Source organism: Coregonus clupeaformis, chromosome 37 (genome assembly GCF_020615455.1).
Source record: "Coregonus clupeaformis isolate EN_2021a chromosome 37, ASM2061545v1, whole genome shotgun sequence".
In the NCBI taxonomy this organism is placed as follows: Eukaryota; Metazoa; Chordata; class Actinopteri; order Salmoniformes; family Salmonidae; genus Coregonus; species Coregonus clupeaformis.
In genome coordinates, this window is record NC_059228.1 from 4,307,276 (window position 1) to 4,369,309 (window position 62,034).

Below are 62,034 nucleotides of genomic sequence, written 5' to 3' on the forward strand. Positions count from 1 at the left end.
TGAGGATGCTTATGCTGCTATTTTTGAGGGAATAGGAAAACTCAAGGTGCAGCACAGAATCAAGATACAGCAGCCAAATAGACCAGTGATCCATGCACCTAGAAAGGTACCATTATCACTAAAAGACAAGCTAAAAGCAGAGCTACTGAGGCTAGAGTCCTTAGCAACCCGTGAAAAGGTAGAAGAGCCTACTGAATGAGTCCACTCCCTAGTAATCATTTAGTTGAGAAGAAAGAGCTCTCTCAGACTGTGTATGGATCCAAAAGAGAACAAGTATGTTAAAAGGGAACACATTCAGCTGCCTACCAGGGGGGTGATATTCGGGGACATAGCAGGGGCTAAATACTTCTTAAAGCTAGATGCCTTCTCAGGGTTTCGGCAGATCAGTCTAGACAAGGAGAGTACAAGGCTTTGTACTTTCAATACTCCTTTTGGTAGGTACTCATTTAAAAGGCTCCCATTTGGTCTCACTTCAGCACCAGAAGTCTTTAATAGGACAGTCCAACAGATAATTAAGAGTGTGCCAGGCACAAAAGTGTACATTGATGATGTGGTAACATGGGGTCAGACTCAAGAACATGCCACCACCTACCGACAAAGAGGGCGTACAAAGGTTCTTATGTATGGTTAACTATGTGGGTAAATGTGTACCTAACCTGGCAACTCACACTAGCTAGATGAGAAGTCTACTGTGTAAAACTACAGAGTGGTGTTGGAACAGTAATCACCAGAGCTCAGGGTATTAATCATGCATGCTCCAGTACTGAGGTTCTATGATGAAAAGCAGGTTTAGGTGCAATGTTATTACATCAGTATGGCACTAGATGGCACCCACTCTAGGGTTTATTTATTCTTCTAGGGCAACATATAATGACAAAAGAGAAGCTACATGCATCTAATTATAGACAAGTTGACTAACAAATAGCCAACCAAAATGCAGAAACATATCTAAATCAGACCAAAATATTTCTGCCATCTTTGCCTGTAGCGCATTTTCTATATTTGGGGGTTACACAGGAGCGTGAGCAAACAGACAGGCAAGAGAGTGACAGTACAAGTCAGACAATGTCCAGCCCAGACACTCCTGTGTCAGACAACACCAGGGCAGCCTGTTGAAACAAGACGGTCAGGTAGAGAATTAAAGGCACCTCAGAGGTTGATTGAGGAAATGTAAATGTGTTATTGAAATGCAGTGTTCACTATGCAAATGTGTTGTAACCAGGTTGTTTATAAATAATTGTTATTGTTTTATCTCTTACGGAAAAAAACATATATTGATAAGGTGGATGTGGCATATTGAATCGGATGTCCCGATCCAATTCCTGCGCAACCCCATAAATAACCCCCTTGACAGGCGCCCTGCCTCGGAAATCCTTACACAAAACATTCCATACAAAAATATTTTTGAGGCGCAAAAGCACGCTTCTTCTGTTCCGCGGACACACAAAAAATCTGAATAAGACCAGCTCTTGTGACTCTCACTGACGCCACCTTAACCAACGCCTCCATGATACTCCTCGTGACTTTGAACGGATCCTCCAGGAAACATTGATTCAAAACCCTCACTCCGACTATAAACGAATCTTCTCCATTACAACTTTACTTATTTTGTTTCCTTTCTTTTTCACGACTGTAGCTCATTACTTTATAAGTACTGGTAGTTTACTCTCACTAAATATACACTCCAGGGACTATGCGAGAGATAATAAATAACTGTACATCAAAGGCAATCACTTTGTGTAATACTGTAGTTTTTTCAATTGGTGAAGGAGTACTTGGCTCTCACTATAGTAGTGCTGTGTGAGAACCACTGCCACTTGTCCTAGTAGAGAGCACCATCTTGTGGTGTGTAAACTACAAATGAGCAGCAGGTACTGATGACAATTACATTTTAGTCATTTAGCAGACGCTCTTATCCAGAGCGACTTACAGTTAGTGAGTGCATACATTATTTTTTATATTTTTCATACTGGCCCCCCGTGGGAATCGAACACACAACCCTGGCGTTGCAAACGCCATGCTCTACCAACTGAGCTACATCCCTGCCGGCCATTCCCTCCCCTACCCTGGACGACGCTGGGCCAATTGTGCTCCGCCCCATGGGTCTCCCGGTCGCGGCCGGCTACGACAGAGCCTGGATTCGAACCAGGATCTCTAGTGGCACAGCCTTAGACCACTGCGCCACTCGGGAGACTATTACAACCCAGGAATATCATAAAATAATTAGGCTTAGGCCTATACATTGTATCTTTCGTTCAAACTGTTCAGTAAAATTCCCATGAACTATGTCTTTCACATCCTCTGACTTTTTTAACAGTCAATTCAGCAAGTGGTTATTAAAACAGTACCAACCTACTGTATTTCTTCACCGTTTACCATTTCAATGAAACCCTATTCTTGTGTTCTTTTTCAGGCAGCTCTAAAGCGTTGTCCATATGGGTTGGAATATTGACACAATTGGTCAACTGGTTTTGAACCTAGGAGCAAGTAGACCCCCAGCTCCGCTAAAACCATTGACAACTATACTGAACAAAAATATAAACGCAACATGAAACAATTTCAAAGATTTTGCTAAGTTACAGTTCATATAAAGAATCAGTCGATTTAAATATATTCATTAGGCCCTAATCTATGGATTTCACATGACTGGGCAGGGGCGCAGCCATGGGTGGGCCTGGGAGGGCATAGGCCCACCCACTGGGGAGCCAAGCTCAGCCAATCAGAATGAGTTTTCACCCACAAAAGGGCTGTGAGGCCGGTTGGACGTACTGCCAAAGTCTCTAAAACGACGTTGGAGGTGGCTTATAGTAGAAAAATTGCAATAAAATCTCTGGCAACAGCTCTGGTGGGCATTCCTGCAGTCAGCAGGCCAAGTGCATGCTCCCTCAAAACTTCAGACATATGTGGCATTGTGTTGTGTGACAAAATCTCACGATACATGGCCCCATTCATTCTTTCCTTTACACGGATCAGTCGTCCTGGTCCCTTTGCAGAAAAACAGCCCCAAAGCATGATGTTTCCACCCCCATGCTTCACAGTAGGTATGGTGTTTTTTGGATGCAACTCAGCATTCTTTGTCCTCCAAACACGACGAGTTGAGTTTTTACCAAAAGTTATATTTTGGTTTCATCTGACATTCTCCCAATCCTCTTCTGGATCATCCAAATGCACTCTAGCAAACTTCAGACGGGCCTGGACATGTACTGGCTTAAGCAGGGGGACACGTCTTGCACTGCAGGATTTGAGTCCCTGGTGGCATAGTGTGTTACTGATGGTAGGCTTTGTTACCTTGGTCCCAGCTCTCTGCAGGTCATTCACTAGGTCCCCCGTGTGGTTCTGGGATTTTTGCTCACCGTTCTTGTGATCATTTTGACCCACAGGGTGAGATCTTGCGTGGAGCCCCAGATCGAGGGGAGATTATCAGTGGTCTTGTATGTCTTCCATTTCCTAATAATTGCTCCCACAGTTGATTTCTTCAAACCAAGCTGCTTACCTATTGCAGATTCAGTCTTCCCAGCCTGGTGCAGGTCTACAATTATGTTTCTGGTGTCCTTTGACAGCTCTTTGGTCTTGGCCATAGTGGAGTTTGGAGTGTGACTGTTTGAGGTTGTGGACAGGTGTCTTTTATACAGATAACAAGTTCAAACAGGTGCCATTAATACAGGTAACGAGTGGAGGACAGAGGAGCCTCTTAAAGAAGAAGTTGCAGGTCTGTGAGAGCCAGAATTCTTTCTTGTTTGTAGGTGACCAAATACTTATTTTCCACCATAATTTGCAAATAAATTCATACAAAATCCTACAATGTGATTTTCGGAATTTTTTTCCCTCAATTTATCTGTCATAGTTGATGTGTACCTATGATGAAAATTACAGGCCTCTCTCATCGTTTTAAGTGGGAGAACTTGCACAATTGGTGGCTGACTAAATACTTTTTCCCCCCACTGTATATGAAATAAATGCTGTGTAAAATAGCTTATAGGCTATAAAGTAACATTAACTGTAAAGCTATCAGTCACCAGTCGTAACATTTGCAACTGCAATTAAGTTATAGAAATAGGAGGAAGGGAAGCGCTACTAAGTTACACAATAGTAAATGTTGGTAGACAGAAGGCGCTCTTTGGTCAAGGGGGTGAATTGGTCATCAAAAAGAAAGGAGGACCAAGGCACTCTTCATATAATTAATTAAAATGCCTTTATTAGTATGGCATGTTCAATAGAAACATTTTTTCTTTTTTTTTATCCGACGCGTTTCGGCTGCATGGCCAGGAATATCATAAAATAATTAGGCTTAGGCCTATACATTGTATCTTTCGTTCAAACTGTTCAGTAAAATTCCCATGAACTATGTCTTTCACATCCTCTGACTTTTTTAACAGTCAATTCAGCAAGTGGTTATTAAACAGTACCAACCTACTGTATTTCTTCACCGTTTACCATTTCACTGAAACCCTATTCTTGTGTTCTTTTTCAGGCAGCTCTAAAGCGTTGTCCATATGGGTTGGAATATTGACACAATTGGTCAACTGGTTTTGAACCTAGGAGCAAGTAGACCCCCAGCTCCGCTAAAACCATTGACAACTATACTGAACAAAAATATAAACGCAACATGAAACAATTTCAAAGATTTTGCTAAGTTACAGTTCATATAAAGAATCAGTCGATTTAAATATATTCATTAGGCCCTAATCTATGGATTTCACATGACTGGGCAGGGGCGCAGCCATGGGTGGGCCTGGGAGGGCATAGGCCCACCCACTGGGGAGCCAAGCTCAGCCAATCAGAATGAGTTTTCACCCACAAAAGGGCTGTGAGGCCGGTTGGACGTACTGCCAAAGTCTCTAAAACGACGTTGGAGGTGGCTTATAGTAGAAAAATTACAATAAAATCTCTGGCAACAGCTCTGGTGGGGATTCCTGCAGTCAGCAGGCCAAGTGCATGCTCCCTCAAAACTTCAGACATATGTGGCATTGTGTTGTGTGACAAAATCTCACGATACATGGCCCCATTCATTCTTTCCTTTACACGGATCAGTCGTCCTGGTCCCTTTGCAGAAAAACAGCCCCAAAGCATGATGTTTCCACCCCCATGCTTCACAGTAGGTATGGTGTTCTTTGGATGCAACTCAGCATTCTTTGTCCTCCAAACACGACGAGTTGAGTTTACCAAAAAGTTATATTTTGGTTTCATCTGACATTCTCCCAATCCTCTTCTGGATCGTCCAAATGCACTCTAGCAAACTTCAGACGGGCCTGGACATGTACTGGCTTAAGCAGGGGGGACACGTCTCGCACTGCAGGATTTGAGTCCCTGGTGGCGTAGTGTGTTACTGATGGTAGGCTTTGTTACTTTGGTCCCAGCTCTCTGCAGGTCATTCACTAGGTCCCCCCCCGTGGTTCTGGGATTTTTGCTCACCGTTCTTGTGATCATTTTGACCACACGGGGTGAGATCTTGCGTGGAGCCCCAGATCGAGGGAGATTATCAGTGGTCTTGTATGTCTTCCATTTCCTAATAATTGCTCCCACAGTTGATTTCTTCAAACCAAGCTGCTTACCTATTTCAGATTCAGTCTTCCCAGCCTGGTGCAGGTCTACAATTATGTTTCTGGTGTCCTTTGACAGCTCTTTGGTCTTGGCCATAGTGGAGTTTGGAGTGTGACTGTTTGAGGTTGTGGACAGGTGTCTTTTATACTGATAACAAGTTCAAACAGGTGCCATTAATACAGGTAACGAGTGGAGGACAGAGGAGCCTCTTAAAGAAGAAGTTGCAGGTCTGTGAGAGCCAGAATTCTTTCTTGTTTGTAGGTGACCAAATACTTATTTTCCACCATAATTTGCAAATAAATTCATACAAAATCCTACAATGTGATTTTCGGAATTTTTTTCCCTCAATTTATCTGTCATAGTTGATGTGTACCTATGATGAAAATTACAGGCCTCTCTCATCGTTTTAAGTGGGAGAACTTGCACAATTGGTGGCTGACTAAATACTTTTTCCCCCCACTGTATATGAAATAAATGCTGTGTAAAATAGCTTATAGGCTATAAAGTAACATTAACTGTAAAGCTATCAGTCACCAGTCGTAACATTTGCAACTGCAATTAAGTTATAGAAAGAGGAGCAAGGGAAGCGCTACTAAGTTACACAATAGTAAATGTTGGTAGACAGAAGGCGCTCTTTGGTCAAGGGGGTGAATTGGTCATCAAAAAGAAAGGAGGACCAAGGCACTCTTCATATAATTAATTAAAATGCCTTTATTAGTATGGCATGTTCAATAGAAACATTTTTTTTTTTTTTTATCCGACGCGTTTCGGCTGCATGGCCTTCATCAGGGAGTACAAAGAAATTATACAATGTCCTCTTTTGAACAGCTTTTCCAATTAGCCCTAATTTGAAGAGGGAGTGGTTACAAAGTTGATTAAGTTATGTTATCTTTTTTATGTATTTTATCTCAGACGATCTGGTAGTAAGGTTGTTACCCCCTAGTACCCTAAACATTAATTAATAATGCTACCCTCATGATATTTCTCAGTATTGGCCAACATTAATTTGATATTTGAGTGATATAAAAGTTAACTATACCTGACAAGTATGAGTGGTTTAGGTTAATTTCCCATACTTTGTGGGCTCTGCCTGTCAAGCAGCAGAAAGGCGCATTTGCCAATGTACTGTTGGCTGATTATGTTTACTTTTATTTGCACATTATTCTTTGTACAGTTGGCTAAACATAGTGTTAGCGAAACATTGGCGCTTATCCGACAGGCAACCTTAGCAGCCATAGCCAGCAACATTAATTTTAAATACGGCTTTCAATGGAAGAGATGTATTGTTGAGATTTTCAGTTTCACTGATATAAAGCGACAAATCCATATACGCAGCCTGGTCTCATAGACTAGGCGTAACATAATTAAAGTCAATCTGGGACTGTTAAATTAGTATGATTGATATGTTTTGTTTGATATGGTTAAATAAGACAGAAGGTTACATCTAGCAAATCAAAGGTTGTATATTCAAATCTCATCATGAACAACTTTAGCATTTTAGCTCATTAGCAACTTTTAAACTAATCACTACTTAGCATGTTAGCTAACCCTTCCCCTAACCTTTTCCCGTTTTAGCTAACCCTTCCCCTAACCTTAACCCTTTAACATAACTCCTAACCTTAACCCTAACACCTCGCCTAGCTAACGTTAGCCAGCTAGCTAACGTTAGCGTTAGCCACCTAGATACCTAGCTAACGTTAGCCACAACAAACTGGAATTCGTAAAATATCATATGTTTATCAAAATTTTTACATATTGTACTTTTAGCAAATTCATAATAGCATACAAATTGTAATTCGTAACATAATAAGAAATGGATGATGGACATTCACAAATTAATACCATACGAAACGTAACATATCAAACTAAAAGAGAGTCCCCGATATACGTTCAGAATAATACTAAATGCTTTGCGACCAGGTTGCAGGCATGTTTTATTTCTTGGAACACAAGTCGTGATGAGGAAAATTCTATCCAATCAGAAGCGCTAGGCGGGGTCTGTCCTGCCTACTGCAGTCTAACCTAAAGTGAACGTAGCATACGTGACTGCAGTCAGTTTTAAGACAATAACAAAATCCAGCTACTTAGTAGCCAAGGGTCTTTGCTAAATGAACGTATGATTGTTGTTACAATGTATCGTCTCTGTATGGATATGTTTTTTACATTGACAGAGTGATAGTCAGGCGGCACAGTATTCGCATCATGCTTCCAATGCCTAGGGTCGACGGGGACATTTTTGACTGTATCCAACGAGGAAACATTGATCAGTGTGCACATATCATTCAACATGATCGATCTATCCTCAAAAAGAAAGGTACGTTTATAGGCCTGCCTATACATTTTTGAAGTATGCATTAGCCAACAATTTACTTGTTCACACGTTTGGGGAATTAATGTTATTTTCTATTTAATTTTTCCAAAAGCCTATCATATTGCAGAAGAGCATTTGTGGATACCAAGACTGTTCTCAGGCAGGCCTGGTAGATAGATATTTTCGAGTCGCGTCGGAGACAATTTTAACAAACCCTAACCCTTTTCCTAACCTTAACCTAATTCTCCTAACCTGGCACGTTTCATCTTACCGTCCAAAGAGAATGTGCGCAGCCAGCTATACAATCCTATGTATCCCCGTGAACCGGTTCGTACATAAAACATTGTACATTAAGTCTGCAAAGGTGCCGGTTTCCTCCTTAACTCGATTTAATGGCGAGACAAAAACAGAGAAAATATGCATACCTTATTTATGAAACACCATGCTAGAGTGGCTAATGCTTGTCGCTTGTCATTAGTCCTAACAGTTCCGTTTTGCAACTAAAACAGAGGAAGGGCTGATAAATTGTAAAGGCCCCAGCCACCCAAGCCATAGACCGTTCACTCTGCTACCGTCCGGCAAACGGTACCGGAGCATCAGCTCTCGGACCAACAGGCTCTGAGACAGCTTCTACCCCCAAGCCATGCTGTGCTGTTGTCTTAGGTCTCTCTTTATGTAGATTTGTGGTGTCGTGATGTGTTTTGTCCTACATTTAAATTGTTTATCCCAGCCCCCATCCCCAAAGGAGGCCTTTTGCCTCTTGGTAGGCCGTCATTGTCATTGTAAATAAGAATTTGTTCTTAATTGACTTGCCTAGTTAAATAAAGGTGAACTAAAAAAATAAGGCTGCTAAATAGCGAGACTGCTAAATAGTCAATTAATGGTACCCAAACTATCTGCACTGACTATCTTGTACTGACCCTATGCACACACATTAGACTATACAGTGCATTCGGAAAGTATTCGGACCTCTCGACTTGTTCCTTATTCTAAAATGCATTAAATTGCCCCCCCAATCTACACACAATACCCCATAATGACAAAGCAAAAAAAGTTTTTTAGAAATGTTTGCAAATTTATTAAAAATAAAAAACGCAAATTTTACATTTACATAATATTCAGACCCTTTACTCAGTACTTTGTTGAAGCACTAAATAATGTAATGTGGAAGAAAAATTTAAACAACAAAAAAAAGACTATATTTTGATTACATAAGTACTCAAGACATTTACATTTTAGTAATTTAGCAGACACTCTTATCCAGAGCGACTTACAGTTAGTGAATGCATACATTTTTTAAATTTATTTTTTTCATACTGGTCCCCCGTGGGAAACGAACCCACAACCCTGGCATTGCAAACACCATGCTCTACCAACTGAGCTACACGGGACTAGACCTGAGTCAATACATGTTACAATCACCTTTTGCAGCGATTACAGCTGTGAGTAGTTCTGGGTAAGTCTCTAAGAGCTTTGCACAGCTGGATTGTACAATATTTGCACATTATTCTTTTTAAAAATTCTTCAAGCTCTGTCAAGTTGGTTGTTGATCATTGCTAGACAGCCATTTTCAAGTCTTGCCTTAGGTTTGCAAGCCAATTTAATTCAAACTGTAACTAGGCCACTCAGGAACATTCAATGTTGTCTTGGTAAGCAACTCCAGTGTGTATTTGGCCTTGCATTTTAGATTATTGTCCAGCTGAAAGGTGAATTTCTCTCATAGTGTCTGTTGGAAAGTAGACTGAACCAGGTTTTCCTCTAGGATATTACCTGTGTTTAGCTCTATTCCGTTTAGTTTAATCCCAAAAAACTCGCTAGACCTTGCTGACGACAAGCAAACCCATAACATGATGCAGCCACCACCATGCTTGAAAATATGAAGAGTGGCACTCAGTGATGTGTTGTGGTTGGATTTGCCCCAAACATAACGCTTTGTACTCAAGTTCATTTCTTTGCCACATTTTTTGCAGTTTTACTTTAGTACATTATTGCAAACAGGATGCATGTTTTGGAATATATTTTTGAAAATTCTGTACAGGCCTCCTTCTTTTCACTCTGTCATTTAGGCTAGTATTGCGGAGTAACAACAATGTTGTTGATCCATCCTCAGTTTTCACCTATTACAGCCATTAAACTGTAACTGTTTTAAAGTCACCATTGGCCTCACGGTGAAATCATTGAGCGGTTTCCTTCCTCTCTGGCAACTGACTTAGGAAGGATGCCTTTATCTTTGTAGAGACTAGGTGTATTGATACACCATCCAAAATGTAATTAATAACTTCACCATGCTCAAAGGGATTTTCAGTGTCAGCTTTTTTTAGCCATCTACCAATAGGTGCCTTTCTTTGCGAGGCATTGGAAAACCTCCTTGGTCTTTGTGGTTGAAATTCACTGCTCGACAGAGGGACCTTACAGATAATTGTATGTGTGGGATACAGAGATGAGGTAGTCATTCAAAAGTCATGTTTACATTTACGTCATTTAGCAGATGCTCTTATCCAGAGCGACTTACAGTTAGTGACTGCATACATTATTTATTTTTATACTGGCCCCCCATGGGAATCGAACCCACAACCCTGGCATTGCAAACACCATGCTCTACAAACATCCCTGCCGTCAATTCCCTCCCCTACCCTGGACAACGCTGGGCCAATTGTGCACCGCCCCATGGTTCTCCAGGTCGCGGCCGGCTACGACAAAGCCTGGATTCGAACCAGGATCTCTAGTGGCACAGCTAGCACTGCGATGCAGTGCCTTAGACCACTGCGCCACTCGGGAGTGGAAGGCCCTTTCCTGTTTCAGCATGACAATGCCCCCATGCAGAAATGGTTTGTTGAGATCGTTGTGGAAGAACTTGACTGGCCTGCACAGAGCCCTGACCTCAACCCCATCGAACACCTTTGGGATGAATTGGAACACCGACTATGAGCCAGGCCTAATCGCCCAACATCAGAGCCCAACCTCACTAATGCTCTTGTGGCTGAATGGAAGCAAATCCCTGCAGCAATATACCAACATCTAGTGGAAAGCCTTCCAGAAGAGTGGAGGCTGTTATAGCAGCAAAGGGGGGACCAATTCCATATTAATGCACATGATTATGGAATGAGATGTTCGACGAGCAGGTGTCCACATACTTTTGGTCATGTAGTGTAGCTCCATTCTTGTGTATTTTTTTGTATTCCTTGTGTTACTATTTTAGTTACTCTGCATCGTTGGGAAGGGCTCATAAGCAAGCATTTCACTGTTAAGTCTACACCAGTTATATTCGGAGCTTGTGACAAATAAAACTAGATTTAAATTTAATTTGAGTTTCTATTGGACAAATTCAGGAAGGTCCATCCACATTTTGTTCCGTTTCAAAATGTTTTGCAACAGATTCGGCATAATAATAATAATAATAATAATAATATAATAATAATAATAATAATATGCCATAATGAATACACCCCTGGTCTGACAATTTCAAAATAAAAGTTGTGCTTACTGAACAAACAGTTTTTAATGACATGCATTGGATTTGTTGGCATGAACTCGTTTACAAAGCAATCATTACATTAATTGCATATTGCATCTGGGGTGAAAAAATACATGTATTCTACTTAAAGATATATGGTGTGTATAAATCCGAAGAGGGTGGCCAGCTCCTGGGGGAACTGTGGGGGGGATCTTGGAGGGCTGGTGGCCTGGCGGTTGGAAGCTTGGGTCGGTGGCTGATGGGTTGCTGGTTCGGGTCCCCGTTTTTGACCTTATGGGTGATCTGTCGACGTGCCCTTGAGCAGGGCGTTGACCCTGGTTGCTTCTGTGGGTCGCTCTGGATGGCAGTCTGTTAGATTACTAATGTGATGTAGATGTTGAGTGGCTTCACTGCAAATAGGTTGTATGTTTTCAATATAAAAGAAATTCTGCTTGTTCAGTAAGCATACGTTTTATTTCGAAACTATCAGACCAGGGGTGAAAAAACAAACTGCTGCAGCCTGATTGGCTTAACGCGGTACGCAACATCCGGGACTAGCATTAGCCACTGGTGTTTCCTAAAGAAAGTACGCATATTTTCCCCTTTTCTCCCGCCTTCTTGAGTTGAGGAGGAAACCGACTTTGGGCTAACCAAACTGTAGCCTATTCTAAGGGCACTTCTGGGTAGTGTGCCTAAATTATCATACCGTTATTCTTACCTTCTGTAAGTAAATTCTGAATAATAAGCATGTCAGAGACGGTCAGACTGAAATGTCTGTCGTCAGAGCTTTTCCACAAGCCTTTTTCACCCAGCTATCGCTTTGCAGCATCAAATATGCATGAGCAAATTGCTTTGTTACAGGCAGCAGATATTGATTTATATAATGTGTTAAAACCAATCTTACTATCTTATCACTACTGGCCATATTCGGCCTAGTTTAAAATCATACAAAATGTAAGTTTCAGAGTCCCATCACAGTTCCAGAATGCATCACCACTCACTGTTCTTAAATGACTGCTGAAAGCTGACTGCTGATGTCTCCCTGTTGGGATTTTGTCATGTTGAGAGAGGGACCCCAAACCCTGTCTGTTTTAGAGAGAGACCCCTAACCCTGTCTGTTTTAGAGAGAGACCCCTAACCCTGTCTGTTTTAGAGAGAGACCCCTAACCCTGTCTGTTTTAGAGAGAGACCCCTAACCCTGTCTGTTTTAGAGAGGGACCCCTAACCCTGTCTGTTTTAGAGAGAGACCCCTAACCCTGTCTGTTTTAGAGAGAGACCCCTAACCCTGTCTGTTTTATCAGTTATCTGAGATGAGTAGTTAATCAGTCTATCCTTTCAGACACTCACATCTCCTGTGACAGTGTGACATGAAGTCACAGCAGCTAAAATCAGTGGTAAAGAGACAATAGTAGGCCTACTGCTCTTTGGGTGGTTAGGTTGAAAGTGACAATATCTCAAAGTAATACAATGAATGTGATCATTTACAGTTATAGCACCCTAATCATCTTTGTGTGTCGGTCTGTATCTGTGTCTGTGTGTAGGTTGGAGTGATTTCACCCCTCTCCACTTTGCAGCCCTCAATGGTAACCGTTCAATAGTTAACCTGTTGCTAAGCAATGGAGCTGACCCCAACCTGACCTGTGATGCAGGAATGACGGCCTTCCATTTAGCATGCAGGTCAGTAACACTACCTGTCTCCTACCACGTCAGTATCTGCAGATTTTAATGGACTGAATTGGTCCCCCTATCCAGTCCGATTAGATCTGTGGAAAGGGACTAGGGGAAGAGCGTTGGGCCCCTGGAGCATCTATAAATGCCCCTGTCTCTCCCTCTTCTCCCTGAAGTGTGCACTCATACACTCCCCCTCATGGATGGAAAAGGAATGTACTGGTGTAAGAAATATGGTGGAACCTCTCTCCAGCCTGTACTTACATCAATCCAATGCTTTGACATCCTTGAGGGGGAGTGAACAAGTGTAAATCAAATCAAATTGTATTGGTAGCATACACGTATTTAGCAGATGTTATTGCGGGTGTAGCGAAAAGCTCCAAGCACTAGCAAAGAAGGGGGAGAAATGGAATTATACTATTAATGCGGTAATGTCTGTGTCTCTCCAGGCATGGTAATGTATATGTGATGCACCAGATGATGCAGCATGGAGCTGATCTACGCATGGTAGACCATCAGGGCAAAACCGCCCTACACCATGGAGTGTCTGGAGGCAACATGTAAGGACACACACACACACACACATAGCTACATAATATTACACACATATATATATATATATATATATATATATATATATATATATATATATATACAGTACCAGTCAAAAGTTTGGACACAACTACACATTCCAGGGTTTTTCTTTATTTTTTACTATTTTCTACATTGTAGAATAATAGTGAAGACATCAACACTATGAAATAACACATGGAATCATGTAGTAACCAAAAAAGTTTTAAACAAATCAAGATATATTTTATATTTGAGATTCTTCAAAGTAGCCACCCTTTGCCTTGATGACAGCTTTGCACACTTGGCATTCTCTCAACCAGCTTCATAAGGTAGTCATCTGGAATGCATTTCAATTAACAGGTGTGTCTTGTTAAAAGTTAATTTGTGGAATTTCTTTCCTTCTTAATGCGTTTGAGCCAATCAGTTGTGTTGTGACAAGGTAGGGGTGGTATACAAAATATAGCCCTATACAGAAGATAGTCCTCTGTAGCTCAATTGGTAGAGCATGGCGCTTGTAACGCCAGGGTAGTGGGTTTGATCCCCGGGACCACCCATATGTTAAAATGTATGCATACATGACTGTTAGTCGCTTTGGATAAAAGCGTCTGCTAAATGGTATATTATATTATTATGGTAAGAACAGCTCAAATAAGCAAAGACAAACGACAGTCCATCATTACTTTAAGGCATGAAGGTCATTCTATCCGGAAAATTTGAAGAACCTTGAACGTTTCTTAAAGTGCAGTCGCAAAAACCATAAAGCGCTATGATGAAACTGGCTCTCATGAGGACCGCCACAGGAAAGGAAGACCCAGAGTTACCTCTGCTGCGGAGGATAAGTTCTTTAGAGTTACCGGCCTCAGATTGCAGCCCAAATAAATGCTTCACAGAGTTTAAGTAACAGACACATCTCTACATCAACTGTTCAGAGGAGACTGCGTGAATCAGGCCTTCATGGTCGAATTGCTGCAAAGAAACCACTACTAAAGGACACCAATAAGAAGAAGAGACTTGCTTGGGCCAAGAAACACAAGCAATGGACATTAGACCGGTGGAAATCTGTCCTTTGGTCTGATGAGTCCAAATTTGAGATTTTTGGTTCCAACCGCCGTGTCTTTGTGAAACACAGAGGAGGTGAACGGATGATCTCTGCATGTGTGGTTCCCACCGTGAAGCATGGAGGAGGAGGTGTGATGGTGCTTTGCTGGTGACACTGTCTTTGATTTATTTAGAATTCAAGGCACACTTAACAAGCATGGCTACCACAGCATTCTGCAGCGATACGCAATCCCATCTGGTTTGCTCTTAGTGGGACTATCATTTGTTTTTCAACAGGAAAATGACCCAACACACCTCCAGGCTGTGTAAGGGCTAATTGACCAATAAGGCTGATGGAGTGCTGCATCAGATGACCTGGCCTCCACAATCCTCCGACCTCAACCCAATTGAAATGGTTTGGGATGAGTTGGACCGCAGAGTGAAGGAAAAGCAGCCAACAAGTGCTCAGCATATGTGGGAACTCCTTCAAGACTTTTGGAAAAGCATTCCAGGGTGGCTACTTTGAAGAATCTCATATTAAATATATTTTGATATGTTTAACACTTTTTTGGTTACTACATGATTCCATATGTGTTATTTCATAGTTTTGATGTCTTCACTATTATTCTACAATGTAAAAATTAAGAAAATCCCTGAAATGAGTAGGTGTGTCCATATGCATGTACACACACACACACTCACACACACATAAACCTACACACAACTACTCACTCTTACCCTGCGTCGTGTCTCCAAGTGTAGCGATGCAGTACCTGTGGGAGACGGGAATGTTCAGGTGGTGTGATGGAGACATGTACCATGTTACACCTCTACACCTGGCTGCTGATGCAGGCAACACTGAGGTCGTCCGCTACCTGCTCCGAAACAAGGTGAGATGTACACACTTACTTGCTTAGAACGTAAGTCTTATGATGACTTCCATGTTCCACTTCTATTGGGGAGTTTCGATATGGAGTTTACCTTACAGACTACAGTTCCTCAAGTCACATTATCTGTTACAAACGGGGCATGTAAAGTCCTGAGGTGCGTCACAATAATATCTCCTTTCTCCTGAACTTCCCACAAATGTAAAAGCATTGAATTAGTGGAGGCATAGCCCCGTGTAGCTCAGTTGGTAGAGCGTGGCGCTTGCAATGCCAGGGTTGTGGGTTCGATTCCCACGGGGGCCAGTATGAAAATGTATGCACTCACTAACTGTGAGTCGCTCTGGATAAGAGCGTCTGCTAAATGACTAAAATGTAAATGTAAAAATAGCCAAGTGGGAGTTCCACCAAATTTCCAGTCATGTCCTTTCAAATCGTTGAAGGGAGGTGAACAACTGCACAATCTCTGTAACATGCGGTCCTTGCTGGAGCGCTCGGCTGCAGTATCCTTCAACTTTGTAGGATTGCTGCCGCACTATTTAAAATATGTTTTGTGTGTGTGTCAGAGGTGTATGGTGGAGACTGTGGACGAGGATGGGTTGACGGCGGTCCATGTGGCATCAGAGAGAGGCTGTGTAGAGATGTGTTGGACGCTGCTACAGAGATCAGGCTTCAGGATACTACACTTGAAGACCTACAGCGGACACACACCTCTGGACCTCTGCAGGCAGGGAAGGACATTCAGGTGGGTCCCAATAGCTCTAACCTTTACCTGGGTATTCATTAGGCACAAAACGGAGGAAAACAGACAAAAACAGGGAGGGACTAATCTGGACTGAACTTTCTTTTTTCTTTTCAGGTGCGAAACGTTTTAAAACGTTTTCCATTGTGTGACCTAATAAATACAACCCAGGAATATATCACACTGTCACCCTCTTCTGTCCCATTGCCATACCACCATCATTTTCTGTGTTGGGGTTGTATTTCCACAGACATCTGCAGCTGAGCAAACTACTGACCCGCTACATGAAGGAGCCACCCTTCAGCAAACCCGACGAGTCCCACCGTAGGTGCTATGCCTTTAGTCTCTAATGAGGCTGTGATAAGTTTAACTGTAATGAACATTGTGTGACATCGAATCATGTTTCTGTGTATAATTGTTTCTGTGTGTGCGTGTATCCGTGCATGCGTGGATCTCTGTGTGTGTTTTTTGTGTGTGTGTATGTACGTCCAGTCCTGTACTACTGGACGTTATTCTACCCGTGTCTGATCGGAGGAGTGATTCTGATTATCGCAACGATGTTGGGGGGCTACGGAGGGATAACGTGCGCCGTGCTCTTCCCTTGGCTGGCCAGGAGTATCTTCTCCCAGTTCCACCGCATGACCACCTACCAGAGGTACAGACTGTGTGTCTGTGTGTGTGTGTGTGTGTCTGCATTATACAGTATATTCATCCATTGTATTGTTATTTTTTCCATTACCTGTCCTGTGTTGTGTTGCAGGTTGGCCAACCCCGTCTACCTAGGGACTATGATAGCTGGACTGTTCCACTCTCTAGTCTGCTTCTACTACAGAATACTGCCGCCAAATATCCTTTATATCACAGTGATACTGTACTGCCTAATATTGTGTACTGCCTAATTCTATTACAATAACGTATATACTTTTTTTTAAAGGAATGTTGTATTGTCACATACACAGGATAGGGAAGGCCTGATAAAGAAAAGTGGCTTCAACCACATCAAATTGCAAACCTTGCTAGTGACTGTAGTTCCTGGAGATTGTGGTTGACTATTTTGTAGCTGAACAATGATGAATATACTTTACACTGACTATCCATCATACATTATATGTATGTAGCCGACATGTAGTATATTGTTGGTTGAGCCTTAACCTGCTGTGACGCTTGTGGGGGGATGGTGTTCTGGGTAATGTGTCGCTGGTCCAGTTCTCTGTGGTTTTGGCCCTGTTCTGGAGGGTTCTAACCCAGGATCCTGGGGAGCTGGGACCGGGAGACGCAGATCCTCGCTACTCCTCCATAGCAGACCTGCTGGAGAAAAAACAGAATCCTCAGAGGTTCTGCATCTACTGTGAGGTGAGGAGAACCAATCCATCCATCAATCAATCAATCTTTATTATGAGTTAAGAAAAGACAGAGTTGTTTAAGTTAGTGATGCAGCTGAGATTTGAGTTGTGGCGAGAAATACGTTTATCCTGCCCTCCTTTTGTCATGGTATTATAGTGGTGATTATAGTTGATTGGGCAATGCATGTTAAATTGATTTTTTTCCTCCTCTTTTTTTCATCAATCCTCCATATTCCCGAACAAAACTGTGCACATCCACAGAGAACTACATTTCCTAAATGCTAAATGCTCACCAAACAGCGCCTCGATCCATTCAGCAGTTTTCTTTATCTAGTTTACTCAACTTTGGCAAACGTGTTGAGACAACAAAGGAATCTATGTACCCAGAACTTTCCTGCCCCAAAGTTGAGTAAACAGCTGATTGCCTTGATTGTTTAAAGTTGACTCAACTTAAAAAAATATATGTTTTACAGTGAATGCACATCAATAGCAGTAGCATTACATTTACGTAGACGCTCTTATCCAGAGCGACTTACAGGAGCAATTAGGGTTAAGTGCCTTGCTCAAGGGCACATCGACAGATTTTCACCTAATCGGCTCAGGGATTAGAACCAGCGACCTTTCGGTTACTGGCACAACGATCTTAACCACTAAGCTACCACTAAGCTACCTGCCGCCCCAGTAGCAGATGTAATAAGCTGAGTTTGCTGTACATTTTTTGTTCATATGTTAAATTTAGTGTTGCTTATTTGAATTTCCTGTATTTTTTGGGATTGTCACTTAAAACCAGGGGTTGGAACCAAAATTATTTTCCAATCGTTTCATTCTGAACAGAACCATCATTTTTTTTGTTCCGTTCCACTGTTTCCGACCAGCAAAATAAAGTTCTGAACCGTTTTGAACCAAAACATAGTAGCGGTTTATATCATTCCTTTCTGTTCCTTTTTAAACATCTGAAAACGAAAAAATGTTGGTACATTTAGCTAGACAGTAAATTACTTAACCAATGGATAGAACAGCTTGCTATGGAGCGGGCAAGCTATGTAGCTACATGCATTGGACAGACAAGGGGTGTAGGGTGCGAGATGCAACTTAAATTTCGAGGGTGAAGAGAGCGATGGGCATGAAGCGCTGGTCATCTTGTTGTTATGACATGCATTATCTGAATAAGGCCCACAGAATTATACCTACGGAGGAGTGGCTTCTATTAAGGAACTTTGAATGTCTTTGAACTTCAGAGAGTAGGCTTAACTAACGTTGGACCAGAGCTGGCCCTTGATCAGTTCCATTACCTAGACCAGAGCTTGCTAGCTAGCAAACACACTTGTGTGTGCAGAGCGGCACCAGAATTAAAATAAAAACACGTCTTACCTTTTTGTAGTTAATAAATCCAACACGAAACGTGATAACTATAGTATCTGTAACTAGCATTGAAAAAGTAAATCCAAATCTCTCCCTAATTTCTGAATCATGCTTGTAACGTCAGTAGCTACCGTAGACTGTGCTTCGGAGGGAGGGGAGAGGCAGATAGCCTACACACACACACAGGCAATGATTTTCAACTGGCAAGCAGGCAGACACTGGAATAAGTTTCTGAGTGACAGCGAGGGCTTTGCATAGGCACTTTGTTGCGTTTTTTGTGGGACTGAAAAAAAATGCCCAGAACGTACAAGAAAGTTATAAACTGGTTCCTATGCTTTTAAAATAACGGTTCTATTACGGATTAGTATAGATCACTTTCGTTCTGGTTCTGTTCCTCGAAAAATGTCAGTGCTTTTCCCTGAACCGGTTCCAACCCCTGCTTAAAACATAGTTTTTGTATTTATGATATGATTTATAGAAGTGCATAGATGCGGTAAAAAGATCAATCGAACTCGAACAAAACAATGGAATTGCCATGGAAACGTGTGGGGAAAAGGGCCATGGGGGAAAGATTCCGAGTCTCCTCATTGCCCTCCAGCAAAATTAGCCTCCATTTAGGCTGTTGTTTATATGTGTATTTCACACTATGTTGAGGTAAAAAGCGGAGTAAAATGTTGGTATGGATGTCAACCCCAACACATGTTTATGTCATCATTACCAATCAACTGCATTACAGTTAAAAACGACTGACCACCACCACCGATTTATCCGAACTGGAATTAGCATTTAGCAGTCACTTCTTCTAAACCTGAAAAGGGACAACTTCTACATTTTAATGCACGAAAACAGCCAAATATATCCAAATATAACTTCATTAACCACATTGTGGGCCTGTTTAAAATACATAAATCATGACGGATTTGACGAATATCCACTTTGTTAGATCAAATTTGCTATATGTGCACCAATCTGGTCAATGGAACGTCTGTGTTCCATTGACTCCTTTACCACATCTATCCCTTCTGAAGTTAACCTCTCAAACAGAAACAGTGTTTCTCACTGCTATTCCCCCTCTCTCTAGTTGTTCCAGCCGGACCATACTAAACACTGTAAGTTGTGTGATGTGTGTGTGAGGGATTACGACCACCACTGCCTGTTCCTGAACCGCTGCATTGGTAGGGGAAACCATCGCCTCTTCATCAGCTTCATCCTCTCCATGGCCGCAGCACACCTCCTTTTCGTTGCTGCGGCAACTTACCACCTGTATGTGGTGGTGGTGTCCCTTGAGGACCAGTCGTTGGTTAGGGCAGTAGCTGCACAGTTCTGGGTGGTCACATTGACGATAATGAACGCTCTGACAATCCTTTGGGAGGCTTGGCTGTTGACGGAACAGTTTGACGCCATCGCCATGGGGACTACGACCTACTTCAAACCTACCTGCGAGACTCGGCAACGGTCACTAGGACACCGCTGGACAACGTTTTTTACCTTCCTATTGGAGGGGAGGAGACGGTTAGATTATGGACAGACGGGGGACAATATCTCCATAGAAATTTAGACAATATGGACTCTAAAACCTGTGGTGTGATGAAGAACAATGTACAGTGCCTTCGGAAATAATTCAGAACCCTTGAATTTGTCCGCATTTTGTTACGTTACAGCCTTATTCTAAAATGTATTTAAAAAATAAATCCTCAGCAATCTACACACAATACCCCATAATGGCAAAGCGAAAACAGGTTTTTAGACATTTTTGCAAATTTATTAAAAGTAAATAACTGAAATACCTTATTTACATAATTATTCAGACCCTTTGCTATGAGACCCGAAATTGAGCTCAGGTGCATCCTGTTTCCATTGATCATCCTTGAGATGTTTCTACAATTTGATTGGAGTCCACCTGTGGTAAATTCAATTGATTGGACATGATTTGGAAAGGCACACACCGGTCTATATAAGGTCCCACAGTTGACAGTGCATGTCAGAGCAAAAACCAAGGCATGAGGTCGAAGGAATTGTCCGTAGAGCTCCGAGACAGGATTGTGTCGCGGCACAGATCTGGGGAAGGGTACCAAAACAGAAGGGCCTTGGTCAGGGAGGTGATGGTCACTCTGACAGAGCTCTAGAGTACCTCTGTGAAGATGGGAGAACCTTCCAGAAGGACAACCATCTCTGCAGCACTCCACCAATCAGGCCTTTATGGTAGAGTGGCCAGACGGAAGCCACTCCTCAGTAAAAGGTACATGACAGCCTGCTTGGAGTTTGCCAAAAGGCACCTAAAGACTCTCAGACCATGAGAAACAAGATTCTCTGGTCTGATGAAACCAAGATTGAACTCTTTGGCCTGAATGCCAAGCGTCACGTCTGGAAGAAACCTGGCACCATCCCTACGGTGAAGCATGTTGGTGGCAGCATTTTGCTGTGGGGATGTTTTTCAGCGGCAGGGACTGGGAGACTAGTCAGGATCGAGGCAATGATGAACAGAGCAAAGTACAGAGAGATCCTTGTTGAAAACATGCTCCAGAGCGCTCAGGACATCAGACTGGGGCGACGGTTCACCTTCCAACAGGACAACGACCCTAAGCACAATGCCAAGACAACGCAGGAGTGGCTTTGAGACAAGTCTCTGAATGTCCTTGAGTTGCCCAGCCAGAGCCCGGACTTGAACCCGATCGAACATCTCTGGAGAGACCTGAAAATAGCTGTGCAGCAACGCTCCCCATCCAACCTGACAGAGCTTGATAGGGTCTGCAGGGAGAAACTCCCCAAATACAGGTGTGCCAACCTTGTAGCATCATATCCAATAAGACTCCATGATCTAATCGTTGCCAAAGGTGCTTCAACAAAGTACTCAGTAAAGGGTCTGAATACTTATATCATATGTTATATTTCAGTTTTGTATTTTTGATAAATTAGCAGAAATTCTAAAAATCTGTTTTTGCTTGGTCATTATGGGGTATTGTGTGTAGATTGATGAGGGGGAAAAAACAATTTAATCAATTTTAAAATAATGCTGTAATGTAACAAAATGTGGAAAAAGTAAAGGGGTCTGAATACTTTCCGGAGGCACTTCCATTCTTGAAACCAACTGTATCATATGTGAGACTGTTAGCAAGGTGAGCTAAAGCCTAGGCATTAGCTTGGGAAGCTAATACTGCTATTAAACATATAACAAGTGGTGTGTAGACCAGAATTAGTTCTAATAGATCTTAACATTAGAGATAACATGTTCCTTAGATTGTCTTTGGGAGTGTGGTCGTCAACATGTCTGTTAAACTTTATACATGAACATAGGTATTGAAATATTATACTTTTAATATATAGACTACAGTATACTGAATGCAGAAATCTTGCCAGCTAACAAATCAACATGTCACACTCCTCACATAACGCACTGACTTAACACTATGTCCTGGTAAGCATTTCCAATGTATACAGTACATGTAGAGCTAGTTTCTATGTGATGCTCTGAGCTATTTTATAGCTGACAGTACTTCTGCAACGATGTAGATAGTTTATGAATAACTGACTGATTTTGCTCTGTCCTGTGAAGGATTCCACTATTTTACTACAGTATATCCTGTGGCGTTAGCTTTCTGTTTTACATTTTCATGCATTGGTGTATTTTAAAACTGTGTTTATTTGGTCACTTGAAACGTTACCTCTGTTTTGTTTAATACTTCCCACTATAACTTTTCTTTACTTAAATAAAAGTGAAATATGATGAAATGATGATGCATGCTTTTATGTTATTGGTGGTGTAAATCATAGGTAACAGTGACTAGACTTTAGCTTATAAGCACAATGTAATTTGGCTAATCGCATGCCAGTATGGCTGTGTTAACCCATTGAGCTAAAAAGGCATTAGCTCAGGGAGGTAATACAAGTCTTCAGGTCTCAGGCAACGTTACTTATTAGGCAAGAGTGGTTCACCATGTAAAACCACCTTCGTCACACATGTTAGCATTGGCTAATAGCATGTCGTTACCTCTCTGACCTACTCTGTAGCGAAACCAAGACTCAGCACTGCTAATAGACCACATCCAGTCATCTTCAATTACTCACTGATTTCCTCAATATCCCATGGGGACATATTGCTAGATTATAGAGGATGATGATTCAGTATCCATCTAAGCGTGGTGTAGTCGGGTAATGTCAATACAGTGCCTTCGGGAAGTATTCCGACCCCTTGACTTTTTCCACATTTTGATAGGTTACAGCCTTGTTATCAAATTGATTAAATTGTTTTTTTCCCTCATCAATCTAAACACAATATCCCACAATGACAAAGCAAAAACAGTTTTGTAGAATGTTTTGCTAATTTATAAAAAAAATAAAACACTGAAATATTAAATTGACATAAGTATTCAGACCCTTTACTCAGTACTTTGTTGAAGCACCTTTGGCAGTGATTACTGCCTAGAGTCTTCTTGGATATGACGCTACAAGCCTGGCACACCTGTATTTGGGGTGTTTCTCCCATTCTTCTCTGCAGATCCTCTCAAGCTCTGTCAGGTTGGATGGGGAGCGTCGCTGCACAGCTATTTTCAGGTCTCTCCAGAGATATAAGATCATGTTTAAGTCCGGGCTCTGGCTGGGCCAGTCAAGGACATTCAGATACTTGTCCCGATGCCACTCCTGCGTTGTCTTGGCTGTGTGCTTAGGGTCGTTGTCCTGTTGGAAGGTGAACCTTCACCCCAGTCTGAGGTCCTGAGTGCTCTGGAGCAGGTTTTCATCAAGGATCTCTCTGTACTTTGCTCCGTTCATCTATGCCTCGATCCTGACTAGTCTCCCAGTCCCTGCCGCTGAAAAACATCCCCACAGCATGATTCTGCCACCACCATGCTTCCCCATAGGGATGGTGCCAGGTTTCCTCCAGACGTGACGTTTGGCATTCAGGCCAAAGAGTTCAATCTTGGTTTCATCAGACCAGAGAATCTTGTTTCTCATGGTCTGAGAGTCTTTAGGTGACTTTTGGCAAGCTCCAAGCAGGCTGTCATTTACCTTTTACTGAGGAGTTGCTTCCATCTGGCCACTCTACCATAAAGGCCTGATTGGTGGAGTGCTGCAGAGATAGTTGTCCTTCTGGAAGGTTCTCCCATCTCCACAGAGGAACTCTAGAGCTCTGTCAGATTGACATTTCGGGTTCTTGGTCCAAGGCCCTTCTCCCACGATTTCTCAGTTTGGCTGGGCGGCCAGCTCTAGGAAGAGTCTTGGTGGTTGCAAACTTCTTCCATTTAAGAATGATGGAGGCCACTGTGTTCTTGGGGACCTTCAATGCTGCATAAATGTTTTTGGTACCCTTCATCTGTGCCTCGACACAATCCTGTCTCAGAGCTCTACGAACAATTTCTTCGACCTCATGCCTTGGTTTTTGCTCTGACATGAACTGTCAACTGTGGAACCTTATATAGACAGATGTGTGCCTTTCCAAATCATGTCTAATCAAATGAATTTACCACAGGTGGACTCCAATCAAGTTGTAGAATCATCTCAAGGATGATCAATGAAACAGGATGCATCTGTGCTCAATTTCGAGTCTCATAGCAAAGGGTGTGAATACTTATTTGAATAAGGTATTTCTGTTTTAAATTTTTTATGCATTTGCAAACATTTCTAAAAACCTGTTTTCGCTTTGTCATTACTGGGTAATGTGTGTAGATTGTTATTTAATCGATTTTAGAATCAGGCTGTAATGTAACAAAGTGGAAAAAGTCAAGGTGTCTGAATACTTTCCGAAGGCACTGTATCTGAGCGGTTTAGCCATTTGTGTCGCATGTAATATTATTGAATGTCCTCTGTATGGCCTGCTTTATATACAGAGGGTTTAAGGTGGGAGAAAGCTGTCTGTACAGGTTGAGGAGGCCAGAAGACCTCTATCTCTCCCTAACATCCATTCTTCTCTCTCTCTCTCTCTCTCTCTCTCTCTCTCTCTCTCTCTCTCTCTCTCTCTCTCTCTCTCTCTCTCTCTCTCTCTCTCTCTCTCTCTCTCTCTCTCTCACTCTCACTCTCACTCTCACTCTCACTCCTCACACTCACCTCCTCACCTCACTCACCTCACTCACACTCCACTCACACTCCCACCTCACCTCCTCACCTCACCTCACACTCACACTCACCTCACACTCACACACACACACTCACACACACACTCCCTAAATCGGATTATGGATTCTAGCAGCAGCAATTTTCTGACGTGGCATCGCCTCTGTTCCTGGCATTCCATTCCAGCTGGTCCTTTTCCATTAGCCAATCAAATCATGTAATGTTAATTATCTCTGTCTTATTGGTGAGTTGTTCTGGTTGAGTTTCCAGGATCAGAGGGGATTGGATGTGTCATGATGTGATTATTGTCTTGGACAGCTGCCGGTGACCATAGCAACGAAATCAACAAACATTATCAACGTGCGAAAAGTGAATAGCTATAACACTATAAGCATCAGTGGAGGCTGGTGATTTAAATAATTGAGGAGGATGGGAGACCCACGGTACAGATGCAGATCGCACGGAAGTAACAAAGCATGTTTAAAAAATCAGCAAAGATACATTATTTTAACCTAAAACATTTATTAAAGACATGTATAGTCAAATATTATTGAGAATGAGATGGCTACTTACAGTGTTGGGAAGATATCACAGCAGTGATTGAATGAGGCATGAGTTGAGGTGTTCGGAGGCTTGACTTCAGTGCAGGACAGGGGTTGAGGTGTTCAGAGGCTTCAGTGCAGGACAGGCTCATCATGGATGGATGGTGTTGGAGAAGAGCTCAACTCTTCCACTGAGGGCAGGGCAGGATTTGACTGGGAAGACATAAATCAATAGCACAACACAGTTAGACAAAAGAGCTAAGAATTAATTAGTCCAAGCAAGGATAAAAATCACATTGATGTGTAATAGTGTGATGGTGTTTGTGTATCTGATTGACTACATACAGTTATGAGAGAAAATTGACTGGCCTACTCACAGTGCATTCAATGTGCCAATGGATGACCGGACACATGAGACATGGCTTCAGTTCATGTCAGGAGAGAGTTGACACTGGGAGTGGAGAGGCCATCATCGCTTAATCAGGGAACAGGAGGGGACTTAGCTGTAATACAAATAATTGTAATTGAAAGAGCACAGTTAGAAAAATATGGCATATAGAAGCAAACCAGATGGACATCATGAAAATGATCGGAGGAAGTTCAGGAGTAAAAACAAACAAAATATAATTATTGTAGAATTTGACTGTGTCCATAAAATGTATATAGTATGTATGGGCTGGAAGTAGAGGCCTAAGCGTTGTTGTTCACTAGTTTACTTCAATTGGGGAAGGGGTGGTGGGGTTGGAAGGTAATGAAGGGAAATTAAATTAAAAAATAAATAAAATCGCTCTACATACAATAATGAGAGAAAATCGACAGGGCTACTCCGCTGTAAATACAAGTAGCAGTTACATTCCATTACAGCAGCGCCGTCATAGGTTTGGGCAACACGTTTCTCCATTAAGTTAAACTCAGACATCTGAGAATTCACAAAGTCAAACACAGACTGCGCATCTCACCCTCTTGACATATCAAGGTAGCCCAAGAAATGTTCTAGAATAAAGCCCTGATCATCCACATACCTGATGATAACTGCCAACTGCGAGCGACAGCTGATGTCTGTGGTTTCTGTCACGGTTTCGGCCGAGGCTGCCTCTCTCCCTTGCTCGGGCAGGCTTCGGCGTTTGTCGTCTCCGGAATACTAGCTGCCACCGTTGCATGTTTCTATGTTCGTTTGCTTTTGTCTGATTGTTGTACACCTGTTATCGTTTAGTGTAATTAGTGTCCTTTAAGTTCTCGTTGTGTTTGTCTAGTGTTGTGTGTGATTGTTTTACTGTCGTGCCGGTAGGCTGTATTTCCACTGTTTGCTCGGTTGAGCATTTTCTCCATTTGTTTGGAGTGTTTTGCGCACCTGTTTGTGCGCCCGTTGTTATTCGCCTACGTGCGGAGTTTTGCCTCAGGGCATTTATTCGTGATTGTTTTGTTGTGCTCTACTAAAGTCTTTTGGACTAACGTTCTGCGTCCTGCGCCTGATTCCACCACCACACCCACCTACATCTACCTTGACAGAATCACACACCCTACTCGATGGAATCAGCAGGAGCCGCAGCAGCACAGGCGACGTTGGAGGACAGGGTCCGTGAGCAGAATGACCAGATCCTGCGGATGGGGTCTGCACTGCAGGAGGTGATCACCACCATCCGAGGCTGGGAGACCCGAGGGACTCCTCCCCCGCCATCCTCCCTGCCCGCACCATCGGCCACTCAGCCCATTCCCGCTCCGGAACCCCGAGGAGTTCGACTCTCGCTCCCGAGGGCCTACGATGGGACCGCGGCCGGGTGTCAGGGATTCCTTCTCCAGGTGGAGCTTTACCTGGCCACCGTGCACCCGGCGCCCTCGGGACACGAGAGTGTGTCCGCCCTGATCTCCTGCCTTTCCGGGAAGGCGTTGGAATGGGCCAACGCAGAGTGGAGGAGGATCGACGCTAACACCATCACCTACGAAGAGTTCTCCCGCCGCTTCAGGGCGGTGTTTGACACATCCCCGGGGAGCGGCGGGGAGCGTCTGGTCGGCCTCCCGGCAGGGGAAGAGGAGTGCCCAGGAGTTCGCCTTAGAGTTCCGTGCCCTAGCGGCGGATGCAGGGTGGAATGAGCGGGCTCTCATCGATCACTACAGATGTAGTCTACGCGAGACGTCCGTAGGGAGCTGGCCTGTAGGGACACCAGCCTCTCGTTCGACCAGTTGGTCGACATGTCCATCAGGCTGGATACCCTGCTAGCTTCCCGCGGACGTTCCGAGGGGGGTCCGTCCATTTCACCCTCCAGCGCCTCCGAGCCGTGCCCCATGGAGCTCGGGGGCGCTGGCGCTAGAGAGAGGAGGGGTCGGCTTACGAGGGGGTCCATCTCCTGCACCAACTGTGGTCGGGGAGGACACACCGCGGCTAGGTGCTGGGGATGGCCTCCTCGGGGAGAGAACGACAGGTCCCGCACTGGGGAGTCCTTCCAGGTGAGTAGGCGCCCCACTCACCCAGAGCTCTCTGTTGCACATTTCTGTATATCTGTGCGTTTTCCACAGGTAGCACCTCATTCCCAGCATAAGGCGCTGGTAGATTCAGGCGCGGCTGGGAATTTTGTTGATAAAAAGTTTTGTTTAGCCTTAGGGATTCCCCTTCTCCCTGTGGACGTTCCCTTCCCTGTTCATGCCCTAGATAGCCGTCCGTTGGGTGCGGGCTTGATCAGGGAGGTCACTGCGCCACTTAGGATGTGTGCGCAGGGGGGTCATCAGGAGATGATCCAGCTATTTCTGATCGACTCGCCTGCGTATCCGGTGGTGCTGGGCATGCCCTGGTTGAGTACCCATAACCCATCGATTTCGTGGCAGGAGAGGGCTCTGATGGAGTGGTCTGCCCAGTGTGTGAGTCGATGTTTAGGCGTTTCCGTAGGGGCTACCTCGGTGGAGAGTCCAAACCAGGTGCCCGCATTGCACGTTCCCCCTGAGTATGGGGATTTGGCTATTGTGTTCAGTAAGTCGAGGCGACCGCAGTTGCCTCCCCATAGGCAGGGAGATTGTGCGATAGACCTCCAGGCAGGAGCTGCGCTCCCACGGAGCCATGTGTATCCTCTGTCTCAGGAGGAGAAGAGAGCTATGGAGACGTACATAGACGAATCTCTGAGACAGGGATACATACGGCCTTCCACTTCCCCTGCGTCCTCAAGTTTCTTTTTTGTGAAGAAAAAGGATGGAGGATTACGCCCGTGCATTGATTACCGTGGTCTCAATCAGATCAAGGTGAAGTACAGTTATCCACTCCCGCTGATTGCGACCATGACGGAGTCATTGCACGGGGCGCGTTTCTTCACTAAATTAGATCTCAGGAGCGCGTACAACTTGGTGCGCATTAGGGGGGGGCGATGAATGGAAGACAGCCTTTAGTACCACCTCGGGCCATTACGAGTATCTTGTCATGCCATACGGGTTGATGAACGCTCCTTCAGTTTTCCAATCATTCGTGGATGAGATCTTCAGGGACATGCAGGGGCAGGGGGTGGTCGTGTACATCGATGACATTCTCGTGTACTCGCCTACCCGAGTCGAGCATGTGGCCCTGGTGCGCCGAGTGTTGCGGAGACTGTTGGAGCACAACCTGTATGTCAAGGCAGAGAAGTGTCTGTTCTTCCAGGAGTCGGTCTCCTTTTTGGGTTATCAGTTGTCTGCGTCAGGGGTGAAGATGGAGGTAGACGGGTGTCAGCCGTGCGTAATTGGCAAACGCCAACTACTGTGAAGGAGGTGCAGCAGTTTTTGGGGTTTGCGAATTATTACGGAGGTTTATCCAGGGTTTTGGACAGGTGGCAGCTCCCATAACGTCTCTTTTGAAGGGGGGGTCCGGTGCGTCTGCAGTGGTCAGCCGAGGCGGACAGGGCGTTTGGGAGGCTGAAGGACCTGTTTACCTCGGCTCCGGTGCTGGCGCATCCGGATCCCTCTTTGCCATTTCAGGTAGAGGTGGACGCGTCAGAGGCCGGTATAGGAGCCGTGCTGTCGCAACGGTCCGGCGCGCCACCTAAGCTCCGCCCCTGTGCTTTTTATTCCAAGAAGCTCAGTCCGGGCGGAGCGAAACTATGACGTGGGGGACAGGGAGTTGTTAGCCGTGGTACAGGCCCTAAAGGTGTGGAGGCACTGGCTTGAGGGGGCTCAACACCCTTTCCTCATTTTGACGGACCACCGTAACCTGGAGTACATCCGGGCAGCGAGGAGGCTGAACCCTCGCCAGGCGAGGTGGAATATGTTTTTGACCCGTTTCACATTTAAGATCACGTACATCCCTGGGTCACAGAACGGTAAGGCAGACGCACTGTCTCGGCGGTATGACACGGAGGAGAGGTCCGTGGAGCCCACTCCCATACTGCCGGAGTCTTGTCTGGTGGCACCGGTAGTGTGGGAGGTCGATGCTGGACTCGAGCGGGCATTACGCACCGACCTAGTCCACCTCAATGCCCGGAGGGTCGGGAAGTACGTTCCGCTCGAGGTTCGGGATCGTTTGATCTATTGGGCTCACACGTCACCCTCCTCTGGACACCCTGGTATCGGTATCGTCTTAGTACCAAGTACTGGTGGCCCACGTTGGCGAGGGATGTGAGGGTTTATGTTTCCTCCTGCTCGGTGTGCGCCCAGTGTAAGGCGCCTAGACATCTGCCTAGGGGTAAGTTACTACCCCTGCCCGTTCCACAGCGACCATGGTCTCACCTCTCGGTGGATTTCCTCACAGACCTTCCTCCTTCACAGGGGAATACCACTATACTGGTCGTTGTGGACCGGTTTTCTAAGGCCTGTCGTTTGCTCCCTATGCCGGGCCTTCCTACTGCCCTGCAAACCGCCGAAGCACTATTCACCCATGTGTTCCGGCACTACGGGGTACCCCGAGGATATTGTGTCTGATCGAGGTCCCCAATTTACCTCCAGAGTCTGGAGAGCTTTTATGGAGCGGTTGGGGGTCTCGGTGAGCCTCACCTCGGGTTACCACCCGGAGAGTAATGGGCAGGTGGACGCGCGTGAACCAGGATGTGGGTAGGTTTCTTAGAACATACTGCCAGGACCGGCCGGAGGAGTGGGCAAGGTACGTTCCCTGGGCCGAGATGGCCCAGAATTCCCTACGCCATTCCTCCACTAACCTAACCCCTTTTCAATGTGTGTTAGGTTACCAGCCGGTTCTGGCGCCTTGGCAGCAGAGCCAGATCGAGACTCCTGCGGTGGATGAGTGGGCGCGGCGCTCGGAGGAGACATGGAACGCTGCACACGTCCACCTGCAGCGGGCCCTCCGACGTCATAAGGCGAGCGCCGATCTCCACCGCAGTGAGGGACCGGTGTACGCACCTGGTGATCGAGTCTGGCTCTCTACCAGAAACCTGCCCCTCCGCCTGCCCTGTCGGAAACTGGGTCGGCGGTTTGTAGGGCCATTTAAAGTCCTGAGAAGGTTGAACGAGGTGTGTTACAAATTATTAACTACCTGTTGAGTATAAGTGTATTAACCCCTCGTTCCATGTGTCTCTTCTCAGGCCGGTGGTAGCTGGCCCACTCCAAGAAAGTGAGATCAGGGAGACTCCTCCGCCCCCATTGGACATCGAGGGGGCACCGGCGTACTCCGTACGGTCCATCTTGGATTCGAGACGTCGGATGGGGGGTCTCCAATATCTAGTGGAGTGGGAGGGGTACGGCCCGGAGGAACGGTGCTGGGTGCCGAGGAGAGACATTTTGGACCCGTCTCTCCTGACGGAATTCCATCGGGGGCACCCGACGCACCCTGCTCCGCGTCCTCCTGGTCGTCCCCGAGGCCGGAGTCGGCACACGTCTGGAGCCGCGCGTCAAGGGGGGGGTACTGTCACGGTTTCGGCCGAGGCTGCCTCTCTCCCTTGCTCGGGCAGGCTTCGGCGTTCGTCGTCTCCGGAATTTGCTTTTGTCTGATTGTTGTACACCTGTTATCGTTTAGTGTAATTAGTGTCCTTTAAGTTCTCGTTGTGTTTGTCTAGTGTTGTGTGTGATTGTTTTACTGTCGTGCCGGTAGGCTGTATTTCCACTGTTTGCTCGGTTGAGCATTTTCTCCATTTGTTTGGAGTGTTTTGCGCACCTGTTTGTGCGCCCGTTGTTATTCGCCTACGTGCGGAGTTTTGCCTCAGGGCATTTATTCGTGATTGTTTTGTTGTGCTCTACTAAAGTCTTTTGGACTAACGTTCTGCGTCCTGCGCCTGATTCCACCACCATACCCACCTACATCTACCTTGACAGTTTCATCCATTTGCCATGCGAAAAAATGCACTGAGTCAACCTCTCTTTTAATCTAACTTTTAATGGATGATGCGATGAAAGCTATCAAATCATTCTGAATTGCTTTCGACATCCCAGAGAAGACAGTAGAAAATTCCATATGCACAGCAAGTAAAGCATTGTAAAGTGCAATTTCCTCTGCAAGCTCCTTGTAATTGCCCTTGTTAGAGGAACTTTCCCTCTCATCGTGCCCCCTAAAAACCAACTCTTACATGCCCAGAAACACAGTAGTGTCGATAAGCTGCTTGAGAACCTCCCAGTTTATTCTTACCTTCTCATTGTGTTGCGCAGTTTGAATATGCAGACCTTAATCCATTACATGATCGATGCAGCTTTTTCACAGAAGCTTGAATCTGATCTGGGCAAAGAAAGGGGTTCTTCATCAAAAAATGCATTAAATTGCCGTTAGCGTTAGCAAGCCATTCTGGTGGAGAAAACTGCACTCTGGAGCTAGCTAGCTTCTTGCTACTAAAGTTAGCAAAGCAAATTGAAATAAATAAAGTTATAAAACCAAGAAAACAATACACTACCGGCCAAAAGTTTTAGAACACCTATATTTTGATTTGTTTATCACTTTTTTGTATACTACATGATTCCATATGTGTTATTTCATAGTTTTGATGTCTTCACAATTATTCTACAATGTAGAAAATAGTAAAAATAAAGAAAAACCCTTGAATGAGTAGGTGTTCTAAAACTTTTGACTGGTAGCGTATATAATCTACCTCCTTTGTTTCCTGTAGTTTGAAGAAACTAATTTGAACTGAATAATATCCCCCCAAAAACGATCACTATCTCAATCTCTATCTATCCAACAATGTCACCAACTCACCAAGCTTCTCCACACATAGGACCCATGATGCTCTGCAACACAACCCCAATACACCACACTAGATTAATTATCTGTTCCTATGATTGGATGGACAACATGTCAGTTCATACTGCAAAAGCTTTGATTGGTTGGATGTCCTCTGGAAGTCGTCATAATTACCAAGTAGGAAGGGGGTGAGAAGTATGAGCCTCCTAGGTTTTGTATTGAAGTCATGTAATTAATCATGTATTTGGTGACGTGAATATATTTAGTATATATTTAGTATAGTTTTATCTTAAAGGATAACTTTTTTAATGTTTTATAAAAAATTAAAAATATTCTGAAATTCACTAAGTAGGATGCCTCCACTGATAAGCATGCATACACGTATTTACATGCAACAGAAATTATTCATCCAAAAATAGATTTTTATTGGTAAACTTGACTCTGTAAATGGATAGTGTTAGCCAACTAGCTAGCTATAGCTAGAGTGGGCAAGTTATGAAGCTTTCAAGACAACTTGGAAATTTCCGACTTGGAAAGACGTTGTTGTAAAAAAATGACCTGTACACTCTTGTTGGCTGGTCCTCACTACATATTCGTCGCCAAACCCACTGGCTCCAGGCCATCTATAAATCACTGCTAGGCAAATCCCCGCCTTATCTTAGCTCATTGGTCACCATAGCAACACCCACCCGTAGTATGCGCTCCAGCAGGTATATCTCACTGATCATCCCCAAAGCCAACACCTCCTTTGGCCGCCATTCCTTCCAGTTCTATGCTGCCAATGACTGGAACGAATTGCAAAAATCTCTGAAGCTGGAGACTCTTATCTCCCTCACTAACTTTAAGTATCAGTTGTCAGAGCACCTTACCGATCACTGCACCTGTACACAGCCCATCTGAAATTAGCCCACCCAACTACCTCATCCCCATATTGTTATTTATTTTGCTCATTTGCACCCCAGTATCTCTATTTGCACATAATCTCTTATCATTCCAGTGTTAATACTAATTGTAATTATTTTGCACTATGGCCTATTTATTGCCTTACCTCGATAACTTGCTACATTTGAACACACTGTATATATTTTTTCTGTTGTAATTTTGACTTTATGTTTTGTTTTACCCCATATGTAACTCTGTAGTGTTGTTTTTATCGCACTGCTTTGCTTTATCTTGGCCAAGTCGCAGTTGTAAATGAGAACTGGCTTACCTGGTTAAATAAAGGTTAAATAAAAAAATAAAATAAAAAAATAAAACATCTAGCTGATCTAGGGTGTAATCATTAGTCCAACAGTTGCAAACGAGAGTTTCTATTGGCCACTTTCAGGTATACTTATCCCCATTTCGTTCCGTTGTCTTCCGTTTAAGAAAAAAAATTCAACAGAATCTGCGGAATTAATACACCCCTGATCACACGTAAACACAGTTGACTTTCATAGCAGCCACGTTGTATTCCTTCTCACATCTATGCTCTCTCCTCCTCTCACCTTTTCCTTTCGCTTGTGGACTTCAATGCACAACACATCAGCTGTCTGTACCAGGCGAAAAAAAGGTTCCAAGCCAAACCATATCATAACCGTTGACAACTACACACAGCCTACATCATTGTCACCATATTAGCTAAACAACGTCATACTCAACATACTGTAGCTATTAGAAGTAAAATGTTAGTAAACCCACTACAATCATGCAGTACAGTGTACAGTCAGTAAGCAGTTTAGCAGTTACACTGGTGGGACCAGTGGCAATAAATTAGTAAAACCAAAAGCTTACCTTGACTTGGAAGAGTTCCAGTGTTGGATAGTCATAGCCAGCTAGCTAACATAGCATCCCTCTGTTTGAGCCGGGTGTTTGAGTACGCTAAATGTACCCAGAGGAGGACGGAAGCAAGATGTCCTCTGGCTACACCATTGTGCTACCCTACAGAGTGCTGTTGAGGCTACTGTAAACTTTCATTGCAAAACAGTGTGTTTTAAAACATTTTTTGGTGACGTAAATATATTTAGTATAGTTTTATCTAAAAAAGGATAACTTTTTAAATGTTTCAATATTTTTATTTTTATGAAATTCACTGAAGAGGATGGTCCTCCCCTTCCTCCTCTGAGGAGCCTCCACTGGTGCTGGCGTATCACCATGCAGGCTATGTTTTCTATTGTGATTGGTCAACAACGATGGCGGCTCTTGAAATACAGAGCAGATTCTTATTTTCCTCTGCCTCGGCTGAGCGGCTTCCATCACCGCAGACCACTCCGCCTCTCTTTCAAAACAGACTTAACTGTTATGTTTGCAGGTTTAGCTTATAAGAATGGTGACCATGGGGTGGTCAACCCTCCTCCTGGAGAGCGATGGGATGTGCAAGCTTTTTTTTCAGTCCTGCTTTAACACACCTGATTCAGCTCATCAAGATCCTGATGAGCAGCTGATTAGAATTAGGTGTAAGAGCAGGGTTGGACTTGGAACTAAATCCTGCACACCCAGTAACTCTCCCAGGGAGATGGGGGTTTGCCATCCCTGGCGTAGACTAAAATGTGAAAATGTGAATATAAATGCTATGACTGTCATTGTGGGCTGTATATTAATACCCAGAGGAACCAGCATGTGTTTAGCCAGAGGTCTGCACATTCACTTCTCCATACTGACTTCTCACTTCCTGAGAGAGAGAGGAAGCGTGGTCACACAGCACATGATTCTGACCCCCCACTATGTGAAGACCTGTGTCTGCATTTTGTACCCTGTCCGAGCTGTGTGTTTCTCTCTGTGTGTGTGGATGCCTATGTGTATATGTGTGTAGGCCGATGTGTGTGTGTGTGTGTCTCCTGTCTCCACAGTGAGCTCTTGAGGACTGACAGGCGTCTCTCTCTCCGTCTGAGATGACATGGCAGGTAATAGTCTCTGTCTCCTAGCAACATCAGCCCTGAGCATAGCCTCCTATAGCTCCAGACTATCACTGCTCTGTTGTGCTGATGTCAACTCTCTGGGTATATAGCAATAGCGCTATCATTATCATCTGATTGTCTCTCTCTACAATCATCAATTACATGACTGACCGACTGAGCATTCAGGCTGCTGAATACATCTCAGTGTTGTCCGTAAGTGAGGGTCATGGTGTGAGATAGTTGTTGACTTTCTGTTGTAGTTTTTCTCACACTCTCTCTCACTGTGTGTGTTGACTCTGAATGTTTGTGTGTCCGGTCAGCATTCCAGATAGTGGTACCGAGCAGTAGACAGATGGATCAGTATCTGTGATTAACCTTTCCAGGACTCTACCCATGGACAGACAGAGACAAGACTCAGGTAATGACCAGCTCTATGTTCTAACAACACCTAGAGTGTTTGGTCTCCACAGAATTTGCTGTCCTAAAATGATATGGACAGCATTGGTAGTCTTTTCTTCCTTTTACTGCATGTATTTTCAATTGTCTGTGTCTGTTGTACCTTTCCATGCTGAGGTCCCCGTCTGCGTTGCTGGCTTTTTGAGGGAGACTGGTGGAAATAAAGTTGGTGCAGGAGGCTAGTGAATGGTTTACCTGAAAACAAGAGTAGAATAGTTTTGCATACCTGGCTAGTAACCTGAAGTGGACTATGGCAAACTGTGATTGTGTGTGTGTGTGCATGTGCTTGAGTGTGTGTGCGCCCATCTGTGTCTGTCTGAATAATGCAGCAGGAGTAATATTAGAACTGAGCATGTGCAGGAGATGTCTATCCCTCGCTATACCTCTGTATCCCTCTAAAAATATACACCTATCTTTCTCTCTCTCTCTCTCTCTCTCTCTCTCTCTCTCTCTCTCTCTCTCTCTCTCTCTCTCTCTCTCTCTCTCTCTCTCTCCCTCTCTCTCTCGCTCTCTCTCTTGCGCTCTCTCTCTCTCTCTCTCTGTCTCTCTCTCTGTCTCTCTCTCTCTCTCTCGCGCTCTCTCTCTTGCGCTCTCTCTCTCTCGCTCTCTCTATCAGTGAGGAGGAGAGTGTGCAGGGCTGTAAGTACACTGGGCTAGTGAGACAGAGACAGGAGGGGGGGAGAGAAAGATGGAAGGAGAGAGAAAGAGGAAGGAAGAGAGAGTGCAACTGGAAAGGAGACAGATAAAGAGAGGGAGAGTGGAAAGAGAGCCCGGAAGGAGAGTGAGTGGCAGTGCAGAAGAGAAAGAGGGGTAGAGAAAGGGTGGTGCCTCGAAATAAGCAACAGGGCGAGGCAGCAGAGTGAGAGGAGAGAGTAGGTGTGCATGTGTGGAGAGACCGAAGGGATCCAGACATGGGACTAGCACTGCAATGACAACCATGCTTAGCCCTAAGAACAGACAGACACGCAGGGGTAAGAACAATCTTTCATCCTCTCCTCCCCTCTTTCAATTCAATTCAATTTAAGGGCTTTATTGGCATGGGAAACGTGTGTTAACATTGCCAAAGCAAGTGAAGTAGATCTCTCTCTGCAGCATCTCAGCAGCATGCCAGTCTTGCTGTCTCACTCTCTCTGCAACGGTGATAGTAGCTGTGTCTCCATAATGCATGCAGCACACTTTATCTCTCAGTGGTTTGGCTGTGTGATAGTTTACTTCTGTATTTGGATGATATGATTATTGCATCTCCTTGGATATGATAGTATCCGATGTGAGCTGCTCTTTCTTTTCCAGTCTCTGCTAGACTCAATGAAGTTTATGGAATTGATAATAGTTAGTATCAGTGGTTAGACTGTCTTATGATGCAAGGCATGACTCCTGTTACACACTTAGAAAAAAGGGTTCTTCAAGGGTTCTTTGGTAAGGTTGATGGTTCTATGTGGAACCATAATGACTCAAAGACCCATCAGAACTCAAATATAAGCTTGTTTTACTCCAATGTTTGTAAACAAAATAAATGTAAACAACTACTTTATAGTCTCAAAACATGGTTAAAACGATAACATTGAATTCATGGATGGTCAGTCCTTGCATCCATAGCTCTGTCTATGAATTTGAGAGTGAATAACATTTCTCCAGCCCCATCCCTCAGCTTTTTACCGAAACGGGGGAGTACACTTTGTTATTGTTTCAACTGCTGATAGCCCCTTTAAGAAAAGGGTTCTTTACAGCACCATGAATGTTCTATATAGCACATTTTGAGCATGGTCCTTTGTAGAACCTTTTAAAAAAGGTTTATTTTAACACCAAAGATAATTCTGCTATTGTTATGAGCTAAAGAACCCTTATTTGGCACTATTTAGATTTTATTTTTAAAGTGTGTATAGAATCCATGGTGATTTACTGTACATACAGTGCATTCGGAAAGTATTCAGACCCCTTGACTTTTTCCACATTTTGTTACGTTACAGCCTTATTTTAAAATTGAATAAATTATTTTCCCCCCTCATCAATCTACACACAATACTCCATAATGACAAACCAAAAACAGGTTTTTAGAATTTTTTGCAAATGTATACAAACCCCCCCCCCCCGCCCCAGAAATATCACATTTACATAAGTATTCAGACCCTTTACTCAGTACTTTGTTGAAGCACCTTTGGCAGCGATTACAGCCTCAAGTCTTCTTGGGTATGACGCTATAACCTTGGCATGCATTTATATGGGGAGTTTCTCCCATTCTCCTCTGCAGATCCTCTCAAGCTCTGTCAGGTTGGATGGGGAGCGTCGCTGCACAGCTATATTCAGGTCTCTTCAGAGATGTTCGATTGGGTTCAAGTCCGGGCTCTGGCTGGGCCACTCAAGGACATTCAGAGACTTGTCCCGATACCACTCCTGCGTTGTCTTGGCTGTGTGCTTAGGGTTGTTGTCCTGTTGGAAGGTGAACATTCGCCCCAGTCTGAGGTCCTGAGCACTCTGGAGCAGGTTTTCATCAAGGATCTCTCTGTACTTTGCTCCATTCATCTTTCCCTCGATCCTGTCTCCCAGTCCCTGCCGCTGAAAAACATCCCCACAACATGATGCTACACCCAGCATGCTTCACCATAGGGATGGTGCCAGGTTTCCTCCAGACGTGGCATTCAGGCAAAAGAGCCCAATCTTGGTTTCATCAGACCAGAGAGTCTTGTTTCTCATGGTCTGAGTCCTTTAGGTGCCTTTTGGCAAACATGTGCCTTTTACTGAGGAGTGGCTTCCGTCTGGCCACTCCACCATAAATGCCTGATTGTTGGAATGCTGCAGAGATGGTTGTCCTTCAGAAAGGTTATCCGATCTCCACAGAGGAACTCTTGAGCTCTGTCAGAGTGACCATCGGCTTCTTGGTCTCCTCCCTGACCAAGGCCCTTCTCCCCCGATTGCTCAGTTTGGCCGGGTGGCCAGCTCTAGGTAGAGTCTTGGTGGTTCCAAACTTCTTCCATTTAAGAATGATGGAGGCCACTCTGTTCTTGGGGACCTTCAATGCTGCAGACATTTTTTGGTACCCTTCCCCAATCCTGTCTCGGAGCTCTACGGATAATTCCTTCAACCTCGTGGCTTGTCAACTGTGGGACCTTATATAGACAGGTGTGTGCATAATAATGTCCAATCAATTTAATTTACCACAGGTGGACTCCAATCAAGTTGTAGAAACATCTCAAGGATGATCATTGGAAATGGAATGCACCTGAGCTCAATTTCGAGTCTCATAGCAAAGGGTCTGAATACTTATGTAAATAAGGTATTTCTGTTTTTTATTTTTTAATACATTTGGTAAAATTTCTAAAAAAACGTTTTTTCGCTTTGTCATTATGGGAACCCCCCAAAGTCAATACTTTCTAGAGCCACCTTTTGCAGCAATTACAGCTGCAAGTATCTTGGGGTATGTCTCTATAAGCTTGGCACATCTAGCCACTAGGATTTTTGCCCATTCTTCAAGGCAAAACTGCTCCAGCTCCTTCAAGTTGGATGGGTTCCGCTGGTGTACAGCTATCTTTAAGTCACACCACAGATTCTCAATTAGATTGAGGTCCAGGCTTTGACTAGGCCATTACAAGACATTTAAATGTTTTCCCTTAAACCACTCGAGTGTTGCTTTAGCAGTATGCTTAGGGTAATTTTCCTGCTGGAAGGTGAACCTCCGTCCCAGTCTGAAATCTCTGGAAGACTGAAACAGGTTTCCCTCAAGAATTTCCCTGTATTTAGCACCATCCATAATTCCTTCAATTCTGACCAGTTTCCCAGTCCCTGCCGATGAAAAACATCCCCACAGCATGATGCTGCCACCACCATGCTTCATTGTGGGGATGGTGTTCTCTGGGTGATGAGAGGTGTTGGGTTTGCGCCAGACATAGCGTTTTCCTTGATGGCCAAAAAGCTCAATTTTAGTCTCATCTGACCAGAGTACCTTCTTCCATATGTTTGGGGAGTCTCCCACATGCCTTTTGGCGAACACCAAACGTGTTTGCTTATTTTTTTCTTTAAGCAATGGCTTTTTTTGGCCCCTCTTCCGTAAAGCCCAGCTCTGTGGAGTGTACGGCTTAAAGTGGTCCTATGGACAGATACTCCAATCTCCACTGTGGAGCTTTGCAGCACCTTCAGGGTTATCTTTGGTGTCTTTGTTGCCTCTCTGATTAATGCCCTCCTTGCCTGGTCTGTGAGTTTTGGTGGGCGGCCCTCTCTTGGCAGGTTTGTTGTGGTGCCATATGCTTTCCATTTTTTAATAATGGTGCTCTGTGGGATGTTCAAAGTTTCAGATATTTTTTTATAACCCAACCCTGATCTGTACTTCTCAACAACTTTGTCCCTCAACCTGTTTGGAGAGCTCCTTGGTCTTCATGGTGCCGCTTGCTTGGTGGTGCCCCTTGCTTAGTGGTGTTGTAAACTCTGGGGCCTTTCAGAACAGGTGTATATATACTGAGATCATGTGACACTTAGATTTCACACAGGTGGACTTTATTTACATTTTAGTCATTTAGCAGACACTCTTATCCAGAGCGACTTACAGTTAGTGAGTGCATACATTTTTCATACTGTCCCCCCGTGGGAAATGAACCCACAACCCTGGCGTTGCAAGCGCCATGCTCTACCAACTGAGCTACAGGGGACCCCGTATTTTTTAACTATTTAACTAATTATGTGACTTCTGTAGGTAATTGGTTGCACCAGATCTTATTTAGGGGCTTCATAGCAAGGGGGGTGAATACATATGCACACACCACTTTTCCGTTATTAATTTTGTAGTTATTTTTTTCATTTCACTTCACCAGTTTGGACTGTTTTGTGTATGTCCATTACATGAAATCCAAATAAAAATCCATTTAAATTACAGATTGTAATGCATAAAAATAGGTAAAACGCCAAGGGGGATTAATACTTTTGCAAGGCACTGTACATTTGCATCTTACAGTGTACAATTACACACTAGGGAGTTATAGTTATTGATCAATGAAAGATATGCTTGCTTGGCCCTCTTATTTATCTTAGAAGGATATTTCTATATTTCAATAGAAGATGGCGCTGATCATAGTGTACTGTACATACTAAGTTGAGATGTTGTATTTATTCCCGTTGATTAATTGTAGTTACTACTGCTGTATATCACAGCTTACTACTACTGTCAGGGCTAAATGTGTCCATCACAACAGCTGAGTTATAAACATAGTTCCTCTCACACGGTACTAATAACTGTAGACAGCTCCAGGCCTATGGGCAGGCAGACCTACCCTCAGCGTGACATACCTCATGCATGACTGGATGGACATGGATATGGAGGCTAAATCACAAGACTGAGACTAGGCACAGACTGTATTGTCTACTACCACTTAACTCTTGCACTTGTCGTTCATCCACTCACACTCTCACTAGCACTGATTTTCCAGATAGCTGTTATTTGAAGAAGGTTTTACTTGAAAAGATTGTGATCAGTGGTTATTTTACCTACCAAATGTGTTGTGAAATACTGTCATTTAAGAATGGCCCAAACCTGATCCAGTATATCAGTTAGAGGAGCAAACAAAATAGTCAGTTCCTCCTCTATGCAAGTATGTTCCAGTTAAAATATGTATATGAGACCAGACCATAACCTCTGCATTTATAGACCCTCTGGAGTCTCTCTACTTCCCCATGGGCTCAATAGACCCCTCTGTCAATGACTGGACTTAATACACGTCATCTACTGCGATCATGACTCTGCTAAATACAGGAGAGAGGTGGAGAGCGAGAGATGCTGAGAGAGAGAGAGAGAGCTCAGCCAATGTTCCCCCTGCTGTCCTCAGCAGAAACAGGGACGCAATTAACAAGAAAAATAGAAATAATTGATTCTCACTCTTCTCTCTCTGTCTCCTCTCTCTCTCTCTCTCTCTCTCTCTCTCTCTCTCTCTCTCTCTCTCTCTCTCTCTCTCTCTCTCTCTCTCTCTCTCTCTCCCCCTCTCTCTCTCTCTCTCTCTCTCTCTCTCTCTCTCAGCCTGACACTGAGGTTTATCCGATACACCAGTGTCTGAAGTGTAATTTATCCTTTAATCAGTCTGTTATGGTTGTTCTGAGCTGTTGGAGAGATACATAGGACCTCTATTCAACCTTATGTTAACATACCTGATCCTATAATCATCTGCTCCATTGGCTGTATCAGGTGTGTTAGAGCAGGGCTACATCAAAAGCCTGCACACCCAGTAGCTCTACAGGATGGTTGTCCATCCCTGACAATAGACTGGTCCAGGTAGTAATGGATAAATCAGCATGCGTGGCTCAGACGCTGGAATCAGACTGTTCTCATAGGGACCTCAGCGAAGAATGATTCGGGATGGTGTGTGTGCGTGTGTTTGTCTGTGCATGAGTATGTGTGTGTCCGTATATAGGTTATATGTGTTTGTGTTCATGTTTCTCTCTTTCTCTCCCCTCCCCCCCATCTCTAACTCCCCCAGCCCGCTCTAAGAGCATGGTACTGGGCCGCTGCAGTTCTACTCTAGGCCAGGAGATGGCGCTGAAGGCCGGCTGGCTGAAGAGACAGAGGAGCATCATGAGGAACTGGCAGCTACAGTGGTTCGTTCTCCAGACTGAAGCACTGTACTTCTATAAGGACCAGGATGAGACTAAACCTCAGGTATACTACACTCTAGTTTAATGCACATATTCAGGACACTTTCAAGTCATTATACATATATCAGGACTGTATTATACTCTTTAAATGTGTTAATAATATATTATCTAATATCAGAAGCAGGAAATTCACTCTGTTGTATCTCCATGTAAGTCTCTTCTCGAGCCAGTCGATCTCTGGCTCCTCATTTCTGGCTCCTGTGTGCCTAGTTACCATGCCACACTGGCTATGTAACTGTTAATGGGGTTACTGGTCCTCCATTTCGGATCTGCGGGCCGTATAGTTGCTGACTGTTTGACTGCTAATGCGATAACTGGTTGTCCTCTGGGTGGGTTGGGTTGTAAGTCAGAGTGTTAAGTACAGTATCTGACCCCGGACCTGCCCATACTGGCGGGGATGGTAATGCGGGGAGAGAGATGGAAGGGGAGGCAGAGAGGCAGAGGGATAAATGGATTGAGGGATGTTTTCCTGAGTAATCCATCTCTCTCTACCTTCATTACTCCCTCAGTTAGACTCCTGCCAAGACTAAAGGAGACGATGGAGTCTACAATGTTTCGTAACATTTCTGTAATGTTTGTCATGCACAGCACGTCTTCCTTCCCTGTGCTCTAAGTGATTCCCATTTCAAACAGAGAGTTAAGTAATGTTTCTGTTTGGTTATTCCAAACTACACAATGCTTTACCTTTAACACTGTGTTCACTCCTTTCTCTGTTTCTGTTTCTGTTTCTGTCTCTCTCTCTCTCTCTCTCTCTCTCTCTCTCTCTCTCTGTCTCTCTCTCTGTCTCTCTCTCTGTCTCTCTCTCTCTGTCTCTCTCTCTCTGTCTCTCTCTCTGTCTCTCTCTTCTCTCTCTCTCTCTCTCTCTCTCTCTCTCTCTCTCTCTCTCTCTCTCTCTCTCTCTCTCTCTCTCTCTCTCTCTCTCTCTCTCTCTCTCTCTCTCTCTCTCTCTCTCTCTCTCTCTCTCTCTCTCTCTCTCTCTCTCAGGGATGCATCCTTCTCCAGGGCAGTCAGGTCAGTGAGCTGTCGGCCAATCAGGATGAAGCTGGTCGCCACCTGTTTGAGATTGCTCCAGGTAAGTAACCATGGAGACATCTAAACCCTCCCTCTGATGATGCACTTCCTGGTTCACATCAAATCAAATTGTATTCATCACATGCTTCGTAAACAACAGGTGTAAACTAACAGTGAAATGCTTATTTATGGGCCCTTCCCAACAATGCAGAGAGAAAGAAAATAGAGAAATAATAGAAAAGTAAAACACGTAATAACAAAAGTACAATAAATACACGAGTAATGATAACTTTGCTATATACACAGGGTACCAGTACAGAGTCGATGTGCAGGAGTACGAGGTAATTGAGGGAGATATGTACATAAAACTAGGAATAAAGTGACAGATAATATACAGTAGCAGCAGCGTATGTGATGATAAAAAAAGTTAGTGCAAAAAAGGTCAATGCAGATAGTCCGGGTAGCTATTTGGTTAACTATATATCTAACTATTTAGCAGTCTTATGGCTTGGGGGTTAGAAGCTGTTGAGGGTCCTGTTGGTTCTAGACTTTGTGCATTGGTACCGCTTGCCGTGGGGTAGCAGAGAGAACAGTTTATGACTTCAATTGGTTTAACTTCTGTGTGTTGTAATGGAACTCTGGGTGGTGTTCCGTAGGAAGGAAACAGGATTTTAAAAAAATTAACAGTGAAATGGAGAGGTACTTCTTGAACTTATCGAATAAGAAGGACTCATTTTTGTTAGCCGTTGCAAAATGTCTTGCTACTGTTACCCTATACTGAACATGACCCAGGTAAAGCCTGATTTATGAAATTATAGAGTTTTTCAGGGAACTCTGGATAGCATAGCTGTTCTCAGACTAGAAATCTATCGGTCTTGGTTAATATGTTGTGGAGTGGCCTCCCGAGTGGCGCAGCGGTCTAAGGCACTGCATCGCAGTGCTAGAGGCATCACTACAGACCCGGGTTCGATCCCGGGCTGTATCACAACCGGCCGTGATCGGGAGTCCCATAGGGCGGCGCACAATTGGCCCAGCGTCATCCGGGTTAGGGGAGGGTTTGGCCGGGGGGGGCTTTACTTGGCTCATCAAGCTCTAGCGACCCCCTTTGTGGCGGGTCGGGCGCCTGCGGACTGACCACGATCGTCAGGTGAACTGTGTTTCCTCCGAGACATTGGTGTGGCTGGCTTCCGGGTAAAGCGGGCGGGTGTTAAGAAGCGCGGTTTGGCGGGTCATGTTTCGGAGGACGCATGACTTGACCTTCGCCTCCCGAGCCTGTTGGGGAGTTGCAGCGATGAGACAAAATTGAAATTGGGGAGAAAAAAGAGGGGTAAAGAACAGAAAATATGTTGTGCAGTGCATAATACACTCAATACTTTGTTGAGTGAAACAGAACTTGCATTACATGAACAAGATGTCAAACAGACACTCCAACAAGGGATCTATTTAGTTATGTTGTAACCATGGCAGGGTAGGCATGGTGGTATGGTGGAAGTACACACACACACAAATGTACGCACGCGCACAACCCCACACATGCATACAAAAAACGAATACACACACACACATAATCACACCCTTTGTCTATTTACTGCTGGGCGTTGCATGTGTCTCTGACAGAACTTTCAGGAATGCAGTATTATGACAATGTTGATAATTTCACAAATAATCCATGACAGAATATCCAAATCAATCTCTTTAATCTGGGTTATTTTTACCTTGAATCTTGTTGCTTTTCTCTGCTACTGTATTCACTCAGACATTTGGCTGTGGTGTATGTGTGTTCTAGCTCAGGGGTGCCTAAAATGTTTCACTCAGGCCCTCCTTCCAGCATTGGGGAAACTCCTGGGCCCCCCCTGTGCGTGTGCGCGCACCACGTCTATTTCTATGAGCACAAGCACTGTTCATGACACAAACTGTTCACAACCCTCTTGTTGGTGCAGAGAACATTTTGCAGGTTGAAAGCTTATTTCCTGGAATTCTATACATTTTGTCATTGGGGTGCAGAGTAAATGTTGCAGTTTTAAAGCTCATTTTCTTGCAATTCTATACATTTTGCCATGTCTAGTGTTTATTCATGTGATATTTGAGTGACTCAAACATTACAACAAAATCTATGGGCTAAGAGCGTCTGCTAAATGACTAAAATGTAAATGAAAAACAGTCCACCTCAGATCCTGACCACAGCCTCGACACCACAGCAGGACAGATAAATGAAGAACCATCAACCCAGAAGACCCGCCCCTATCAGCCCCATTGATAGCCCTCTTGACAACCACCCCACACCCACTGAGGACATACAAAAGCCACATTTACATTTACATTTTAGTCATTTAGCAGACGCTCTTATCCAGAGCGACTTACAGGAGCAATTAGGGTTAAGTGCCTTGCTCAAGGGCACATTTACGTCATTTAGCAGACGCTCTTATCCAGAGCGACTCACCAATTGGTGCGTTCACCCTATAGCCAGTGGGATAACCACTTTACAATTTTTTTTTGGGGGGGGGGGGGTAGAAGGATTACTTTATCCTATCCCAGGTATTCCTTAAAGAGGTGGGGTTTCAAATGTCTCCGGAAGGTGGTGAGTGACTCTGCTGTCCTGGCGTCGTGAGGGAGCTTGTTCCACCATTGGGGTGCCAGAGCAGCGAACAGTTTTGACTTGGCTGAGAGGGAACTATGCTTCCGCAGAGGAAGGGGAGCCAGCAGGCCAGAGGTGGATGAACGCAATGCCCTCGTTTGGGTGTAGGGACTGATCAGAGCCCGAAGGTACAGAGGTGCCGTTTCCCCTCATTGCTCCATAGGCAAGCACCATGGTCTTGTAGCGGATGCGAGCTTCAACTGGAAGCCAGTGGAGTGTGCGAAGGAGGGGGTGACGTGAGAGAACTTGGGAAGGTTGAACACCAGACGGGCTGCGGCATTCTGGATGAGTTGTAGGGGTTTAATGGCACAGGCAGGGAGGCCAGCCAACAGCGAGTTGCAGTAGTCCAGACGGGAGATGACAAGTGCCTGGATTAGGACCTGTGCCGCTTCCTGTGTAAGGCAGGGTCGTACTCTCCGAATGTTGTAGAGCATGAACCTGCAGGAGCGGGTCACCGCCTTGATGTTGGCGGAGAACGACAGGGTGTTGTCCAGGGTCACGCCTAGGCTCTTCGCACTCTGGGAGGAGGACACAGCGGAGTTGTCAACCGTGATGGCGAGATCATGGAACGGGCAGTCCTTCCCCGGGAGGAAGAGCAGCTCCGTCTTGCCAGGGTTCAGCTTGAGGTGGTGATCCACAGATTGTACTCCTTTTGGACTCAAATGGGAAATACATATAATCAAATAAACTTTTCCCCTAAACACCCAGCATGCCCTAGACCTACTGTCTGAGGACCAACTAGGGTCATCCAGCTGCATAATAATTCTCACAGGCACAAATGACCTGATAGCACAGCAGGAAAGGGTGACCACAACACTCAAGGGAGTGATTAAAAAAGCTACTTCCACTTTCCCCAACTCACGAATGGTTATAGCAGGAACCCGGACTTAAAGAAATCAGAAATACAGACATTGTTATTCTACAATAAACATGGTATAGAGGAGATGGACCCACTGGTTGCCCTCTAAGTTACAGAGAGCTGGTAGTCCCATCCACCAAACTACCCCTGAGTGAAACAGGGAATGGACTCAGGGGGTAATTTGTTATAGATCAGATCTAACCCATTCTATTAAATGAATCAAATCAGGAGCATTTTATATCTATAAATAAGGCAATTATCTCCACAGAGAAAAAATATCCTCCTGTGTGCTACCTACACTATATATTCAAAAGTATGTGGACACCCCAAATTAGTGGAGTCGGCTATTTCAGCCACACCCGTTGTTGATGGGTGTATAAAATCGAGCACATAGCCATGCAATCTCTATAGACAAACATTGTCAGTAGAATGGCCTTGCTGAAGAGCTCAGTGACTTTTAACGTGGTGCCATCATAGGATGCCATCTTTCCAACATGTCAGTTCGTCAGATTTCTGCCCTGCTAGAGCTGCCCCGGTCAACTGTAAGTGCTGTTATTGTGAAGTGGAAACGTCTAGGAGCAACAACGGCTCAAACGCGAAGTGGTAGGCCTCACAAGCTCACAGAACAGGACCGCCAAGTGCTGAAGTTCGTAGCGCGTAAAAATCTGTCCTCGGTTGCAACACTCACTAGCGAGTTCCAAACTGCCTCTGGAAGCAACGTCAGCACAATAACTGTTCGTCGGGAGCTTCATGAAATGGATTTCCATGGCCGAGCAGCCGCACACAAGCCTAAGATCAACAATGCGCAATGCCAAGCATCGGCTGGAGTGGTGTAAAGCTCGCTGCCATTGGACTCTGGAGCAGTGGAAACACATTCTCTGGAGTGATGAATCACACTTCACCATCTGGCAGTCTGACGGACGAATCTGGGTTTGGCGGATGCCATGAGAATGCTACCTGCCCCAATGCATAGTGTCAACTGTAAAGTTTGGTGTAGGAGGAATAATGGTCTGGGGCTGTGTTTCATGGTTCGGGGAAGGCCCCTTAGTTCCAGTGAAGGGAAATCTTAATGTATGCTACAGTATGACAATGACATTCTAGATGATTTTGTGCTTCCAACTTTGTGGTAACTATTTGGGGAAGGCCCTTTCCTGTTTCACAAAGACAATGCACCCGTGCACAAAGCGAGGTCCATACAGAAATGGTTTGTCGAGATCGGTGTGGAAGAACTTGACTGGCCTGCACAAAGCCCTGACCTCAACCCCATCGAACACTATTGGGATGAATTGGAACACCCAACATCAGTGCCCGCCCTCACTAATACTCTTGTAGCTGAATGGAAGCAAGTCCCTGCAGCAATATTCCAACATCTAGTGGAAAGCCTTCCCAGAAGAGTGGAGGCTGTTATAGCATCAAAGGGGGGACCAACTCCATTTTAATGCCCATGATTTTGGAATGAGACTTCAGAGGAGCAGGTGTCCACATACTTTTGGTAATGTAGTGTATATCCCCAGTATACTCCTGAGTGGCGCAGTGGTCTAAGGCACTGCATCGCAGTGCTAACTGTGCCACTAGAGATCCTGGTTCGAAACCAGGCTCTGTCGCAGCCGGCCGCGACCGGGAGACCCATGGGGCGGCGCACAATTGGCCCAGCGTCGTCCAGGGTAGGGGAGGGAATGGCCGGCAGGGATGTAGCTCAGTTGATAGAGCATGGCGTTTGCAACGCCAGGGTTGTGGGTTTGATTCCCACGGGGGGGGCAGTATTAAAAAATAAATATATATATATATGTATTCACTAACTGTAAGTCGCTCTGGATAAGAGCGTCTGCTAAATGACAAAAAATGTAAAAAAAAATAAAAAAAAAAAAAATCCCCATACTTTAATGAAGACAGTTTCTCCATCCTAGAGAGGGGAGATCAACCATTTCCAGGCCCAGGGACATGTACTAGTCTGTGGTGACCTAAATGCCAGAACTGGACAAGAACCTGACACTCTCAGCACACAGGGGGGGACACCTACTTGGAGGTGACAGCATTCCCTCCCCATATGCCCCCCTACACAAAACTACAATATAACCAACAAAGACGGGTCACAACTCCTGCAGTTCTGTTGCACACTTGGTCTGTACATAGTCAATTGTAGGCTTCGAGGGAACTCCTACAGTAGGTACAACTACAGCTCATCCTTTGGCAGCAGTACTGTAGACTACTTTATCACAGACCTCAAACCAGAGTCTGTCAGAACGTTCACAGTCAGCCCACTGACACCCCTATCAGACCACAGCAAAATCACAGCCTACTTGAACAGAGCAATACTCAACCATGACTCATTAAAGCCAATGTCATGCCTTTTTTCGTGCCTTTTTACAGTAGCACGGGACACCCGCATGGCATGCTGTTGTTCTAGCCTGTATTGAATTGCCATTTCTTCACCTTGGCTTTGTAGCTTTAAATAAGTGGTAGAAATGACATTTTTTTAAAGAATCGACTTGATTGCTCGCACTAGTGATGTTACGTTTGATTCCGGAGCTCCGAGGTATGCATCGAAATCGCTAAGCAGTTTATTTTTAAGCAGTGTGCCGATGCTTTTATCGCTTTATCAGAAGCACGTAATCAATGACATCTGAAGCTTTGTTTCGTCGAACAACCACCTTATTGGTTTGGTATTGGTTTCGGTAGAAGACAAAAAGGCTACACTGCGCACGTGCTACGGCATGTGGGACATCATCTATAATAATTTGGCTGTTCTAAATTATTTTGACCAGCAGGTGCCACTAGAATACACTGTGTTGATCAAAGCCTTGAGTAATGAACTGACACAATTGTCTGGAAATGCTAAATGCTTCAGGAAGCTTAGTTTCCCCATCACTAGCTTGCACATCACAAGTCAGGCATTAACTCGGTTTTAGAAGGAATACATGATTATATAAAAATCTTATATTTTAAGCCATTTAAGGCAGCACTAAAATGAATGCATTTCAATGAGAGATTCACTTTTCTTTACCCTTTGTGGGCGGGACCGAAGCTGTTGCCTTGGACGCAAGGCCAGAACTGATTCGAACGTTTAAACCTGTCTTCCTCTATAACAATGCCTCCATACCGTGTCAAAGCAATTAGAGGAACTCTCAGTACCACTAATGATTAAGTTATGGGGGTGATTGATAGAAGTCATGGTTACCTGCAGGAAGTCCCCAGAGTGCGGTGCATAGAGGAAAGCCAAGGTACTTGGAAAATAATGGACTCCTGTGACTCCTATCTCTGTCAGATAAGCAGAGAACAACTTCCCCACCACATAGTGAAAGTAGGCCTGTGTGGAGAGAGAGAGAGATGGTTAGAGGTCAATCTCTTTTATTGTAACTGCACAATAACTACCACAGTAAAAGTAATCCAATCTGTATTTCAAATAGACTATCTCAAAGTATGCATTTAGCGGTTTACAATATTGGCTATTTAGTTCAGAGCTTGATCTCTCTTGGCTCCCCCTCTAGTCCAAGGGCCACCCACCAAAAAAAGGGTTCAGAAAAGGCATTCCATGACCCAGGAAGCAAAACTGCAAAGTTTCAACATCATTACGTAGATACATTTATGAATATGAACATTGTGGTTCAAAACTTGTAAAAGTTGCACATTAATTAAATATTATAAATCAAAGGTACAATTTCGAAATCATAGCGCATTTTGGGTAATTACCCCGGCAACATTATGAGGTTGCCAACTTGCCATGTTACACCTTGGTTACAATTTTTACACACGTTCCATTGTCCATTCTTGCAGAAAGCAATGTATGCACCGGACCAGAGGTCCGGTGCATACAAATAATATAAGATAAGAAGCTGTTGAAAGGTGCTACATTTAATATAAGATAATATAAGATAGGAAGCTGTTGAAAGGTGCTACATTTATTTTTCTCCTATGCCAGAACAGTGCTGGATGTAGCTGTCGGGACATGTTTTAACAAACAATGAATTTTATTTGGTTAGCATGCAAAATAAATGATGGCCCTTGTAGGCTAAATACAGCTGCCAAAACTTCTTACAGTAACTGAGAAAACCACTATACATGGTTAAAACATATTTCCCCATTTCGGAGTTCATCTGGATCAGTGAAGTTCCTTGAGCTTATGCAAGGACGAACACCCAACGCACAAATAGTTCTGTGTTCTGTGCGCCAGTGTGCAACAAAAGTAACCAAGGTGAAACATAGCAACGTCGGAACATTACAAGGGCAATTACCCAAGATGCGCTGTGATTTCGATGCTAAATATCATAACTTTGATTGAAGATTAAAAGTTAATGTGCAACTTTTAAAAGTTTTGAAACAGACAGTGTTCATGTTCATACCATTATTTACATAATCTTGTTGACATTTTGCAGTTTAATTTCTTGGGTCACGGAACAACACATTTTTGATGGGTGGCCCTTGGACTACTCACGCCATCTCAATCAAGGGCCTTTTCCCCAGTGAGGGCCTTCCCTATCTGTTCTCACCCTGCCTCTCCCTTCTCCGCCACTCACTGCCAGTCATGCTGGTCTTCCAAGTTCTCCTTCTCTACTAACTCCTCGCTAACATAGCTAGCGAAGATACCGTAACTTTTAAATGTGGTTAGCTTCCTAGCTAGCTGCTAGCTGACACTAACCTAGCTTGCATAATCAATAGCCTGCTTTAATAACAGAAGACCAAATAACAACCTACTTAAATTTCAATATTGAAATCATAGCTAGTTGATTAGCTAGTTGGTTGGTTAGCTAGTTTCTCTACTGAAAAACAATAGAGCTTTACATTTTTATCGTTGGCCATCGTCCCTAACGCTACTTCACCACTGACTTAACGTAGCATGCATAGAAAGATGCCTGAGCCGAGTTTCCCCATTTTTCAGGGGAAACGGAACATAGGTTGAAAATACTGTACCCCTGAAAACCAGATGTTAGTGTTTTCTGGAGACTCCGCATAGGCTACTTCACCACCATCACTTTGCCTTTCACCGTCAAAAATTAGGTTAGAGAGCAGTCAAGCTGTGATTGGTCCAGAAACCTGACAAATTGCATTTCAGTTGAATGCTACAGGCTATATTCATTGTCTAGAATTTTCACCTGTAATAAAATAATAGTAAAAGTAGATTTTTTGGTGTGAGATGAGAAATCCATGTGGGGATGCGATGTATTTGTGAGAGCGCCGTAACTTCTGAGTCTTGACGTTTAGTAAGTATCTGCAAAACAAAACAAAAATCTCTGCTCTATAATTAATATTTTGCGTGTTGCAATAATGTTCTGCTCACTCAAAGTGACACTTGCAAGTGCAACTCAAGTTTAATTTGCGTGCCCCCTGCTGCCTGTGCACTCGTGGAACACATCCTCTGCGCTCTCGACTCAGTGTTTGCTTGCTCAATAATGTTTCATCTTGCTTGACAGCGCCATCTCGCACGTGCTCGACTTTAGAGATCGATTTGACACCATACATATAGACAGACAGGACTAACCATGCCCTGTAGTATCTAATAATAGATAGATGTTAGGAGCAGAATATCTTACATTTTATATTTTAGTCATTTAGCAGACACTCTTATCCAGAGCGACTTACAGTGCATTCATCTTAAGATAGCTAGGTGGGACAACCCCATATCACAGGCATTAGGGGGGGTCAAGTGCAAGTGCTGGTTAAGTATTTTTTTCTGGGGTGGGGGGGGGAGGTTGAGGTGAGGAGGAGGATTATTTAAAATAAGTTTGAAGAGGTAGGGTTTCAGATGTTTTTGGAAGATGGGCAGGGACTCTGCTGTCATAGCTTCAGGGGGAAGCTGGTTCCACCATTGGGGTGCCAGGACAGAGAAGAGCTTGGACTGGGCTGAGCAGGAGCTGCCCTCTCGTAGGGGTGGGAGGGCCAAGAGACCTGAGGTGGCAGAACAGAGTGCTCGGGTTGGTGTGTAGGGTTTGAGCATAGCCTGAAGGTAGGGAGGGGCAGTTCCTCTTACTGTTCCATAGATATGCACCATGGTCTTGTAGTGGATGCGAGCTTCAACTGGAAGCCAGTGGACTGTGCGGAGGAGTGGGGTGACATGAGAGAACTTGGGAAGGTTGAAAACCAGGCGGGCTGCAGTGTTCTGGATAAGTTGTAGAGGTTTGATGGCACAAGCAGGGAGCCCGGCCAACAGCGAGTTGAAGTAGTCCAGATGGTAGAGGACAAATGCCTGGATTAGGACCTGCGCCGCTTCATGTGTGAGGAAGGGTCGTACTCTACAGATGTTGTAGAGCATGAACCTGCAGGAGCGGGTCACTGCTTTGATGTTTGCAGAGAACGACAGGGTGTTGTCCAGGATCACGCCAAGGTTCTTTGCACTCTGGGAGGGAGACACTGTGGAGTTGTCAACCGTGATGGAGAGGTCTTTGAGCGGGCAGTCCTTCCCCGTGAGGAAGAGCAGTTCCGTCTTGTCGAGGTTGAGCTTGAGGTGGTGGGCCGACATCCAAGTTGAGATATCTGCCAGGCACGCAGAGATGCGTGTCGCCACCTGGATGTCAGAAGGGGGGAAGGAGAAAAGTAGTTGAGTGTCATCCGCATAGCAATGATAGGAGAGACCATGTGAGGATATGACGGAGCAGAGTGACTTGGTTTATAAAGAGAAGAGGAGAGGGCCTAGAATCGAGGCTGGAAGACACCAGTAGTGAGAGTACGTGGTGCAGACACAGATCCTCTCCGCGCCAGCCAGGTAGGATGCAATCCAAGAGTGTGCAGAGCCTGAGACGCCCAGCCCTGAGAAGGTGGAGAGGAGGATCTGATGGTTCACGATATCACTGGCATAGTTCCACCACCAACATCTAGTGGTCTACTCAAAAAAATACAAAGATTGATGAGCACCACTGTTAAAGGCTCTTTGTATGGCACATAAGCACAGAGCATTGCATGATGACACTGACAATACCAATAATAACGTACTATGTAGATGGCATCATTGCTAAAGACAAGCGCTGTGCTCATGAAGACTCAACAGTGCACTCTGCATATAGTTACCAATGACAATGTACTACGCACACAGAATCAATTTCCACCTGCCATACTTGATGCTAGTGGTTCATGCGTTGTTTTTAAATCCCCTCACAGACTGAAGATGAAGTGTTTAAATGTACACTGTTGGCGTCATGTTGGTTGCTCACACAGGTTGTGTGTGTGTGTTTGCAGGAGGCAGTGGAGAGAAGGATCGTTCAGGTCTGAGCGAGTCTTTCCTGTTGATGGCTAAGTCGCAGAGTGACATGGAGGAATGGGTCAGAGCCATACGAAGAGCTATATGGGCCCCGCTAGGAGGAGGTAACACACGCAAACATGCACACACAAACACACACATGCTCGTACACATACTCACACATACACACACACACACAAATACACACACAGACACACACGTGCACACACAGAAAACACACACACACAAACGTCCTGTAAGAGCCAGTTGATTGCGTGTGTGTGCGCATGCGTGCTTGCGTGCCTGTGTGTGTGTCCTTGGAATTTGCTCTAGGTATTTTTGGACAGCATTTAGAGGAGACAATGCAGTGTGAGAGTGGGTGTGGCAGCAGCAGCAAGCCTCTGGTGCCTCTGCTGGTGCAGCAGTGTGTATGTTTTATACACCAGAATGGCCTCACAGAGGAGGGGCTGTTCAGAATGCCTGGACAAACCAATCACGTACGAGAGCTGCAGGACGCCTTTAACTGCGGGGAGAAACCACTGTTTGACAGGTAGGAGAAGTACTTTCCCTTTACATCAACTTTCCCTTTAAAGGTAACACAGAATATCACAATGTAAAACACAACATACTGTAACAGAACACAGACAGGTAGAGGGGCTGTGTTGTAAATCAGTCATAATTCTTATGTTTAACAGGTTATCTACAGATACAGATTATCTAAATATTATAATGTAAAGAGGAAAACACATTTTATGACCCTGAATTGTAGTGACTTCTCACCCTGACCCCTGACCTGTCCTGCAGTAACACTGATGTCCACACGGTGGCGTCCCTGCTGAAGTTGTACCTCAGAGAGCTGCCAGAGCCTGTGGTGCCTTTCAACAAATACACAGAGTTCCTCTCCACCGCTCAGCTACTGGCCAAGGACCAGGAGGAGGTGTGTGTGTGTGTGTGCGTTTGTGTGTGTGTGCACATGTGACACACATGTGCCCCTTTTCAAAGTAGTAATGTTCTCATTCAAACCCTAATGAATAATGATATAGGGACTTTGTCTTTTTGAAGGGGATCCTTGAGCTGGGCAGGCAGGTGAAGACTCTTCCTCAGGTCAACTACAACCTCCTCAGATACATCTGCAGGTGAAAATATGCACTACCAGGCGGTTGAGTTGCCCATTAAAGGAATGCTATTAAGTCAAAGCTAGTGATAATGGGCAATAAAGACATATTGTTATGGGATTTTCTTTGTCTGTGCAAATACAAAAAACCTTTCAAATCCATATAATTATTTACTGTATGCCTGTTATCTTCAATATGATTCATAATATCATTCAGTATATGTCATTTTACTGGTATTCTAAGCATATAAACTGTAAACGCATACATTTACATGCATTTGAATATTCATATTTTGACACAAATGTAGCATATTTTATTAATATTTGATATCCTCATTTAACTAAACTTATCTTCCATCATAAGTCAATTAAGCAGACATAATGTAAATTAATGTATAATTTTTTTATTACTTAAAACATTTTCCAATACAGTTTACTCTAATTGGGCAGCTCAACCTGCTAGTTGAGATGTTTGCGATGTGTTATCTATCAAAGTTGAAGTCATGCAAACAAACATGATTAATTTCTGGCCTATATTGAGGCTAAATACACATATTTTGCAGAACAATAATTGTTCAGATATTTTTTTCTTGGTGTGCCAGTTAAAGGGTTAATGACATCGTGTAACACTATAAATAGATGTGTAATGGCATCAGCAGGCAGCTGAGGCAGCAAAATGTGTCAGATGACACAGGCGGTGCCAACAGCATGACTCACCACCACTTCTCATACTGTGTCTGTCTCAAGTCTGAATCATACTGAACATACAAGAGTTGAGATATTCAGACAATCTTGGAGGAAATAAAATGTTGCTTCAGGGGGCTATTTATTTTTCTCCTCTGTGTTTTATTCTTACCAGCCTTTATATGTGTGTGCGTGCGTGCATATGTGCGTGTGTGCTTGCATGTGTGCATGTGTGTATGTGCACTATAGATTCCTAGATGAGGTCCAGTCCCACTCAAGTCAGAACAAGATGAGTGTTCAGAACCTGGCCACTGTGTTCGGACCCAACATCCTCCGTCCCAAGATGGAGGACCCACAAATCATAATGGAGGGTAGATACCAGCGCATTTGTCTCTCTAATGACACACGTGCTATGAGCAAACTAACCGTAACATTTCACATAGAGGGGATTTGTAAAGTGCAATTTAAGTTTGAACTTTTATTTTACAATATCAGTGAGAAGGATGCATTGTTTAAACAGAGTTTAAAGCCAATATATGTAATTTATTTCTCAGCCAACCACAGCCCTGCCACTTTTTTGTTATAATCTGAGGGATGAGGCTGGAGAAAGCATTTTCATTTTCTGGTGTTAGGTTCTGAACAAACAGAGTAAAAACTCAAACGGACCACTAGGAAAAGCTCAAACAAAGTTTATTAACCCACTGGGTCAAACAGCTGCAAAGACAAAGACATGTTTACACAAGCACATATATTTATACCCTACTACTAGGAGGAGTCAACTCCTTGCACATCTAGACAGCCAATACATCTCTGTTGCTAGTCAGGAACTTAATTGGTTCCTCTCACTGGTGTATTCATGGCCCTGCCTCATGCTAGAAACTTTGTGGGCGTGGAAATATATGTGTGTGGGATAGGACTGTTCCTTCTCACTTCATCTGACCTGACCTCGGGCCAAATTCCTCGCTCCTCCCTAATCCACGGCTGTCCTACCTTATCAGTGACTGAAACCAGACTGTTGCCCTTTGCCTCCCTCCTTAGGAGCCAATATAATGTTTTGACAGAATGTAAACTTTCTGCACTCCCCCCTCCTCACTTAGTAACTTTCCATACACCTCGTTCTTATCCCCCCTCCATTGACCCCAACAATATACATTCCTTATACATGTAAAGTAATCAATAAGTTCTAGTATGGTAACATACAATATACAAAAGTATATTTCAAGCTAGAATCCCACACTGGAAAAGGGCTACATATAAATCCTGTAAATAATGGTTTGCTTTTTATTCCATCTTGCAGGTAGTTCCCAGGTGCAGCACCTGATGTCCGTACTGATCAGTGAACACTCTCGTCTGTACCAGGGGGAGGCAGAGACTCCCAGGGAGGACCAATCTGCCCCTCCTCCAACTCCCTATCCCCGGGTCCCCCCGATTCAGCGCTGCAAGGTGGAGTGGCTCTCACAGGAGGACATCCTGCCCCCCAACTCCGCTCAGGACTATCCATCCCTGGGACAGACCCTTAACACCCCAAGTCAGGAACCACTTAAACCCCTCCCGACCTCCACAGTGTCCTCTCTTGACACTGACCACCCTGGATCAACCCCCAAGGAAAGAACAGAGGGGGATTCTAAGGGAAATAATGGTGAAGGAACAGAAGAAAAGGTGGAGAGAAAGAGTGAAGGAAAGAGCGAAAGAAAGCTCTCGGGTTGTAGTGGCGCAGACCTCGGTCCCAGTAAGCAGTCCAAAAGCCAGTCTTCATGGAGGTCCTCCTTGAAGGGCAGGTTTGGGTCAGCGGGGGTGAGGGGGAAGTTGGGGGGGTCAGCAGTTGATGTGTCGACAGTCACCGGGGGCAACTGGCTGATGAACGGCCTGACGTCCTTCCGCAGTCACCGACGGACCGCTTCGACCGGTGAACGACTCAAAGAGTCCTCGCTTTGCCTGAAAGAGACACATAAAGATTCTCTGCTAGACTCATATACTGACTCCTCATTGTCGCTAAAAGACTCTTCACACTCCCAAAGAAGAACACTAAAAGACTCATCTCCTTTACATATAGACTCCTCCTGTTCTACTATAGGCTCCTCCTATCCCAATATAAAGCCCTCCCTGTCTGTCAGAAACTCCCCCCATTCCAACAGGCTCTCGACCTATGACAACGTTAATGTCACTCCCTGCAGTCTGAGCATGCCCGGTGGCAGCCCCTCCCCCTGGACCTCTTGTGAGATCCCATTGGCTGAATCTACAGGAAGTGAGTGCAGCACACTGAACTCTGGGTTAGGGTCAGGGCTATGGTCAGGGCAGGCTGTGGCGGGGTCCTCGGTGGCTGGGGGCAGTAGCTCTGCTCTAGAGCTGTCTGTGAGCAGCGCTGGCTGGACTGAGGGTGACCCTGGGGATGACATCTCAGGTCAGAGGTCAGGGGTCAACGAGGGTCTGTTCAGCCTGGTGACAGAGTTGAAGGAGGAGCTGAGGAAACAGAGGATCAGCTATGAGACACGCATACACAAGTATGAACTAACTTGTGTTCTTGTTGATATGGCAATGTTATGGTGTTTGTGTGTGTATGTGAGTGTGTGCACATACATGCATGTGTGCACATCCACGCGTGTGTGTCTGCTGTAATCTCTAACCTCTCTCTCTATGTTCCTAGATTGGAGGAGTCGTGTTCAGGTCTTCGTCTCCAGTCTGGTCGTTTAGAAGAGGATCTAGGCCAGGAGAAGAAGAGGTTCCGCATGATGGAGATCCGACTGGGGAACTCGGAACGCGCAAGGCAAGATGCTGAGACTCGGAATGTTCTCCTGCAGAAAGAGATGGAAGAGTTATTTGCTACACTGAGAAACCTGACCACTGGCACAGATACCAGCTAGACCTGAGCAGACAGCGTTAGCCCACCGAGCTAAAGCCTACCCACTGGGCACAAACTGTATGACTCAATGTTGTTTCAACATAATATGTCAACGGATAGCGACATGGAATTTATGTAGAAAATACATTATATTTGAAAAAAGTAATCAACGTCAAATGTTGTTTTGAGGGTGAAATTTAAACCACAGGATTATGTCATCATGGTAACCATATTTCAACATAGACAAACCTTGTATAAAATATGTTGAATATGTACCTTTAAAAAAAAACAGATCTTCAACCTTATATCCACTATCAGAAAAAAAAATATATAGGCTGGGCAGCACCTCCTACTGGACAATTTATCTATAGCTACACTTTGGTCTACCAACCAGGGTTTTAACCAAGCCTAGCCCTGCGTAGCTATGATATTTGTCACTGACTATCACCAATGTGCTATCGTGAGAATGATTGTTGAGAGATCTCCACTTAAAAACTAAATAGAATCACTGTTGCTATCGAAGTCATTCCAAAAGGTAGGTTTAACAGAGCATATTAAATGTGACCATTCTTTATCACTCAAATATCATCAATGATGGTATTTAGGCCTATATAGCATTTGCAAAGTCATCAACAGCTTTGGTTTGAATTCAACCCAGAATTCAACAAAACATTTATATAATGCCTAAAAATAATATTACTAAATCAAATCAAACTTTATTTAAAGTGCATTTAAAGTTTGATTTGATTTAGTCCTATTCTTTAATTCCACAAACAGGAATTAAAGCCAGACTAAGTCAGTGGCACAGATGGAACTATCCAAGCAGAAGACACATCTCCTTCAAATGTTGATATTTGGTTGTTTTGACAACCAAACACAATTCAATATCACTTTTGAAATACTATAAATAGCCTATAAACTTGTCGACAAGTTAACAAATTATATGTTGGTTCACTTCTCCAATCAACCAAAAATAAAAGTTAAAGAATGGGATAAAGCCAGTGGCTCGGATGGAACTATCCAAGAAGTAGATACATCTCCTAAATGTTGATATTTGGTTGTGTTGTCAACCAAACACAATTCAATATGGGCCCGATTCAGACGTAAGAAATATATGCCTTTCCTACGCACTTCTCAGTAGTTCCTATTCAGACTTACCTTATGCAGGTGCATAACAGGCTTTGCAGGTGTGGTTCCCTTGCACGCTCAGAATAAATATAATTCAACCGCTGAAAACCCTCCCACTTGCTGGTTGAGAAAATTCTAATTAAAGCTACACCAAATTTAAAGAGATGGCTTTAGATAAATGTACTGAAAACCCTATTCAATGAAAACTCCACGAGAAAATATGTTAACCAGCAAGTGGGAGGGTTTTCAGTACATTTATCTAAAGCCATCTCTTTAAATTTGGTGTAGCTTTAATTTGAATTTTCTCAACAGACTCACTAGAATATACATTGCCTTTGGAAAGTATTCAGACCCCTTGACTTTTTCCACATTTTGTTACGTAACAGCCTTATTACTAAAATGTATTAAATAGTTTTTTTCCCCTCCTCAATCTACACACAATATCCCATAATGACAAAGCAAATATCACATTTAAATACGTATTCAGACCCTTTACTCAGTACTTTGTTGAAGCACCTTTGGCAACGATTACAGCATCGAGTCTTCTTGGGTATGACGCTACAAGCTTGGCACACATGTATTTGGAGAGTTTCTCCCATTCTTCTCTGCAGATCCTCTCAAGCTCTGTCAGGTTGGATGGGGAGCGTCGCTGCACAGCTATTTCCAGGTCTCTCCGGAGAAGTCCGGGCTCTGGCTGGGCCAATCAGGGACATTCAGATACTTTTTCCGAAGCCTTTCCTGCGTTGTCTTGAATGTGGGTTTAGGGTCATTGTCCTGTTGGAAGGTGAACCTTCACCCCAGTCTGAGGTCCTGAGCACTCTGGAGCAGGTTTTCATCAAGGATCTTTCTGTACTTTGTTCCATTTATCTTTGCCTCGATCCTGACTAGTCTCCCAGTCCCTGCCGCTGAAAAACATCCCCACAGCATGATGCTGCCACCACCATGCTTCACCGTAGGGATGGTGCCAGGTTTTCTCCAGATGTGACGCTTGGCATTCAGGCCAAAGAGTTCAATCTTTGTTTCATCAGACCAGACAATCTTGTTTATCATTGTCTGAGAGTCTTTAGGTGCCTTTTGGCAAACTCCAAGCAGGCTGTCATGTGCCTTTTTACTGAGGAGTGGCTTCCGTCTGGCCACGCTGCAATAAAGGCCTAATTGGTGGAGTGCTGCAGAGATGGTTGTCCTTCTGGAAGGTTCTCCCATCTCCACAGAGGAGCTCTAGAGCTCTGTCAGAGTGACCATCGGGTTCTTGGTCACCTCCCTGACCAAGGCCCTTCTCCCCCAATTGCTCAGTTTGGCCAGGCGGCCAGCTCTAGGAAGAGTCTAGGTGGTTCCACACTTCTTCCATTTAAGAATGATGGAGGCCACAGTGTTCTTGGGGACCTTCAATGCTGCAGACATTTTTTGGTACCCTTCCCCAGATCTGTGCCTCGACACAATCCTGTCTCGGAGCTCTACAGACAATTCCTTCGACCTCATCGCTTGGTTTTTGCTCTGACATGCACTGTCAACTTTGGGACCTTATATAGACAGGTGTGTGCCTTTCCAAATCATGTCCAATCAATTGAATTTACCACAGGTGGACTCCAATCAAGTTGTAGAAACATCTCAACGATGAGCAAAGGAAACAGGATGAATCTGAGTTCAATTTTGAGTCTCATAGCAAAGGGTCTGAATGCTTATGTAAATAAGGTATTTCTGTTTTTTATATTTTATAAATTTGCACACATTTCTAAAAAACTGTTTTCGCTTTGTCATTATGGGGTATTGTGTGTACAGTCGTGATCAAAAGTTTTGAGAATGACACAAATATTAATTTTCACAAAGTCTGCTGCCTCAGTTTTTATGATGGCAATTTGCATATACTCCAGAATGTTATGAAGAGTGATCAGATGAATTGCAATCAATTGCAAAGTCCCTCTTTGCCATGAAAATGAACTTAATCCCAAAAAAGCATTGATTATGCAAGAATGGGCTGCCATCAGTCAGGATGTGGCCCAGAAGTTAATTGACAGCATGCCAGGGCGGATTGCAGAGGTCTTGAAAAAGAAGGGTCAACACT

General features: G+C 44.3%; 2 protein-coding genes across 6 annotated transcripts; both read left to right on the forward strand.

The window, feature by feature from the left end:
• Window positions 1–7,569: 7,569 nt before the first annotated feature.
• Window positions 7,570–20,628, forward strand: LOC121553588 (palmitoyltransferase akr1). Of its 2 annotated transcripts, XM_041866820.2 has the most exons (10): window positions 7,570–7,855; window positions 12,848–12,983; window positions 13,424–13,534; window positions 15,343–15,475; window positions 16,036–16,214; window positions 16,462–16,535; window positions 16,704–16,866; window positions 16,972–17,057; window positions 17,374–17,564; window positions 19,998–20,628. In XM_041866820.2, exons 1-10 carry the CDS (start codon window positions 7,744–7,746, stop codon window positions 20,472–20,474), a joined length of 1,662 nt encoding a protein of 553 aa, XP_041722754.2. In that variant the 5' UTR covers window positions 7,570–7,743; the 3' UTR covers window positions 20,475–20,628. The 2 variants fall into 2 exon arrangements, with proteins under 2 accessions (XP_041722754.2, XP_041722755.2); XM_041866821.2 differs by lacking the exons at window positions 7,570–7,855; window positions 12,848–12,983 and having other exon boundaries at window positions 13,431–13,534; window positions 15,348–15,475.
• Window positions 20,629–35,202: 14,574 nt separating this feature from the next.
• LOC121553677 (rho GTPase-activating protein 22-like) lies at window positions 35,203–59,062 on the forward strand. Of its 4 annotated transcripts, none has more exons than XM_045211424.1 (11): window positions 35,203–35,457; window positions 35,772–35,869; window positions 42,360–42,538; window positions 43,519–43,606; window positions 54,207–54,332; window positions 54,541–54,757; window positions 55,012–55,144; window positions 55,270–55,343; window positions 56,255–56,376; window positions 57,303–58,506; window positions 58,650–59,062. In XM_045211424.1, the coding sequence occupies exons 2-11, from the start codon at window positions 35,845–35,847 to the stop codon at window positions 58,864–58,866; spliced, it is 2,385 nt and encodes a 794-aa protein (XP_045067359.1). In that variant the 5' UTR covers window positions 35,203–35,457; window positions 35,772–35,844; the 3' UTR covers window positions 58,867–59,062. The 4 variants fall into 4 exon arrangements, with proteins under 4 accessions (XP_045067359.1, XP_045067360.1, XP_045067361.1 ...); XM_045211425.1 differs by lacking the exon at window positions 35,203–35,457 and adding an exon at window positions 35,529–35,664; XM_045211426.1 differs by lacking the exons at window positions 35,203–35,457; window positions 35,772–35,869 and adding an exon at window positions 36,651–36,878 and having other exon boundaries at window positions 54,207–54,371; window positions 54,535–54,757.
• The last annotated feature ends 2,972 nt before the right edge of the window (window positions 59,063–62,034 follow it).

Coding starts and splice junctions, on each gene's coding strand:
- LOC121553677 (XM_045211426.1), top strand. CDS start 36,836: ATGACAACCATGCTTAGCCCTAAGAACAGACAGACACGCAGGG. Junction 36,879..42,359: donor GAACAGACAGACACGCAGGG/GTAAGAACAATC, acceptor TAACTCCCCCAG/CCCGCTCTAAGAGCATGGTA. Junction 56,377..57,302: donor CCCACAAATCATAATGGAGG/GTAGATACCAGC, acceptor TCCATCTTGCAG/GTAGTTCCCAGGTGCAGCAC.
- LOC121553588 (XM_041866820.2), top strand. CDS start 7,744: ATGCTTCCAATGCCTAGGGTCGACGGGGACATTTTTGACTGTATCCAA. Junction 16,215..16,461: donor AGGCAGGGAAGGACATTCAG/GTGGGTCCCAAT, acceptor GTATTTCCACAG/ACATCTGCAGCTGAGCAAAC. Junction 16,536..16,703: donor CAAACCCGACGAGTCCCACC/GTAGGTGCTATG, acceptor ATGTACGTCCAG/TCCTGTACTACTGGACGTTA.